The sequence below is a fragment of the Zingiber officinale genome, chromosome 1A (genome assembly GCF_018446385.1).
Source record: "Zingiber officinale cultivar Zhangliang chromosome 1A, Zo_v1.1, whole genome shotgun sequence".
Taxonomy (NCBI): Eukaryota; Viridiplantae; Streptophyta; class Magnoliopsida; order Zingiberales; family Zingiberaceae; genus Zingiber; species Zingiber officinale.
Window position 1 is genome coordinate 176021493 of NC_055987.1, and position 64599 is coordinate 176086091.

At 37.6% G+C, this 64599-nt stretch overlaps 2 protein-coding genes and 2 pseudogenes across 2 annotated transcripts; 1 reads left to right on the forward strand and 3 right to left on the reverse strand.

Annotated features, from left to right (window-relative positions):
- Positions 1 to 9138: 9138 nt before the first annotated feature.
- On the reverse strand, positions 9139 to 23190 carry LOC122038485 (protein S-acyltransferase 10-like). The gene is made up of 11 exons (XM_042598257.1): positions 23016 to 23190; positions 22814 to 22928; positions 15240 to 15314; positions 15069 to 15140; positions 14847 to 14981; positions 13944 to 13977; positions 13152 to 13261; positions 11369 to 11455; positions 11089 to 11172; positions 9571 to 9636; positions 9139 to 9489 (listed from the first exon to the last, which is right to left on the reverse strand). Exons 1-11 carry the CDS (start codon positions 23098 to 23100, stop codon positions 9315 to 9317), a joined length of 1038 nt encoding a protein of 345 aa, XP_042454191.1. The 5' UTR covers positions 23101 to 23190; the 3' UTR covers positions 9139 to 9314.
- Positions 23191 to 49167: 25977 nt separating this feature from the next.
- On the reverse strand, positions 49168 to 50249 carry LOC122038486 (dehydrin COR410-like). Its single transcript, XM_042598258.1, has 2 exons — positions 49932 to 50249; positions 49168 to 49833 (listed from the first exon to the last, which is right to left on the reverse strand). The coding sequence occupies exons 1-2, from the start codon at positions 50163 to 50165 to the stop codon at positions 49414 to 49416; spliced, it is 654 nt and encodes a 217-aa protein (XP_042454192.1). The 5' UTR covers positions 50166 to 50249; the 3' UTR covers positions 49168 to 49413.
- Positions 50250 to 53290: 3041 nt separating this feature from the next.
- On the reverse strand, positions 53291 to 56021 carry LOC122007199 (annotated as a pseudogene).
- Positions 55697 to 55876, forward strand: LOC122039394 (annotated as a pseudogene).
- Positions 56022 to 64599: the final 8578 nt, after the last annotated feature.

A 64599-nucleotide genomic window follows, 5' to 3' on the forward strand; every position in this document is an offset into this window, starting at 1 on the left:
CTGCTACTGTAGGCACTGGGGGTACAGGTGCCACTGGTATAGGATACACTGTAGATCCAAGTGGTGGTGGCACTGAATACGCCGTAGGCTGCGCTGGAGCAGATGTCGGGTACACCAATGGTACCCCTGATGGTACTGTAAACAGGGTAGGCGTGGATACCGTCGGTGTGGCCAAAGTAGGTATCTCTACAGGAGCTATCGGGATTTGAGAGCCCGATGCTCCCGCTGCATCCTGAGTCTGTCCCTGACTGACAGGCTCACTAACAGTGGGCATCTCTGGCATATCCAGAGATCCCGTGGTCCTCGCACGTGGTCGTCCAGCACCACGTCTCGCAGCAATACGAGTAGATCGTCTCATATCTGTTAAATTAAATTACAGATATCAATACCAATATAACCAACATAAAATAACAACATACCTATTTGCCGTCTGGAGATGTTCCGTCGCTGTCCAGTCCCCAATTTGACCTCAAAATTCCGTATATCGCCGGAAATCCAAATAAATCCGCAACGGAAATCCGAAATATAACCATATCGAAAATCCGATAATGCCCATTGACTCGCAAACTGCTAACCTAAATATCCGAATACCAACAATGTATCCGATAAATCTCGAACACCAAAACAGGTATCATAAACCTGCTCGATACCAAATAAATTGGTATCGATAAACTCAAAATCCAAAATACGAAACAAAGATCGTAAAGCTCCGATACCACTAAATTGTCACGCCCCTGAAGAGTCCTGTCCGAGAAAATTTCGACAGCACTGTACGACGGACAATCAAAATTTTCTACAAGACTAAATACTCAGCCACAGTGGCTGGAATAATAACAAGAATAAAATCAATCACACAGATTTATTCACCTCTGACTGTCACAACCACGCAGTTAATAAAATAAACAACATAGTAATACTCTTCGAAATCAACCCTACTCAACTATACTCGTAAAGCCCAAATCCGATTTTTCTTACCTCTTCTGCCGTCCAGGCAGGCATGTAGTAGAGTAAATCCAAATCATACTAAAAGTCCATCCAACGGAAAGATTCCATACAATATCCATATATAAGTCCAAAACAAAACTAAAATAAAGTCTGATAGCGAAAAGCTAAAATGAAACAACTCAAAAAACCAGCAGCGGAGTAGCACTACGTGCAGTGGGGACTAGCGGCTGGAACTCTCTCCTGACAGCATCAACCTGAAAATATCAACAATGGAGGCGAGGTGAGTCCAACACTCAGCAGGTACAATTGATATACAAAGTAGGGAAATAACACCTAGCACTAATCATGCGTACAGTCTCCTGATAAGAAAGATACAAATGCATCTGAAGTAAACAGGAGAGACTGTACTAACCAGGACCTGAGTATAAGGTCAAACAGTCCAAGGGATAGGGAAATCCTGTATGCATGTCAAACATAGGTATCCAAACAATATGCAGCATATAAATGCAGCAAACACAAACACAAGCAATAAATGCATCATGCATATGATGCCAATGATGCGTCCTGGTCACCCCTGACGCCAGTCGATCATCTCACAGAATAGTGAGGCCGAGTGGGTAGGGCTGTGACAACCGTGCACTCTGTCGTCACTACTCCTGATGAGTGACCGAGTGGACGGGATGCTGTCGGAGTACACCTATCCTCCTACCCCAAATCATAAATGGGGGAGCGCAATGCTCTCAACTCCCGGTACACGATGACGGGGAGGAATCCCTGCCGGATAACACGTTGTGTCACACTACCCATGAGCGGACCAACGGTGCCTAACAGAGTCCCTGCTGCAACACACTCAGCCTGAATCGACCACTAACCCATGAGTGGTGGTGTGTGCAGATCCATGTAACTGGCGATGTGCTCAACAATAATGGAGCGGACTATCGCACAGCATGCAATCATGCAAATGATGCATGGCAATAACCATATAAACATCCTGACCTAATCCATATATATAGAAAAATGCATCAAAGGTCAATGAATCCAAAACAATCCAAAGGTATACAGAAGGTATAAAAACCTAGGTCCTGAACATGGTCAAGCATGGCATATCACTACCCCTATAAGCATGTATAGACAGGTAAAATATACCCGAGATGCAAAACCAATCAATCAATCAAGCATGTAAGATTTGGGTAGTGATTAACCGAAACAGATAAGAAACACAATTAATGCAACATGTTAATTTAATTACTAAACATATCAAATGACATAAGTCAAAAGTACCCGCCTCCAATAGGAATGTCCAAATCCGACATCGAGATACTCGTCTCGCGTCAAAATCCTGTATCCAATAAATACATTTTTATTTAGCTAAAATTCGAATGAATTGCTAAATAAATCCTTAAAACCATTTAGGGCAAAACCCTAAATAATAATCATCAACTTATCTAAATAAAGTCTAACGATAAATTAGGGTTAGTTACCTAATCCCCAATCCACCATTAGATCAATTCCAAACTACCTAATCCTATCAATCAATCATCAACAACATAATCAAAGTAAAACCCTAAACCTTACCTCAGTTCACAATCCAAATGACTGCAGTGAAAGGTTGCTTGCTGCTGAAAAATCCTCCACACTACCAGGATCAAAATAAAATCCACAACAACAATTAAATACCCTATACTATCAATTAGGCAGCACCCATAACTCTGTAAATCTGAGCCTCAAACCAAAAATACCTAACATGCCTTACCTACTCAATACCCCCCCTTGTTTCCTCTCTGCCGACGACTGGTGCGAAGAAGGAAGACCCGCCAGTGGAGTCTGAAACACGGCAGATGGTTGCTGGACCTTGGCGTCGGCAGTGAACGTTGGGGCAGAAGGTAGAGGAAGAAAGGAAGGCTCAACTGCTAGGGCTGAGGAGAATCTGGTCGGCCGACACTGCTCAGAGATCAGTGCTAGGGTTCGGCTCCGGCGCTCGAAAGAGGAAGAAGAAGATAGCCGGCACTAGGTTTCCCGTGGCCGGCGCTGCCTCGGAAAGGAGAGGGAAGGCCGACGCGAGGGCTGAAGAGCAACACCCGGCGATGTTAAGTCACAGGCGACGGCGGTCGGCGCTCGGAAGAGAGAAACCGCCGACCGGCGGTTAGGGCAGAGAGGAGGAGAATCGGCAGCGTAGGGGAGAAGGGCTCGGGCTCGCGGAAGAGGAAAAAGAAACGGAAACAAAAAGAAATTAAGAAAAGGAAATGTAAATATAAACATTTCCTCGCTTAAACGGGTCGCCTAAACAGGCTTTTCCGGATCCCGTTTTTTATCCCCGTCAACTCGTCCGTACGAGCTCTGAAAAATTCTCGAAAAATTTCCAAAAATTCCGGAAAATTTCCTAATTCATATTCGCATATTTCCGGTATTTTACAGTGATGCTATGTACAAAATCGGATATCTATTTTACCGTGGGCATGGTTAGCAGATATCAAAGTAACCTAGGATCAAGACATTGGACTGCCGTAAAGCATATATTAAAGTACCTAAAAAGGACTAGAGATTATATGCTGGTTTACCAGGCAGATGATTTGCTCCCTACACGGGTTCGGACTTCTAATCAGATAGGGGCAGTAGTAAATCAACCTCGGGATATGTGTTTACTTTGGGAGGTGGAGTCATAGTATGGAGGAGTGTTAAGCAGAAATACGTTTCAGACTCCACCATGGAAGCTGAGTATGTGATAGCCTTTGAGGCAGCTAAAGAAGCTGTATGACTCAGAAACTTCTTGATGGACTTAGATGTGATTCCTGGTTTACCTAAAGTTATCACAATTTATTGTGATAACAGCGGTGCAGTAGCAAACTCAAAGGAACCACGAGCCCATAAGGCAAGTAAACACATTAAGCGCAAGTACCACCTGATACGAAACATCGTAAAATGAGGAAAGGTTGTTGTCGTCAAGATTACATCAGCAGATAACCTGGCAGATCCTTTCACTAAGGCCCTTCCAGCGAGTGCTTTTGGTAGGCATGTTGAGGGGATGAGAATCAGATGTATGGCAGCATTTATGGCAGCATAGTCTTTTAGTATAAGTGGGAGATTGTTGGGAATGTATACTATAAATCTAGCTATTGTATGAACATCTGTTTTAAAATGTTTTGAAATGATAATCACTTTGGTCAAATATTTGCATTTTATATTTATATATATGTCAATGCAGTTGCTCATTTAATTTATATTGTAGATAACATGATGTGTGGTGCCACACAGAAGATCATGTTATTAGTTCCTTATAAATTATAAATAGTAGCTCACAACCAAGATGGATTGGGACAAACCATTAGAACAGTTGTAGTGTAATTTGGTATTAGTCTGTCTTGACTATAAAATTACACTGGTACACTATGTGTGTATTGAGCAGGACCGTTTGAGGTTGTTTGATTTGTACTGACTACATAAAAGAACAAAACCTCTATTATTATCAATGTGTGTCTTCTTAATCCCTATATAATAACAAGCACGTATACTTAGTATTTATTTCTTTAACTTGTCAATGGGTGAAATTTATTCGTTAAATCAATAGGTTCGATGAGTTGGGAGATAGTACTGTCTATATGGTGTGTTGTTGATTATAGAAGGAATCTGTGTCCTAATTATTTAGGTTGATGATGTCCTCTTGAGGAGCTCATAAGGATTATCATGTAAAGCCTGCAGGTGGATTTAGTCCAGCATGATAATAAAGTTGAGTGGTACTACTCTTGGAATCATATGTTAATTAATTGAGTTGTCAGTAACTCATTTAATTAACGGGCATACGATATCTTAAACATAGGGAGATTAACGCACTCATGATAAGAAGGAGCCCATATTGTAATATAGGATTGGTGTGGTAATTCAATAATAACCTTTTAGTAGTATGAGTTATTATTGATGGACTTGAGTTGAATGTTCGGGCCGAACACAGGAAGCCCAAGCCCATTAGAAGGTCTAAACCAATTCCTCCTCTAGGCCCCTATTGTAGCCTCTATATAAAGCCTCGCATCCACCCATCCACGTTTTGTTTTTGGTTAATCTCATCTTCCTAGGCTCGGTGGCAAGGATTACAAAAGGGAGTAGGTGGCGACCCCAAAACCTAATTTTTCCACAATTCTCTCCTCCTCCTTGCTAGGGCTGGTGCCACCTCCTCCTCCTTGCTAGGGCCGGCGCCACCTCCACGTCCTTGCTAGGGTCGGCGCCTCCTCCTTGCTAGGGTCGGCGCCTCCTCCTTGTTAGGGCTGGCGCCTCTTCCTTGCTAGGGTCGGCACCCCTTGCTTATCATCCTTTGTGGGCGGCGGCTTGGAAAAGAAGAGGAAGAGGAGAAGGCACCCCATCCTAGAGCTTCTCTTGGTGGCCGGTGGTTTGGAAGAAAAGAAGGGAAGGGTGTTTGTTGTCTTGGTAGATCATCGCCCACACAACGTCCAAGAAGAGGAGAGAAATACAGTAGAAGATCAAGAGGTCTTTAGCTACAAAGGAAAGGTATAACTAGCTCTTTGATTCCGCTGTGTAATTAGTTTAGTTTTCTTTGTATCGATCATGAATACAAACACAAGAGGCCAGCGATCTTGTATTTCGATCAAGGTGTGCTTTGATCCGTCAAGTACTTGCTCGATTGATCAAACACATGTCTGATCGAAAATGCGGGTTGCTAGGAAAAGTTCTGTACTTGTACAATTTTTGTACAGGGGAAATTAAAACAGAAAGAAATTCCAGCACCTTCAGTATGTAATTTTCTCGATCGTTTGTAAACATCTCTAAATTCATAACTCAAAAAATGTTACTATATGTATTGTTTTACAAATGGTTTAAATGACTTTATATTCAAGACTTAAAGAACAATTGTAAATAGTTCCAAATTTATAGTTTCAGTAACGGTTTCAAAACACTTCTAAAACCATTACTTTTAAGAAGGGTTGGGAATTGATCCAATATGTTTGGCATCAGGACTAGTACAAAATTATTCCTATACCCAAGGACTTCAAGAGCAATTCACAACTGCTCTTAAATTCCTAGCTTCAGAACTTGTTTGAAATCACTTGAATATCCTTGGCTGATAGGAGCAGTTGAAAATTATTCTTACACCCAATGGGGTTTAGAGTTGTTTGAACTGCTTCTAAATTTCTAGCTTTAATAACGTTTTGAAATGTTCCTATACTCATGATATTTAGGAGCGGTTTAAAAATATTTTTACACCTAAAGGGTTTCAGAGCGATTTAAACCACTCCTGAATTTATAGCTATAGAAGTAATTTATAATCATTATTATATACATAGTGTGTAAGATTAATTTCAAACTATACCTTCAAAGAATAATAGGAGTCATTTTTCAACTTTTACTAACTGTTATGAAAATCACTTCTATAGTATATAAGAATAGCAATAAGAAGAGTGATTTTGTAATTGGTGGAAAAAGTATTGAAGTGGTTGAAAACCGTTCTTGAAGTACAAAAAATCACTATTATACGAGTGTTTTTTTAGTGAGGTTCAGCTCAACAGGGATATTCTTGGTCAAAATGTTCTTGTGGCCCGAGCACATCGTCTTGAGGACATTCCTGTTCAGGGATATTCCTGCATGTAATCTGTTCTGAGGATGTTTTGATCGAGAATGTTCCCAAAGTTATAGCACTACTAAAGTCCTGCTTGATCTTTTGAGGGTGTTCCAATTTATGATGTTTCCAAAGTGAGTAAATGATTGAAGTTCGGTATAATTTGGAGATGTTCCCCAACGGGAATGTTCCTAAAGTGAGTACACGATTGAGATCATCTATGTGATCTTTCTCGAGATGTTATTGAGCAGGCATATTCTCAAAGTGAGTATACAACGAAGGTTATGTATAATCTTTTCAGATATGTTCTCAAACAGAGATGTTCCCGAAGTCAAAGCATGACTGAGGTTCTGTGTGATCTTCTTGGAAATATTCCCAAGTGGATATGTTTCAAAAATAAGTACACGACAAAGATCTTGTGTGATATTTCTAGGGATATTCCCAAAGTAAGTGAACAGCCAAGATCTTATGTAATACCCACCACCTCTTCTCGACATATGCCCAATGCCCATCTTGGTGTGAAGGTGAACAGTGTGGTTGAGCGCACCTGGGCAACCCGTGTAGCTCACTTTAAGGACAAAGCACTTTCGGCGGTTGATATCTCGAACAATGATTCCGAGGTATATCAATCCCTTTTGTCACTACTTAGAACCAAATATGCTAGTGGAGGAATTTGATTTTCGTTTTATATAAAAATGTAGATTTTGTCTCAAGATATCTATCAACAACAAATATAGATAGCCAGCATGGTTAAGTTCATGAAAGTGTATGAGCTTTAATTACAAAATTAGATGCTCAAATTCTTTTTATTCTATTTAATGTGATAATTAATCACAGTGCATAAAGTATAATAATAAACTTTGTTAAAACATGAGTTTAGAGACAAATATGATATTTAACTTTGTAATATGGATTTTTTTTATACGTGATATAAAGTTAATTAATGTTCGGAGCAACAAGCTCACATCAATGCCCAATTCCCTTCTTCATCCACGCCCAATCTTATTTATAGCTCAATATGTCTATCAGATGATATATTTAGAAGTTTGATATTGATTCTATTTACCATTGACATTTGTGTGTTTATATTAATAAAATATTATATTTTCAAGAATTCTCAACCTATCAAATTTATATTTACTTAATGGACAAGAATTGCTCGATGATCATCCTTGAGCTTATAGGCATCTGCAATGAGAAGTTTTTAAAGAAGTTTGTGAAATAAAAAATAATTTAAAAAAAAATTTAAACTTGCTCTTTTATTATAAAATTAATAATATGAGTAGGGTCAGTAATTAATGATGTATAAAAAAGTTAATAACGTAGATCGTCCAAAAAATTATAGGAATATTTTTTGACCGTAGAAAAAGTGATAGGCTTTTATATTTTTAATATGGTATTAGGTGATATATTAGAGACTATAAAAATACTCATATAGACCTTTAACCATTGCAGATGCCCTAAAACTTCTCATCGGATTTAGATGTCTATTATCCCAAGCAAGACCTCCAATCTTCAATCCCGTTGTCGTCCCAAGTCCAAAGCTTCACGGGCTTCTTACTTGATATAGATGGTTATCTTCTAGACTTGATATCAAATCTTCAAGCTTATGATCATTCTAAGTTAAAAAAAAAAAAAAAAAAAAAGCTACATGACTCCGCATTTGACATAGATGTCTACCAAATACATAGATGTCTACCATCCTCCAAGTTTGATCTCTAATCTTCACTTTAGCACAATAAATCCTACACACTTAACGCATCATATCAAATACACATCTAACTAAGATGGATTGTCAACACATCAAATATAGTGATTAAGCTCAAGCACATGGAAGGAATTTTTTCTCTAAATAAGACTCGCAATTAAAGGATGTTGGACTTCTTCGCCACCTGTTGTGAACGTTTCCCGATATATCTTGGTGGCCAGTGGAAAAATTTTATGAGACCGGATCGATCATCCCCAGAACTAGTTAATGAGACTAACTGAATTTATCAATTTTTTTTTTCCTTTCATGGAAAGAATTAACATCACTATGAGTAAATTAAACTAAACCTGAGAGTCCATGCAAAAGTATCTTCATGCTCATAGAATCATATGATTTGGGTCCTCAATGGTTTGACTTTGATGTGATAATCTAAGCCGCAACTTCCATCTATGGCAGAGGATACCTCTTCCAAGACGATTTCTAGTCATAGGGTGCAATTGGTATCCAACATAATATTCCATCTACTTAAAATGTTAAAATGCCATATATCGTCGACTTCAATCACTTGAGTTAATTTAGTGGTTTCTTAATTGAGGATCACATTTTATCGTGATGTTAGATTGATGACCAAGAGCTTAAATCCCGAAGTTAATCGAGATTCTTTTATATAGCCAAAACTCAATTGATCGTTAGGAGTATACTTGACAGATTTTAGCTTCTTGAAAAATAAACATATTTTTACGATTACAAATTTATTATATATTTTGAAATAATATTAATATTGAAAAATAATACCAGAAGCTTAACTGGATCATTTTTCATTCTCGAAGTATTCTTTGGTTTTGTTGTTGTATTTAAAAGGAACACGAACAATATAGCCATCCAAGCAAGATATACTTTTGTCATCTAATCTAAAAAAAAATGGCATTTTGAAATCCAGATTCATATTGATTAAAGTTATAAATTCTTCAGCGACAATGTAATATGACTTGCCACAAAGAAAATGAATGACCACATTCGACCTAATTGTATGGATTACATGCTTATCAAAAGTCCTCTTAAACTGAAGACCAAAAAAGAATGCTAAGACAAGATTGATCAACAACACCGGCACACGATGACATCCAAGCAAGTGTAAGGTCTTGCTCTTGCTTGGAAATCCTCCATAGTTGGCATAGCTTCTAAATCTCGTATGTTGTGACCAGAGCAACAGAAGGTGTACAAGTTTTTGCAGATGCCCTTGCTAAAGGGATGAACCTTTTCTGGAATTCCCCTAAAATCATTGAAGGGAGCTGTGATATGCTTCAAAATGAAACCATCATCAGCGGAAGTAGATAGAATGATAAATTGATACCTCAAGTACAAAATGCGTCGCCTTCTCACCGTCTCGTAGGTAGTCTGATTTGTCAAAGCTAAATAGCTGAGGTAAAATGCATTAAAACAGTGAAATTAGTGGGATATCTAGGTCATGTGCAAGTCATTTTGAAGAGGCCCATAATTTTTCAAATAGGATTGATGAAGAAAACTTGGAACACCAACATGCTAAATCAAACAACTTTGGTTGATAGCTTTCTTTTATAGAGGATTGCTGGTTGTGTGGTTTGAGTGTCAAAATCAAACATGCAACATGCCAAGATAACAGTATATTGTGTGTTTCTTCTAAAACAAAGTGGTAATAAAAATAAATTTGTAATATGGAAGATATTAGAAAACATTCCCAGTGAAGTGCCTGTATGAAGAGAATTGTATGAGATAGATCCAGTGCAAACTACAAATGCCATATAGCTTTTCAACTAGTGACAAGCAATCAACTGATGGGTTTCAACTCAACAAAGATCGACTTAAAATTTTGTTTCGTGGAGGAAATTATTTTAAGGGTTCTAGAAGCCACGAATCAGATAGATAACAAATTATATTTTCATGCTTATAGTCTATGTTTATTTAGTGATTCTTGTTAACCCTAGAATCCTATCCTAAGCCTCTTGTGATCCTTGGATAATCTGTAATAGGTTTCTCCACCTTTCACACTTAATCCAAGAGGAGAAAGTATAGAGGATTCCGGAAGTAATCTACCTAATAGATCATAGGTCACGGATTAGAAGCCTGGGAGTAGTTGAACCATGTAAACGCTTGTGTCTCTATGGTATGTGCTTATGTTTGCTTATTTTCCATTACTAACTTTGTGTATGTGATTTGTTGGGACCGCAACAAGAGTATAGACTTCTTACTCCAGGCATGAACAGTATGCCCACCATGTAGCTGTCTTATACCATGAGGCATTCTCTCACCAAACTTCTTGTCCCTATGATGCATTGAGTCATAGGCTCTCTTTCTTATCATCCTTCTCGCTTTTACTTATGTAGTCCGCCTCCAACCATCTCCCTTTAAGCTTCTCATTCCTTAGATACACCTAGCCCTCGACTTTCTTCTCGTGTCATCCTTCATACTTTGCTTATGTAATCCACTTCCTAGGCGCATCCACACTCTCATGCTCCTCGTCTTGTGATCTCTTGGGTGTCTTATACCACCCTTCTCCGATCTACATGGACCTAAGCTATCAAGTAAACACGACCCTGACCACGCAAGTCATCTCCAAGTATAGTCCATCGAGTCCATGCATACTCAAACTCATATCAAATCACATGGTAAAGTCTAACTTAAATCTTTTGCCTAAATATCAAAACCTATAGTCACACCGGACCACTTAGGACATGATTGCACCAACACACATTTCTTTTGAACATGCAAATCTAATTATGGTACATAATTGAGTATATAGTTTGTAAGACTTTGATAAGTTAGGGCGATCAAATGAGATGTCAAGACAGCATTGTGATACAGTGAAAATGGAACAGAAACCTACTGATCTTACCTGTGAAAGAGGAGCAGCAGATTGAGAAAGATGAGACAAAACACCAAAGTAGCTAAGAGCACTATAACAATGAAATCCTTCCACCTGATAATGGCATTCCAAGGAGACAACTTAGCATCCCAGCATTTATAAAGGTCAGAAGCTTATATTAATTGTCATAACCATAACCTGTGTTGTATTTCTGATTAAAAATGTAAGAAGATCAGAGATAGCTAGACAATGTTTCCTAGGAGATGAGCAAAAAGGCAATTAAGACACTATTTATCAAGAAAAATCTTACCAAGCCTTCTCAATTTCTGAGCGCAAATAGGAGATGTATAATACAACTGTCCAATAGCAAAGGATTGTTTCTAGAAAAATGTACCACCTAAAAAATGGAAAATTCAATCAGCTATCAACCAAGAAAGTCATTGTTGAAGTGGCATGTGAAAAGGTGAGTTCAGATAACACTAAATCGATATTCCACAAATCAGAAAATAGTTCCTTTCAGGTGTGTTAGCAATATCAAGGATTGGCTGACTTCAAACATAGATCTATGCAGCAGGAGCAAAAAATAATTTTCTTTACAAAAAAAGGCTTAGACAATAAACAACTATAATAATCATTAAGCACTAAAGATCATCAATTTGCAAAAATGACAACTGATCTAATTTTACAAGAAAAAGAAAATATAATTTTAGAGTAATGTTAAAGTGAAGTCTTATGGAGGGACCAATTCTAACTCTTTAATAATTTAAAAACTAGAAAGATATATTTATAGGCTCAATATCTGTCCATTAATGATCCACTTTTACCAATACCAAAAAACCATATAAGATGAACACCAGATGAAAAAAAAAGTCACTACAAAAAGGTGAAAAGACTCTTTAGGATAAGAAACTTGCTATCCTAACTGAAACAACTTGATGGACTGGGAGCAGTGCTTTTAATTAAAAAGCTTGCTTAATAATTTTAATCAACTCCTAGCTATAGTTGACATAATTTAAATAATCTTAATTAAATTAATTTAAAAACTTACATTAATAATTTCAATCAACTCCTAACTATAATTAGTATAATTTAAATAATCTTAATTAAACTCTAATAAAACTATCATATTAATTCAATATATATTTTAAAAAATTATTTTTTAAATATTTAGATTACTTTTTTAGTTTTAATTTATATATGTTATACGACACGATACGGTACCAAAACTGCATTGTTCCAGTCTACAACCGAAACCTCGGCACCCGTCAAGATTTTAAACCTTGTGCACGACACTTAAAGTCGTATGTCAAAGAAAAACTGAAATTACCAGCTTGCTTTATTAGCTATAAGGTTAATAAATTTGCCTTCATCATTTGCTCTTGCCATAAAAATAACTTGGAACCAATGAAGAACATGAATGGTTTCCCTCTCATAAAGGATAGCATGGTGCACGAAACTCCCATCAATGCGGGGTCTCAAGGAAGGGTCTATTATACGCAGTCTTACCTACTTTGCAAGAGATTGTTTCGGAGACTTGAACCATTGACATCTACGCCACACGACAGCAACTTTATTATTGCGCCAAGGCTCTCCTTCTCACGTGTGACAAATTTTAGTTTTGTTCTACACACTATCCACTAGCTCTGTTATTTTCGCAAGACCAAAGTAAACAATGAAAAGAGGAACTAAATATGATAGCAGAATTCAAAAAGCCACAAGGAAATCACCTTGATATCACAGTGGAAAGCATAAAGTGAAGATGGATTGTGGGGGGAAGAGAAATCTATGACCGAATTCATTAGAGACATAAAGATGCTAAACCTTCTTGCATAATGGTAAATATAGAATATAGAAAAATTAGGTATAGGGATATCTCTTGCCAATGTTTGACTTCAAAAAGGAAAGTGTTGTTAGAATCAGGTTATCTAAAGGACTTTAATTCCCCAACTCCATGAATTATAGAGACATTCTCAATATTCAATTGCAAAAGATTGACCAGCTCAAGTAATGCCAAATAATTTCATGAGTATGGAGTTGGATGTCGTAAAGAGAGTAAGATGATCAATGCTCCAACATGATACTGGTGGACTCACCAAAATCGACAATGATTTCCTTGTCCAACACAAGTTCCTAACCACACACAGTGATGATCAAATTGAAGGATGCATTTGTCACAATCATGGCAGTGCTTTGCACGTGGAGGCTGCAAATACACAACCAAATGTTGGAAAAAATTTAGATGCCAGATGCTGAAGAAACTTAACAAGAAAGTAAATAAATTGATAATAATTCCGATAGATAGGAACACAAAAAAATTCACATTAGCATAAAGATCAGTGATAATTTTTTTATGCAAAAAAAAAAAATGGTGGTGCTTTTCCATCAGTTTCAGTAATATCCTAAACTAATACAACTAGTTTCAAAGAAACAGATTGCACAAATGCAACAATAACAACCAAGTTTTTTCCCAGCAGATGGAGTCGGCTAGATTGCACAAATGCAATTTAAAAAAAAAATAAAAATAAATATAAGAACAATAAACAATGAAAGTACAGTCCATGAACTAATACGATCAAGAATTTTGGGGGCTAAATTAATAAGACAAACTCAAAAAAAGAGCTCCAAACAGTCGAACTCAGAACAACATGACTTATTACCTATGTCTAAAGGAATAAGAATTTTGAAGGTGTTATATATATAAGTTATTAAACACAGCCACAGTAACTTTGGCATTGCATATAATCAAGAAAAACAGATATTACATTATACAAACCTTTTAGGCATTTGAAAATAGGAAATAGTCTAAAACAGTATTTCCAAACATTAATGAGCCAAAAAATTTATAGGGAGATAGGTATGATTAGAAAAAGGTAATCAAGGGATACCTGAACAATATTGCAGTAAGTGCATGTCCAATTTCTGTTCAAACAAACAAAAAAAAACAGGTTAACTAGTAAAACAAAATATCTAACATAATCATTCTTGGTTGTCAATGTACAGATCACACTTACTAGGTAGAGAGGCAAATTTCAAATGATTATGCAAATGATAAAATCCTAGGAGAATATGTAGAAGTAACTTGGCAACAACAGACAAAATGTATTCATCTCCTCTTTGAAAATTTATATCCACCTTTGCCTTTCCTAGTGTTTATTGAGCCTTGAGATTTTTTTCCATCTAAGACTCTATGGATATAAACAAAGGCTAGTGGAGTGAATATATTGTTGTATGCCTGTTATGAAATAAATTGGTACTTGACATCATTATCAGCTTGTGACTCATTCCTTGATGATCCTCCATCTAAAAGCTCTAACCACACCCACCCAGTCTATCAAATGATGGGCTGATGACAATTGATGATCTGAAATTGGGCTTAAGTACATAGACAAGGATGTTCATTAATGTAAAACTAATGTAGTTAAAGTACTTCGTGCATCACTCATGACAAGTTCATAGGCAAAAATGCTGATTAATGTAAAACTAATGTAGTTACATGCTTTGAACTGGACAATTTTCTTATTGGAAAAAGAGAGAAAAAATGTTTTTATGCATCATCTCCACTCTAGCACAATAAAATGCACATGAATGTGTACCACAATAGACACATATTACATCCATGTTATCTTTTTACGTCCTGCATGTCCTCATTGTATTTTCATCACTCTCTTGTTGTCCATTCTATATCATATTTTTCCTATGATACGAACCAAAACACACTCAGTGATAAACATCCATAAAAGATGAGCAAAAAATAAGCAGCGCATAATATGATATTCTTACTGCAATACCTGATGGCGGATCCAGGAGGATACAGGTCCATAACAAGCTGCGACCATGATGATGAAGTCAAGTGGGTAGTTTGTGCTTCAAGATGATAGTTGGTCATGGAGTGAATTATATTCCCATCTCTTGAGTTGGACTGCCTTTGCTTGATCATTGAAAAAAAAAAGACAAAGAAGTAAGGAGTCATGTTTCAACTGCATTAACATAGACATGGCCTATGGTCTTACTTCAAAATTGAAGACGGGTTGTTAAAAGTGGTTGGCATTCCATTTGCTGCCTTCATTGCGTCAACAACATAACTAATACATGAGAATGCAAGAGTCATCAAAGGACATTTATGTCCGACAAAAAAAGATGGTTTTAAGGATGAGAAGTATGATAAGACAATATGTTGTTACCCTGGTGAAGAAGAAGAAGTATAGAAATATTGAAATAATGATGCTGCAAAAACCACCAAGTATGCTGCAGTATACCTAACAATGGGAATCCAAGGTGGAGAATCACCGTTAAATAGGAGAAAACTAAATCTGAAAGGAATGTGGCCAACACAAGTAACAAAAGAAAATAACAAAAAGTGAGAACACTACAATTATCCTTATGTCTTTGGAATGTAAAATAAATATTATAACCATGAATCACCATAATTTAGGAATAAGGAAAAAAAAATTATCTAAAAACTTATACAACTTGGAATTGTGGCAAATAAATGACACTTGCATTTATGTCAAAGTAGTATAATTTTACTTTGTACTGCATGTAAAGATAATTAGTAAAAGAGGAAAATAAAAAGCATACACAGATAACAAGAGAGCATTTATCCAGCATAGGAGATTCCCGTACCCTAACTTGGAAACCATAGAAGACAGATCAGTAGACCTTTTCATCAAGGTGTGTTTCACATAGATTAAGTACATAAATGCCCTAATTGCACTTCCTACAAAGCTAACTGAAAAATCAAGAATAAGATTACTTTTGTACTTGCAGTTCTCAAGTGGAAGAAGGTAATGATCTATCATACTAGTTAAGGCATTTCACCATACAAGAATTAAGAACAGGCCAATATAAAGCTAGTTTCCCTCACATCCTTATACACTAACTTTTACTGTTCAACAATTTGTGGTTTACATACAGCACTTTAACCTGACGTTAGTCAATCATAAAATCTATAATGCCTCATTCTTGTAAGATAGATATTTTTCTAATTTTGATCTGGGGGTTAACCTATTGTAACATTTATATCAATGAAAAATTTAGAATAGAATATTAAATTTGAAGAAATAGATTTAGTTAAGTCAAAGCTAATTGCATTATGTCAGCTTATTTGGTCTTTTCATATTACTTATTCTTTGAGCAATTTTGATATCCCCATGGCAATCCCAATTAACTGAGAAATTGACAATGTTGAATATTATCTCTATTAGGTGGGTTTAATTGTAAGTCGTACATATGAATACGAACCAAACTCGTATAAAGTGAACTAACTTAAGTTTATTGGGTTTCGAGTTATTAGATGCGGATTTAATGTCTAGAACCCTTTAGTCTGATTCATTATCATCTATGAGTTGATAACAAATTAGAACCTCTATATAAAGAATTGTTCCCCAAGAATTTAGGTGATATTGAGAGAATCTTCGTTCCCCATTAACGAGAGTTTGTGACATAATCAACCCTAATACCTTTGGAAGATCTCTCCTATTGCTTCCACCTCTTCTTTCTTCCACAGGGATTCTTAGACAACGCTAAAAGACAAGGATCATGGCTCTACAATCATGTTCTTTGTCATGTTTATGCTTTTATTCTCTTTGCCATGATATACGATGAATAGGATCCATGCTTATATGTTCTTATGTTTCTTATTACGAGTTCTCTTCGGTTCATAGAATTCATGCTGCTTAGGACTTAGGATTCATGAGAACTCTCAATTGGTATTGTCTAATTGTTTTTCATGGCACTACTATTTGTTTTTCATAGATCCTTTGTTTTCATGCTAGATTCAATTTTGCTAGTTGTGATCGTCAAACTTTTGTTAAGAAAACCTAGGAAAGGTTTGATCTTCTAGGTTTTTCATAATTTTCACAAAGAACACTAAGAATAGCGGGGAACTACTGGCGTCTTCATGAAGAACCACCCTATTCAACCTAATTTTAAATCAAATCGCGATGAAGTAATTGATTGCCAAGGTTGGGCAATCGATTGCCAAGCCTAAATCAATGAACAGAACTGAAGGGAATTGATTGACTCAATCGATCCAGACACCAATCAATTGCATTGATTTTTCAATTGATTAGCACAACAAGATTGAATCACAGGATCGTTTTTCAATCAATTATAGGTTCGATGGTAGTCGTCAATCGATTGATGATTGTCACCAATTAATTGAAAGCTTTAAAGTTGAACATAGAAGCGATTGGAATCAATTAAAGTTGCCCATCTTGCAAATCGATTAACATCTTTAAATCGTGACAGAATCGATTGGAATCGATCAACCTATATCAATCGATTAGAATTTAATCCAATCGATCACCAACCTTTAAATTGTGACAGGATCAGCTTAATCGATCAGTCTGATCGATTGCCAATACAGAAATAATTATTGAAGGATTTTTGATCGATTAAGGTTGGCATGAAGTCTCAATCAATTGATGAGTTAAATGTCGAATACAAAAGGTTTTGTGATCGATTAGCCAGATTGATTGGTTTGCACCAATCGATTGGTACTCATCATCAATCGATTGATGATCCTAAAGTCCCATATAGACTTTCAAATCAATTGGATCATACCAACCGATTACCATATAGGTTTCAATCGATTGATAAACCTTATTTTAAATTATCAAGGTTAATCAAGTGCTTATATGTTCGGTTAAAACTCCTATGGGTTTCTTGGATATATCTACATACGTGCTACGAAACTGTACTATTGTGTCAACCCAAAAGAAGGCACATGAGATAGGTTTAGTACATTTTATGTCGGTAGATGTATATCTATGCTAAAAGTAATTGGTCCAAAAGGAAAATTATTTTTATGCCAGATATATGTTTCCAAGTAGCCTACAACTATGGAACAAAATTTATTTTGTTTAGATCACAAAATATGTTGGTCCAAAGGAAGGCATATGGTGTAGCCGATTAAGGTTGTTGTAAGCTATGGCACAATTTATAACTCATATAAAGTGTCAAATTATGCGCATAATGGGTCAGTCCAAAGGAAAGCTCATTATATGGCCAATTAAAATTTAAATTATATTAGAAAGTACCGCTAACAAATTATATTTTAGTCCAAAAATACAATGTTGTATTAGGTATCTCATAAAGAACTCATTTATATACATTTAAAATTTTATTTTATTTGAATAATCTTATGTATACATGTTCTTGGCTTTAACTAAATCATGAGCTTACACTATTTTTCACTCTTTTAATTTTAGTACAATCTGTAACTGCCAGTATTAATAACATCCCCACACATTCGAATTTTGCTAGATAAAAAGAGTACGTTGTCGTAGTCTTAGGCTGCATAGACTTCGACTATGCATTGAGGTATAATCATCCTGCACCTATGACTAGTGCTAGCACTATAGAACATAGGGCAGAATTTGAAAAGTGAGAGCGATAGAACCGCATGAGGCTTTCCATTCTGGTACTAATTAAAGGCTCAATAACTGAGGGAGAGAATGCTAAGAGTTTCCTTAGCCAATTAGCAAACCGTTTCATGATAAATGAAAAGGTCGAGGCTACCACACTTCATTCGAAGTTGGTAACCATGACAAAAGAAACATCAAGGCGTACATTATGGAGATATCCAATATAGCCACAAGTCTTAAAGCACTTAAACTCGATATGTCTGAGTCTATATTAGTGTATTTGTCTTGATTACTCAAAAGGAAAAGTGGAGCTCAATGTGTGCAAGAAGAGGAGAGACTAAGGCGTGAGACACCTGAAAATGCTCACCTAGAATCTAATTCTTAAGGTTCGGACAAGAAGAGAAAGAGGATCAATAAAGCAAAGGGAAAGCAAACTACAGATTCTAGGGGCTTTGGTCATAAGGAACATAAGGAGTCCATTTGTTTCTTTGGTAAGAAGAAAGGTCATATGAAGAAAGACCGCCCCAAGTACGCCAATTGGCATGTAAAGAAGGGTAAATTTATCACTCTTATTAGTTTAGAAGTCAATTTAGCTAGTGTACTCACTGACACTTGGTGGATAGATACCGGTGTCACTACTCAAATAAGTGTCAATATGTAAGGTTACCTCAGGAGTCTACTTTCGCTTGATGATGAAAGAGGGAATGGAAAGAAAGCTGAAGTCGAGTCGATTGATATTTTTAGGCTTTGTTTAGGAATTGATGTCTTTCAGGATTTGGAAAATATATTTATTGTACCATCTTTTTAACGGAATTTAATTTCAATTTCTTGTTTGGATAAATCAGGATATTCTTGTTCATTTAGAAATGGAATGTTCAATATTTTCTTATATTCAGTGTTGATTGGTAATGGTTCCTTGGTTGATAAGCTTTATAAATTAAACATCATAACTTTGTTGACAACGTGGTTATGCATAGTATAGGTATGAAATGCCAATTGACTAACGATAATTCATCCATGTTATGGCATAAGCATTTAGGACATACATCTAACAACATCTAGAAAGGTTAAAGTCACATAAAAATCTCAATTTCATATGTCTGCATAAAATGTGTTAAAGGGAACACAACTAACAAAAGGAATAAGGGAGCAAGTCGATATAGTGACGTTTTGGAGCTGATGTTTGTGGATCATTCCCTAAGGCATCTTGGAATGGTCGATCATATTTTATTAGCTTCATTGACAATTAATTCGGCTATCTATACTTTATTCATGAAAAGTCATAATCTTTACACATGTTCAAAATTTCAATAGCTGGAGTTGAAAATCAACTAGGTAAGAAAATTAAAATCGTCTGATCTGACCGTAGAGGTGAATATTACAGTCGATATGATGGATCAAGTAAACAACATCCATAACCTTTTGTAAACTACCTTGTTGAGTGTGGAATTATGCCTCAATATATTATACCTGATACACCCAGTCAGAATGGTGTAGTTGAGCGACACAATCGTACTCTAAAAGATATGGTAAGAAATATGATGACTTTTACTTCTTTACCTAAATCTTTGTGGGGTGAGACATTTAAAACTGTAGTTTACCTACTTAATATAATACCTAATATGGTAGTAACTAAAATCTTATTCGAGATGTGGACGAGTAGACAACCCAGTATTAGGCATTTATACGTAGTTGTCAGCTAAGTCTTATAGATCTAATGAAATGAAAGTGGACTCAAAAATAGTTAGCTACAATTTTGTAGGTTAGAAATCAATGAGGTATAAATTTTATAATCCCTCTAAGAGATCCTTCTTTGAAATGTACGTCAAATTCATTGAGGATAGTGGGGTAATAAAGTGAGGGATGTAATTTTGAGGAAAGCGTTAGCGATCCTCCTATGGTCACTACTAGTGCAATCAGTAGCAGTGCAATTATCATATCGCACATTATGGATATTGCACATCGGAGTAGTGGGTCAAGATATTACCATGTCATCTCCAATACAATTGGAGGAGTCTACCACTCAAATTGAGGTATTGCCTCATATTGATGAGCATATACCTCAACCACCTCAAGCACGAGTGCCTTTAAAGTTGTCCATAAGGAAACGGAGAACCACGACTTCTCATGATTGTGTTTATCTCCAAGAGTATGATTTTAACATAGGGTTGGAAAGTAATCTGGCATCTTTCCAAGAAATCAAACAATGCTCTAACTTGAAAAGTGGATTAACGTCATACAAAAAGAGTTGAAGTCTATAGCAGACAATGACATTTAGAAACTTGTCGAATTACCTGAAAGTTCGAAACCTGTTGTAAATGGATATTTAAAACCAAGACTCATCTTGTTGCCAAGGGATTCACCCAGAAAAAAAATATTGATTATAAAGAGACTTTCTCACCCATGTCACCCATGTCGATGAAAGACTTCCTTAGAGTAATCATGGCACTTGTACCTCACTATAATTTAGAGATACACCAAATGGGCGTAAAGACTGCGTTTCTTAATGGAAACATTGAGAAGTCTATATATCGTGCAACCGGACAACTTTGAGTTCTCAGACTCAAAACATCTAGTATGTAGATTAAAAAAGTTTATTTATGATTTGAAACAGGCATCCAGTCAGTAGTATTGAAAATTTGATCAAGTGGTCATCTCGTGTGGATTTAGAGAGTTGATCAGTGTATATATATCAAGTTCAGTGGGAGCAAGTACTTGTCTTGTATGTGGATGACATATTGCTTGCGAGTAATAATAAGGGGCTGCAGCATGAAACTAGTTAGTTCTATCTGGTATATTTGAAATGAAAAATCTTGGTGAAACATCCTTTGTTTTAGACGTACAAATCTATCGTGATCGTCAAGAGGTACTCTTATGGAAAAAGAACTCATCTACTAGGAGTCTGTATTTATTATTGCTTTATATTAATAAAGACAAACACTTTATTTTAATTATAATACGTACTTAAAGTTCAAAATATTAATGGAAATTTTATTTGTTTGTTGACTCTCTGAAATAAAATATCATAATTTACTGTTGTTTAGCATTTAGTGTTTATAAATATGATGTAGATTCCATTTGGAATCATAAGGCTTGGATCATGATTAGCTAGTGCAGCTTAGCATAAAGTTTTAACAAATATGATCAGACTTTTTGAGTCACTTTAGGACCAGTTGAAAATTGATATGTATTGATTATATTTCATGTAATTTCTATACTACACATCCGCATCTTGATTTATGTTATTAATTGTTGGGGCTTGTTGGCATATATAGTAGCTATGACCTCTTTAGTCTTATACCAATGAAATTGATTGACCAAATTAAGTTTAATATCAACTAAGGTTTTACTTGTATTTCATATATAATTCACATTTAGCACAAGTGGGAGATTATTGAATATTATCTCTATTATTAAGCGGGCCTAATTGTAAGTCATACATATGAATATAAACCGAACCCGTATAAAGTGATCTAACTTAAGTTTGTTGGATTTCGGGTTATTGGATGCAGATTTAATGTGTAAAATCATTTAGCCCGATCCGTTATCATATATAAGCTGATAACAGAGCGAAACTTCTATATAAAAGATGGGTCCCCAATTGTTTAGGTGCTCTTAACAGAACCATCATTCCACATTAATGAGAGCTTGCGACGCTGTCAATCCTAATACCCTCGGAAAATCTCTCTTGTTGCATCTGCCTCTTCTTTTTTCCATAGGGATTCTTAGATGAAGCTAAAGGACAAGGATCATGGCTCTGCAATCAGGTTCCTTGTAGTGTTTATGCTTTTATTCTCTTTGCCATGATATACGATGAACAAGATCCATGCTCATATGTTCTTATGCCTCTTATTACGAGTTTTCTTCGGTTCATAGAATTCACACGGCTTAGGATTCATGAGAACTCACAGGTAATCTTCCAGATATTCTACATTATAATAAATTATCATGCATGACCATTAAAAAATAAAGTCAGTTAAAGCTTAATTACTTCATATTACTATTGAAATTCCTGTGACTTTAATACCTAATTAAACGCACTGTACCATTTGAAGAAAACTTCCCAACCTGCTGCAGTGATATAGCTCTAGGAGGGAATCCCTATTATTGAAAGTATATAATTTAAGCAACACGTACATGCAAGCTACTGGACATACATAGAAATTCCTCAATCCAAGTAACACCCCATGAGAAGAATGAACTCTGCACCTAAACAAGGGTTTCAGTGACGAAGTAATTGACAACGAGCTACCACAATTATTGTCTTGTTAATTATCGAAGAGAAACCAGATCACTGTTGGTGTGGGCTGCTGATCTCCGTCAATTATAGATTAATTGCCCTAAATAAGAAAAATACGAGAAAAAGAGTCAAGGACTTTGAATGCTACCATGGCTCCTCTCTGGTTCTGCGTATCAATGAGACATCGAAGAGGAAAACCACGCCCACGAAAATCACATGAAGAAGCACCATGGACAACTTCAAACCCCATGATAATCTATTCGCTGCGCAAGGAAAGAAATTTCCAAACCATGCATCAATTAAAAAAAATCCGCAAGGCCCGAATCGTACGCGCGAGGAAGATGTTCTACCACGGTCAGAGAGATCGGGAAAGATGAGGGAGAAGCGCTCCGAGAGCTTCCCACGAACGGAGGAGGAGACGCCGGCAGCTTCCATCAGTCTTTCGATCGATCCGAGATCCACCACTCTGAAGCGCCGATAGGTATACAAGTGATAAGGGCCGGGAAGCGAAGCTAAGGGAAGGGAAGAACGGGTTCCGTTGTGTGGTTTCGTAGGGAACAGCGTTCCGCTTCACCACGTGTCAATAGTCGATTGCCTTAAGAGAAGAATGTAAAATGTTTCAATACAAACAGCTGATCTCCGATAACAAGTGGGAACGGATCACTTCAGCAGGGATATCCTCTACTCAGGATCCTGAACTCTTGGAGACCCCTACTTATTCATTGGTAAGTAAATTATATCCTATCTATTTAACAGGTGGGGTCTAGCTCATTTCATCAATATATTTTAGGGTCTCCCCTGATCTAGGATCTGAGCTCCAGATAACTAACACATAAATACAATCTTGAAAATTCACCTAGTCAAATTGGTTACACGTGTAAGGTCGCGATGAGATGGATCGGGAGTAGTGGAAGGTCGCGATGAATTTGTGGGAACTGACTTGGAGAGGTCATATCGTAAGTGATCCGAAAGAGAAGACATCATAGCGTGGTGGCTGGGAAACCCTAGATGTAAGCCTATGCGGACGCGCGCACCATAGCGAAGGCGGCAAGTCTCTTGCTTGTTCAGTGGTTGACGTGGACAAAGGGTAGATCGGAGGGTATCACGTGGTAGGATGGATCCTCCAGACCACAAATGTAAGAACTAGCCTTGGTCCTCCATTTACATTGGTGGGATTTGATGGTCCACACTGTTAAATAGGTGGAACCATCAAATCTCACCAATCCGTCTATCTTACTCTGGTCAGGTGGTACACGATAGGAACTACTCCCATGTGATGAGGGCAGATCCTCTAAATTGCCTATCCTGCTCCACTCCTTGACTAAACAGATGGAGTCATCAAATCACACCAATACAAATGAAGGATCATGGTTGGTTCTTATATTTGTGATCTAGATGATCCATTTGGAGATGGATCCTCTGGACCACCTGTCCTGGTATGCTCCTGGATCAAGATGTGATCCTCTCTTGGACCAAGATGTTATCCGCTCCTGGAGCACGGATATGGATCGTAAAGTACAATCCAGAAGATGGATCAATTCATTTATAGATTGAATTTTATAGACCCTATCTATTATACAAATGAAATTCATAGAATTTTATTTATGAATTATTTAGAGAATTTTGACTGCCGCTCCTGCACCAGGAGGCGGATTGATGGGATTTGATGCCCTGGTAACACATCCGCAAAAGTCATAATAAAATTTCTAATTTTTATTAAGTCATCTGCTGATCAAGGCGCTTTGACTCTGAGACACCGAATTATTTTAAAACATTAAAAAAATACACTAAACTTATAAAAAAAAAAAAACTTAGCAATGATGCATTTATTTCTTATATACTCTTTGTCCAATCCGTTTTACGGATTTCATTATTATCCAAATCATCTGTTGAATGAATAGTTAACAAGAAAATATATTAAATATCATTTAAAAATATTTGATAAAAAATATTTGACACTTTAAAAGATTTGAATTTGTGCCAGATATGCATCGTTGTGTTTTTGTGATTCTTTTGAATTGTATTGTTTTTTACAATTTTTTTAGCCACGAAATTATATGTTCTTTCCACTAGAGATTTAATTTGACATGCCTAAATCCCTCAAATTCCAACCAAATAAGTACGTATACTCTCGGGGCCTTAATTTTTTTTTTTTAATTTTGAACCTCCTAAGATCATCAAGCTCTTTAACAGTAGTGATCAATTGATAATCACCCAATTGGAAGTGATTTTAATCGACTAGATTCAATTTTTGTCCACCAATCATTGTCAACTTTGATCAAAAGTGTTTGACGGTCATAAATTTGATAGTTATAAAGACATTAAAATTTTCTCCTAATTAGCACTATTGCACTTGTAGAATTCTCTTGGAATGAAACCTATTGTAAATGAGTGTTTAAAATCAAACGAGATTTGAAAAATAACGTTGAAAAGTATAAGGTTCACTTTGTTACTAAAGGTTTCACTCAAAAATAAGATATTGATTATAATTAAACTTTCTTATTTGATTCAATGAAAAACTCTTGTAAAATAATTATGATATTTATAACTCATTATAATTTAAAGCTATATCAAATGTATGTAAAAAATTATATTTCTCAATGGAGAAATATATAGGACTATATACATTATGCAACCGGAACACTGTAAGTCTAAGGACTCAAAACACTTAGTATGTAGATTAAAGAAATTTATTTATTATTTAAAATAGATATTCTATTAGTATTGAAATTTTGATCAAGTGGTTATTTCATTTAGTTTCAAGAAGAATATAGTTGATCAATTTCTTATTGCCATTAACCTCTAGTCAAGGTTGACCAAACTCAAATTGAATTTTGATATTTGATCAATATGTTTGATGTTTGAGCGATATGTCAAGTTAGTCAAGGTTGATAGAATACTTGATAGTTGACCAATATAGTTGATGGTAGAATGAGATGTCGAGTAAAAGGGGAGATTATTGGAGAGAGATTGTTAGCACAATTGACCTCAGGTCAAGATTGACCAATCTTGGTTTGACTTTTGATGTTGATGGTTAAGCAATAAGTGAAAAGTCAAATAGGTTAAAGTTGATTACATACTTAACAAAGGTGAAATCTAAGTGGATCACGATTGGCTAGACACTTGACATGAAAAGTGAAGCTTATGTGGGTCATGAAGGACCAAACACTTGGTATGAAAAGTGAAGCTCAAGTGGCTCATAGAAGACTACATGTTAGACATATGTGAGAAGCCCTAACATTTCATGAAGGAAACGAATGTTAGGCACGAGAAATGAAGCTCAAGTGGGCCAGGGAGGACTACATGTTAGGCATATTTGAGAAGTTCTAATAGAACATGGAGGAATCTAATGTTAGGCATGAGAAGTGAAGTCTCAAAAGGTCAATGTTGATTGGATGTTACGCGTAAGAATAAAAGTCCAAATAGATCAAGGAGAATCAAATATTTGGCAATGGTGAAGTCCTAACAAGTCAAGGTCGACTAAATAAATATTAGGCATGAGAATGACTATAGATCAAGGAGGACTAGATGTTTCACAATGATGAAGTCTTGACAAGTCAAGATTTATCGAATGTTAGGCATGACGATGAGAAGTCCAAATAGGTCAAGTAGGTTCAAATGTTTAACAATGGAGAAGTTTTAGTATATTAAGGTTGATCAGATAATAAGTAGGTAAAGTCTTAGTAGGTTGGAGCCAATTAGATATTAGGCAAGGTGAGAGTTCAACCTTAATAACACTAAAATAGAAGTATCAATTAATTGCTATAGAAATAATATTGACTGCTGAGCTTGAAATCTTGAGTTTGGGATTTGAGGGGGTTTAATGAGTTTGCGGAGTAATCAATCGAGTGTTAGGTATAAGCAATTGACTGATGCATTAGTTGAGTGGTGCACTTGATTAATAACACTGCTGGAGCAAACAGAGAGTTTCCAAGTTTATTCGGGAACTCGACTATTGATGCAATAGTTGATTAATAGTGGTATAACAGCCAACATGTTGTCCCCGATGCTAAGTTGGATGGAGCTATTAGGCAAAGCAACGCTTGATTCTAACCAGACAAATCTACTAATGGAGCTAGCAGTCGATTGTTATGCGATTTTCAATCCTGACTTGAAGCTTATATAGGAGAATTTCTTAGAAGATATTGAACACTTGTTTTTGGCCAATTCTTGGAGGGTTCATTGGTGATACTAATGCATTGAAGACTTTCAAGAAGCTATCCAAAGCAACAAGAAAGTGAACAAAGTAAGATTCACTTATAAAGTTGTTTCATTTGCATTGTATTCACTAATATTTGTATTCTTCTTGTATTTCTTGTAAGAATAGGGATTGTAAGAGGTTTCTCCTCCTTTGGAAGGTATCCTAGAAAGAGAAAGTATAGTCATTTTACAACTAGGAGTCTAGGCCATAAAGTGAGAATCGGGGTTACGTTGCAAACTATGTAAAAATTGATTTATTGTGCTTGTGTTTTATTTCTTATATTTATTTTTGTTGCCTACTAATTTATTATAAATGAGCATATGAACGATCAATCAATCGAAGAAAATCGTCATTCACTCCCCTCTAGCAACATCATCCGTCCCAACACAATGTATAAACCTCAAATTAAGTGGAAACGAGTTTATTATATTTGTTCTATGTGTAGATGATATTTTGTTTGCAAGCAATAAAAAAGTTTGTTGCATGAAACCAAGTTATTTCTATCTATTTATTTTGAAATAAAGGATTTTGGTGATACATATTTTATGTTGGGCATATAGATCTATCGTGATCGTTTAATACTTAGATTATCACAAAAGACTTACATTGAAAAGGTGTTTAGTTGGTATGACATTGAAAATTTGCACTTGGTGACATACCTATGGCATAAGGTAACAAATTTAGCTTGCAGCAATGCCCACAACTAGAATTTGAAATAAAGGAGATGTAGAAATTACCTTTTACTTCAGTTGTAGGGAGTCTCATGTATGCTCAAGTATGTACGTGTTTGAATATAACATATATAGTGAGTATATTGGACGGATATTTTGGATCATCAAAAAATCATAAAGACGGTTATGCGGTATTTGCAAGGAACAAAAAATTTCATGCTCAAGTATCAAAAATCTAGTCACTTGGAGGTGATTGGATATGCAAACATCAACTTTGTTGGTTGCTTGAATAGCAAGAGATCCACTTCATGCTAACTTTGCCTACTTGCTAGAGGAGTTATTTCATGGAAAAGTGTCAAACAAATACTCAAAGTTACTTCCACCTTGGAGGCATAATTTATAGTCTCTTATATATGAAGCTTCCAACCATGGGAGATGGCTGTAAAACTTTTATTGCAGGGTTGTAGATTGTTGATAATATTGAGAGACATTGAGGATTAATTGTGACAATAAACCCATCGAGTTATATTCCAAGAATAATCATAGCTCATTGAAGTCTAAACACATTAACATTAAATTTTTTATGGTGAAAGAAAGAGTTCAAAATAATCAAATATCAATTAAGCATATCAACACAGACTAGATGGTAGTTGATCCACTCATTAAAGATTTGTCATCTAAGGTGTTTCATAAGCATGTTGATAGTATGAGAGTTCCTTTTTAGAAGTATTTGTTGGTGCAATCGACCTCTAGGGTTTCGATGTTTGACAATATACCTAAGTTTGGTCAATTTGACCAAGGGTTGATCCAAACAGGACTTGATGTTTGGAGGAGAGAAGTCTAGTCAGGACTAGATGACTAGCAAAGGTAAGTCCTACCTAAAGGATAGGTAAAGTGGAAGTCCTGGTGAGTAAAGCTAGGCCCTAGTGAGTGAAGCTAGGTGGTGGAAGTTTTGGTGAGTGAAGCTAGACCCTAGTGAGTGAACCTAGGTGGTGAAAGTTCTAGTGAGTGAAGCTAAGTCCTAGTGAGTGAAGGTATGTGATGGAAGTCCTGGTGAGTGAAGTCAGGTCCTAGTGAGTGAAGTTAGGTGGTGGAAGTCCTGGTGAGTGAAGTCGGGTCCTAGTGAGTGAAGCTAGGTGGTGGAAGTCCTGGTGAGTGAAGCCAAACAATGGAAGTCCTAGTGAGTGAAGCTGGGCAGCCCTAGGGGAGGTAACCCTAGGTTATATGTGACCGACTGGTTTCCGGTCGACCACGCATGGTCGACTGAACCAGCGAATCTTGAAATCTGTTAACAATGTCTTACTTTACTATTTTATCTATTGTGCTAACTCAGTGTTGCATGGAAGTCCAGCTAAGTCAACGGGCCGACCGGATAGCTAGCACGAAGCCCAGACAGGTCGACGGGCTGACCATATGTCTGACAAAATAGTAAGTTAAGATAAGTCACTAGAGGAGAGTGACTTGGTGAGGATGTGTTCCCCGTTTGAGGAAACAGTAGGCGTCGATCCAACTTAGATCCATTTTGAAAATCTAAGTTGAGATCTTGATTAGATTCTAGTCTCGAGGAGACGGAATCTAATTACTACTCTGTTTTTTATAAATTGTGCTAACTTTTATTTTTGCAGGGTAGTATAATGTTTATTGCCTCAGATTAATCTTTTTCTTGCAAGGAAAAAGTTGTGCTGGAAAAAGGGATATGGGCACCCGGAAGGGATCCAAGCGCCTGGAGCTGGTCCGGGCGCCCGGAATGCAAAATTCTATATCGTCGCAAACGTGGAGTGCGCTGATTGGCTGGGCCAATGTCACGGTCCAGGTGCCCAGAAGGGATCTGGGTGTCCGGAACTACTTATATAAGCAGTCTTTCACCAAGAGCTAAACACAACTTCTTCTACGATTGCTCCCTTGCGCGCTGCTCCAAAGACGCTCCTACGATACTACGAAGCTCCTCCAACAACCTGCGACTCAGTTTCATTTTCGTTGTTGTCGATATTTTTTATAATTCTCGTACTAAAAGTGTGTAATACTTTTATGAATTATTAGTGATTGTCCAACGAAAGCACTCTCACATACAGGTCTTGGAGTAGGAGTCGACGAAGGCTCCGAATCAAGTAAAATTGATTTGTTAGCGTTGCTTCAATTTTTTTGTTTCTGCTGCTTACTCGATTAAGTTTTAACGATCGTTATTCACCCCCTTCCCTCTAACGAACTTTACGATCCAACAATATTCATTTAGTAGAAGTCTATATTTGATATTTTATGCTTCAAAGTTTAAAGTTTAAAGTTTAAAGATGCATGTGCATATTTTATTTTGACAATTCTTAAATAAAAATATCATAATTACTTTAATTGTTTAGCATTTAATATTTGTAAATATAATTTTGAACCCTTTTGAGTAATAAAGAGAAAATCGTGATTGACTATTATTAATTAGTATATGGTGCGTGTAAACATGATGTTAGACCCTTTTAAATCATAAAGATGACTAGTTAAAAATAGGCATATACAAATCACATTCCATATAATTTTTATTCTACACATTCCATATTAGATATATGTCATTAATAATATTGGTATTATGATTAATGATTAACCTTGTTATAAATGTTATAAGATTGACCACTTTAATCTTATACTATGAGATTAATGGATCAAATTATTCTAAGGGGTATTTCTATCATCTAGTGGCATTGTTGAGCTCAATTAAAGAAATTTAATTGTGTTATGTGCATAATGACATGTAGCCTAATTGGTAGATTATTAAAATTTATTTATCCATTTGGTAAGCTTACATGTTTAAGTTCTAACATATGGAATTGTCATTACATATAAGTTCAATATAGTGGTCTAATTAATGTTTTAAACGTGGGTTGAATTAAGGGATATGGATTTTGTGTGTAGAAGCCTATTGCTCAGTTTATGTTATCATTGATGGGATGATAACCTAAATGAGTCTATGGTATATATAAAGGGTTGGGGTCCCCGAAGGGTTATTGTAATGGAACTTCTTCTTATCCCATCAAAAAGAAGATAATAGCTATTGTCGCCTTGAACTTTCAAAAGATCAACCTACTGAAACAAGGTTCTTGTCTTCCTAATCTTCATATTGTTCTAGCAATGATAATTCAATGGCAATGTCTCTGGATTCAAGTTCGATTTTACTATCGTTTTTCATTTTATTTTGTTTGAATTGTTATAAATCAACGATAAGATCTGATTTAGAATTGTTCAAGTCTCTATGGATTCATACATGAAGAACAATTTGTTGTTATTGTATTCGTTCATATAGGCTTTCGATGTAGCAAGTTAGGAGTTGTAAACCAAGTAAATCGTTGTGTCCATCTAATATGATTGTGTTTGTTTGTTTAGTTATTTTCATATGCTAATGTGTATCCTTGTTGAAACCTCAACAAGAGAAAAAGAAAATTTCATTTGCAGGTTAACTATTCACCCCCTTCTCTTTTATCGATCCTAAGTGTCCATTGCACTATCACTTGGTATCAAAGTCGGAACGCTTAGAAGGACTAATTATTGATTGAGCAACTAGATCAAGAGGAAGGAATAATGTTTGGAGATATGGTCGGATCACCTTTCAAAATTTGAAGGAGACTTCACAATTTGGAAGCGCAAAATAAGATATTTTTTAGTACAAATTTTGATATAATGGTTAGTCTTTAATATGGCTTCGAGTTACTTAGGGATGTAGATGGAGAAGAGACCGAGGAGCTTAGATGGACAAAGAATCAAAGAAAAGACTTCACGAAATGGTAAAGATAAGTAACATTATTTAAATGTCATTGTGTATAGATCAATTGAATCAGAGCATATCAATTGGTAAAATAGTTATGAAAGAAATTTATAGAACTTCATACACAAAGGCACTTCTGAGGCTAAATTGGCTAAACGGGATTTGCTAAGAAGCAAACTTAGCAACTTGAGGCTAAAAAAGGAAGAGTATGTGGCGAAGCTCTATTCAAGACTCAAAGAGATCTTGACAGAATTAAACAACCTTAGCAAAACAACGACAAATCCAGATATTTTGAGAAGTGCAATCAATGTGTTCCTAGAATGACAAAATGTGTCTATAATAAATTCTTTACTTTGGACTTCGCTACTATATAGAATGACATGAATCTAGAATTACCTGATTAGAAGAGAAAAGGTATAGATACGGGATATAGCCCTAGTAGCAGAACAAAAGTAATGTGACTTAAACTCAATGGATGATGATCAAGAAGCCTATATGATAAGAAAATGAAAAAATAAATAAATCTAATAATTTTGACAAGAAACAAATAGGCTTCTAAAAAAGAAGAAGAAGAGCTGACAAGTTAAATGCTTAGTCAAATCTTTAATTGTGACGAGGAAGGATATATAAAGATTAGTATCAAAAACTCAAAAAAGGGAAGGCCGAAAGAAGTCACAAACAAAAATCAAGGTAAAGAACCTAAAGGCCACCTAGAATGATACTTCTGAAGATTCAGAAGTTCATCACAAAGCCGGAGTTACTTTCATGACGATCCACAATGGAGTAGATAATCAAGATCAGAACACCTCATCCAACAAAAGTTAAGAGAGCACTAGTGAAGGGAAGCATCTTCATGTGAATCATGAAATGCTAAGTGAGATCTGTAACTTTCCTTCTCATTATATGAAACCATTAAAATGTTTTTTTAAATCTCTTTGAAAGGTAGAAACCGTTAAACTAACCTTAAATAAAATTTATTTGTTTTGATAATATGGATTGATTGCTAAATAACCAAACAAAGACCAACACTAGGTTTATGATTTAGAGGACCTAAATGTAATATTGAAAATCATAGTGGGCAAATTATAAAATTCTAAAAAAAATTATTTATAAAAAATATTTGATAAATCTTGTCGGCACAAATCTATTATAATAAAATTTTAGAAAACTAAGAAAATCAATTATAGGAAAATAAATTTTTTATATTTTAATGGTTGACTCGACTTCAAAACTTCATTTAAAAATTATAGGTTTTTTATAAAATAATTTTTCTGTGAATAACAGCATAATAACTTTTTATGTTCAAAATTTTATAATTTTTTAATAATATTTAATTTTTGATATTTTTTAAGAAAAATATCAATTTTAAAATCACATGCTAAAATTTTGAAAATTAAAGTCATTTTTTGATGGAGATTATTTTTCTATGACAATATGCCAATGGCATCTTCAAAATTTAATGATTTTTCAAAATTATTTTCTTAAAATGATTTTTAAAGAAAATTATGTAATAAACTAATTAGATTTAAAGTTAGATGCTTGTATTTTTAAAATGAAAAAATATATTTTTTTTAAAGAAACTTATGTTTGTAAAAGAATGGCATGCTAACTTTACATGGGAAAATTTTCAGAAATCTTCAACTTTTAAAAATTTTAAGACAATTTTTTTAAATTGAGATGCCTTGATTTTGAAAATAAAATTCAACTTCAAAAATAAGAACGAAATTAAGATGGACCTATTTTTTATTCCAAAAATTTTAATCCCTAGATCACCCCGTGTTTTGATGTTAGTTAGGTTGATATCTAACTATTATAGAATTGAATCTACGAGAAGAATGGATAGGGGAGCCAAGGATTAGATTCTTTTTTAAGGGAGAGATCATTGATATATTGAGTGATTTGACCATGATTTTGATGTTAGGAAAAATAAGTTTAAGTTAGGTTTGCTTTCTTATTTTATATGCGTGTCTAACCCTTTGTTCGAGAGGAGGTGAGGAAAGGGCTGGGGAAGGGAGAGTAACTAAGGGGAAGGGGAACTCCAAACCTTGTTTAGAAGAGAATGAATTAAGAAAATGCAAGGTAAAGAAGAGTAAATTTTAACCTTTCTTACTTAGGAAATGGAGAATTTTCTTACACCTCAATTGGGTAAAATTATCCCAATTTTATCCCTGTTTCATAATATTGATTCCCTTCCTCTCACCTTCGCGCTCTCTTCCTCCTCACACAAGCCCTTGCTTCACCTTCTCCTCTGTCTCAATTTCCCCCAGTCGTCGTGGCCTTTGCCATGCTCTTCTCTGCATGAGATCAATTGATGACTCAGCAGAAGAGAGCCTTCTCCGGGAGCAGAAGCAGTGGTGGCAGTGGCAGAGATGGAACCACTAGGAATAGCAACCAAAGCAGCGAAGCCTCCTGCAGCGCCACCCCGGTTTCCCCAGACAACTTTGACCTTATGAAGAAGGCTAAATCTTAGTTGGTTGCAGCCTGCACTGCACCTTGGACCAAGAGAAGAACGACCTGCAATACTGCTTCAACACTGACATGCCTCCGTGGCTTGCGGAGGAAAATGACAAGATGATCATCGAACAAGAGGAGCTGAAGCCTAGGTCTCTAGCTTCATACTAATTCATCATCTAATTATATTAAAATTGATCTCCCTATCATATTGATTCACTAATTCCTACTTGAGTTGTGTTTTAAGAAATGCTTGTAAAAAATGGGAAATAATGTTGGGAGACTTGGACAATATCTGAAGATCATAAAGCATTGCTTCATCCAATTAAAAGATCACTTAATTTATATTAGATTTTGATGTAAATTAAGTACTCTTGTTACTCAAATTCCTATCAAACTCCCAGTGAAATAAGACGTTTAATTGTCATGTCGATAGTATTGACACAAGGTTCTGAAGACATTTATAAGGAGGGAATTTGAGAGGAGTTGGTGAAAGAAGATCAGGGAGGAGAAGAAATAAGAGAAGAGCTGAAAAATATAACCTTACCTCGTCGGTGATGGTAATTTATAATTTTATATATTTAACCTTTGTTACCCTCCCTTTCCTTTCAAACAAAGTAATATATGTTATTTTAATAAATATTCACTCCCTCTCAAATAAAGGAAACATAGATACTTTACTTCTCCTCCCTTCCTTTTCCTTCCCCTCCCTTTCCATTTTGTTAATGAATGTTCTCTCATCCCATCCAAACAAAGGCTAAGTGTGTAGAGATTTAGAAGAACTCACAAAAACACATGATGACCCAGAGTTCATTGTAGTATAGAGAAGGGTGGTATTGTAAAATACCGGAAAAATAGGGAATATTAATAAGGGATTTTTCCGAAATTTTTTGAAATTTTTCGGGTATTTTTCGGAGCTCGTATGGACGAGTTAACGGGGACAAAAACGGGGCCCGGAAAAGCCTGTTTAGGTTACCCCGTTTAAGCGAGGAAATGTTTATATTTACATTTCCTTTTCTTTATTTTCTTTTATTTTCTTTTTCTTCCCTCAACGCCGAAACCACCCGACTTCTTCCCCCTGCCCTAACCGGCGCCGCACGAGAGGAAACCTAGACGCCGATCCCTTCTCTTCATTCTCATCTCCTCTCGGCACCTTCTCTACCCGACGCTGCCGCCGGCCGAGTTCCTTCTTTCCGCACGAAGTAGTGCAGCGATAGCCGCTTCTCCACCGCCGCACATCCATTTTCTTCTCTTCTCTACTGAGCCGAACCCCCGAGCGCCGGCCACTGTGCGGTGGATCTGAGCCACACCGCCGACGCCTCTTCCTTTGCAGAGTGTCGTCGCCGCACCGGACAGAGCCGACGCCACTGCCGGTCACCCCGTGCCCTAGCTCCGGCCAATCCTTCCTCGGTGCCCTAACTACGATCTAGAAGGTAAGGGGTTGCTTAGTAGAAAATTTGGGATTTTGGGTTGGATTCTTGATTTCATCCTATTTCGTTCAGTGAAGGATCCCAGGAAGTTTTGCTTCGGTGGCTTTTCTTGGATTCCAGCAGCAATCAATCTGTGTTGGCAGTACTGTCCCTAGTGGTGGATCAACAAACACAGCTACGAGATAGGTAAGGAAATTTAGGTATTTTTGGTTTGAGGCTCAGATTTACAGAGTTATGGGTGCTGCCTAATTGATAGTATAGGGTATTTAATTGTTGTTGTGGATTTTATTTTGATCCTGGTAGTGTGGAGGATTTTTCAGCAGCAAGCAACTTTTCACTGTAGTCATTTGGATTGTGAACTGAGGTAAGGTTTAGGGTTTTACTTTGATCATGTTGTTGATGATTGATTGATAGGATTAGGTAGTTTGGAATTGATCTAATGGTGGATTGGGGATTAGGTAACTAACCCTAATTTATCGTTAGACTTTATTTAGATAAGTTGATGATTATTATTTAGGGTTTTGCCCTAAATGGTTTTAAGGATTTATTTAGCAATTCATTCGAATTTTAGCTAAATAAAAATGTATTTATTGGATACAGGATTTTGACGCGAGACGAGTATCTCGATGTCGGATTTGGGCATTCCTATTGGAGGCGGGTACTTTTGACTTATGTCATTTGATATGCTTAGTAATTAAATTAACATGTTGCATTAATTGTGTTTCTTATCTGTTTTCGGTTAATCACTACCCAAATCTTACATGCTTGATTGATTGATTTGTTTTGCATCTCAGGTATATTTTACCTGTTTATACATGCTTATAGGGGTAGTGATATGCCATGCTTGACCATGTTCAGGACCTAGGTTTTATACCTTCTGTATACCTTTGGATTGTTTTGGATTCGTTGACCTTTGATGCATTTTTATATATATGTGGATTAGGTCAGGATATTCTTGTGGTTAGTGTCATGCACCATTTGCATGATTGCATGCTGTGCGATAGTCCGCTCCATTATTGTTGAGCACATCGCCAGTTACATGGATCTGCACACACCACCACTCATGGGTTAGTGGTCGATTCAGGCAGAGTGTGTTGCAGCAGGGACTCTGTTAGGCACCGTTGGTCCGCTCATGGGTAGTGTGACACAACGTGTTATCCGGCAGGGATTCCTCCCCGTCTTTGAGTACCGGGAGTTGAGAGCATTGCGCTCCCCCATCTATGATTTGGGGTAGGAGGATAGGTGTACTCCGACAGCATCCCGTCCACTCGGTCACTCATCAGGAGTAGTGACGACAGAGTGCACGGTTGTCACAGCCCTACCCACTCGGCCTCACTATGTGTGTGAGATGATCGACTGGCGTCAGGGGTGACCAGGACGCATCATTGGCATCATATGCATGATGCATTTATTGCTTGTGTTTGTGTATGCTGCATATTGTTTGGATACCTATGTTTGACATGCATTCCTTATCCCTCGGACTGTTTGACCTTATACTCAGGACCTGGTTAGTACAGTATTCTCCTGTTTATTTCAGATGCATTCTTATCTTTCTTATCAGGAGACTGTACTCTTGATTAGTGCTAGGTGTTGTTTCTTTACTTTGCATATCAACTGTACCTGCTGAGTGTTGGACTCACCCCGCCTCCATTATTGTTATTTTCAGGTTGATGCTGTCAGGAGGGGGTTCCAGTCGCTAGTCCCCACTGCACGTAGTGCTACTCCGCTGCTGGTTTTTGAGTTGTTTCATTTTAGCTTTTCGCTATCAGACTTTATTCTAGTTTTGTTTTGGACTTACATATGGATATTGTATGGAATCTTTCCGTTGGATGGACTTTTTAGTATGATTTGGATTTACTCTACTACATGCCTGCTTGGACGGCAGAAGAGGTAAGAAAAATCGGATTTGGGCTTTACGAGTGTAGTTGAGTAGGGTTGATTTCGAGTCAGAGTATTACTATGTTGTTTATTTTATTAACTGCGTGGTTGTGACAGCCAGAGGCTGAATACATATATAAACTGCGTGGTGATTGATTTTATTTACTGTTATTATTCCAGCCGCCTGTGGCTGAGTATTTAGTGCTTGTAGAAAATTTTGATTGTCCGCCGTACAGGGGAGATGCTGCCGAAATTTTCTCGGACAGGGACTCTTCTGGGGGCGTGACAATTTAGTGGTATCAGAGCACAGTTATACGATCTTTTGTTTTCGTATTTTGGATGTTTGGGATAACCTGATACCAATTTATTTACTTGGTATCAGAGCGCCAAGTTTGGCGATACTTGTTGGATTTTTGTATTATGGATTTTCGGGATTTATCTGATACCAATTTATTTGGTATCAGAGCGGGTTATGATACCTGTTTTTGGTGTTCTGGAGATTTATCGGATACCTGTTGTTGGTATTCTGGATATTTGGGTTAGCCAGGTTTGCGAGTCAAACTGGGCATTATCGGATTTTCGATATGGTTATGTTTCGGATTTCCGTTTCGGATTTATTTGGATTTCCGGCGATATTCTCGTACGGAATTTTGAGGTCAAATTGGGGACTGGACAGCGACGGAACATCTCCAGACGGCAAATAGGTATGTTGTTATTTTATGTTTGTTATATTGGTATTGATATCTGTAATTTAATTTAACAGATATGAGACGATCTACTCGTATTGCTGCGAGACGTGGTGCTGGACGACCACGTGCGAGGACCACGGGATCTCTGGATATGCCAGAGATGCCCACTGTTAGTGAGCCTGTCAGTCAGGGACAGACTCAGGATGCAGCGGGAGCATCGGGCTCTCAAATCCCGATAGCTCCTGTAGAGATACCTACTTTGGCCACACCGACGGTATCCACGCCTACCCTGTTTACAGTACCATCAGGGGTACCATTGGTGTACCCGACATCTGCTCCAGCGCAGCCTACGACGTATTCAGTGCCACCACCACTTGGATCTACAGTGTATCCTATACCAGTGGCACCTGTACCCCCAGTGCCTACAGTAGCAGCAACTGCACCATATTCGGTACCATTACCTACCATACCTCCAGCTGCCACCACTTTTGTTCCCCAGGCAGTACCACCGACGGCTTATGCTCCGGTATATACAGCAGCACCGGGAGTATCAGCTCCAGTGTTTCTGCCAGTTCCTGCAGCCGTCCCGACACAGCTCACTGATATTGTCGCTGCACGAGCTAGGATTCCAGCACTGGCTGAGTCGATGAAGACTCGTTTCACTCTTTTCCACGGAGATCTCGATCCGAGTATGGCTCTGTCATGGATAGAGACTATGGAGCAGACTTTCTTCTATATGGCTTGCTCCGAGTGGGAGAAAGCAGAGCTGGCTGCTTACCATTTACGGGATGAAGCTAATGCCTGGTGGGTTACTCAGCGTTCTATTATTGGTGAGCGCAACGTCACATGGACCAGTTCGAGAGGCTTTTGAGAGCCGTTTCTTTCCATGTCTATCGGATGTCTCACGAGATTTTATGAGTCGAGGCGGAATAATCGCTCGATGGACCGAGTATATCTTGAATTCCTCCGGTTGACTCGGTTTTGTCGAGTTAGTTCGGAGGAGAACTCGCATGATGCGCTTTATCGAGATTGGATGGTTATCTGCATATACGGCTTGCCGGATTAGGGATTACATCTTACTCGATGCATTGAATCGAGCTTTGATGATAGAGTTAGCTCGGCAGAGCATATCCGGACGGAAAAAAAAGCATACGGGTCGACTTGAGGTGTCCAGACAGCAGACACCTCGAGTAGTCACACGGTCAGTTAGGGTGCTTCAGGCGCCTCGTAGGCCTCGTAAATCGTAGGCGGTCTTCTTGACGCGTTCCGGTTTCTCGTGAGAAGCAACCACCTTCCGGTGATACTCATTATTTCAGATGTGGATCCGAGATCACCTCACCCAGCTTGCTCTGGGACAGTTTTCTTTTATTGCAAGCGGGCACCAGGCCGAGATTGTCGGTGAAGGCTCAAGACACGGCCGGAGGGTCGGTCGAGGGGCAGTCTAGTCGATCGGGCATATCGAGGAGGCGGCCCAATCTTCACACGTCAGGGAGCAGCTCCCTCCGCAGCATTTGGCATGCTTGGGCAGGAGTACTCCAGTGCTTCCATAGTTTTGCTCCAGGACCTTATTATCCGACTCGGGGGCAGTATCAGCCATCTGCACAGTATCAGTCACCATCCTCTCGGTCTTATCTGGCACATATAGCAGCATTACCACCTCCTCCTCCGCCAGAGCCGGTCGTGCTCATGCTATTACCAGAGAGGATGCTCAGCCGGATTCGTTTTCCGCGGTACGATTTCCATTTATGCATTTACTGCTGATATTTTGATTGATACTGGTAGTTCGCACTCTTTTATATCCCGTACTTTTATGCGGGAGATTGGTAGATTACCTACTGTTAGGTTGCGGCGATTGACTGTCTCGCTACCGTCTGGTGATACTTTAGACGTCACCCAGGAGATCAGAGGTTGCCCGTTAGACTTTGGCAACATGATACTTACGGTAGATCTTCTAGTATTGGAGATGGTCGAGTTTGATATCATTCTTGGTATGGATTGGCTATCAGTATATCATGCTACCGTTGATTGCCAGACGAGGGTGGTCACCTTTCGGCCTCCGAACCAACCCTCGTGGAGTTTCACTGGCATTAGAGACGACGGCATCTCGATTATTTTGGCGATTCAGGCGCAGAAGCTGCTGTCTCACGGTTGTCATGGTTTTCTGTTGTCGTTGATCAGTACTGAGGACAGTAGTAGTTCGCAGCTCTCCGACGTTCCTGTTGTCCGGGAATACCCAGATGTATTTCCGGAGGAGCTGCCAGGTTTGCCTCCTAGAAGGCCAGTGGAGTTCGCTATTGAGCTGATTCCGGGAACCTCACCGACATCCGTATCGTATGGCACCAAAAGTGTTGAACGAGCTGAAGGTTCAACTCCAGGAGCTTTTAGACAGGGGATTTATTCGCCCTAGTGTTTCACCATGGGGTTCTCCAGTTCTGTTTGTCAAGAAAAAGGATGGTACTATGAGGTTGTGTATTGACTACAGGCAGCTGAATGCAGTTACCATCAGAAATAAATATCCATTACCACGGATTGAGGATTTATTTGATCAGCTCAGAGGTACATCAGTGTATTCTAAGATTGATCTGCGATCTGGATATCATCAGCTGAGAGTCAGAGACTCAAATGTTCAGAAGACAGCTTTCCGTACCAGATACGGTCATTATGAGTTTTTGGTAATGCCATTTGGGCTTACCAATGCTCCAGCGGTGTTTATGGATTTGATGAACCGCATCTTTCTGGAGTATCTGGATCAGTTTGTTATCGTTTTCATTGATGACATATTGGTCTACTCTCGAGGAGGAGCATGCACATCATCTTCGCATACAACGACTATATACGAAGTTCAGCAAGTGTGCATTGGCTATCCTCGATTGGTTTTCGGGACACGTGGTTTCTAGCGAGGTATTTCAGTTGATCCTCGAAGATCGAGGCATCACCGGTTGGGAGCAAGTCGATTCAGAGATCCGCAGTTTTCTTGGATTGGCCGGATATTATCGGCGTTTTGTCGAGGGCTTCTCGCGTATTGCTATGCCAGTCTTACCGGGAAAGGCGTGAAGTTTATATGGTCCGAGGATTGCGAGATCGGCTGCTGAGGCGGAGATTAGTGTCGGCTCCAGTTTGGTTTTATCTTCGGAGAGGATGGATTTGTACTTTACACCGGCGTCTCTGAGGTTTGGGTCTTTGTTACGGCAGAGTAGTCTCTTATGCTTCTCGTCAGGTGAAGGAGCATGAGAAGAACTACCATTCATGACTTGGAGTTAGCGCCATCATCTTTGCTTCCAAGCTTTGGCGTCATCATTTATACGGTATCACATTTGAGATTCTCACCGATCATAAGAGTCTCAAATACATTTTCACTCGAAGGAGCTTAATCTCCGACAGAGGAGATGGATGGAGTTCCTGAAGGACTACGATTGTACCATTAGCTACCACCCTGGGAAAGCTAATGTGGTTGCAGATGCACTCAGTAGGAAGTCCAGAGGGACTTTGGCTAGTCACCGGACTTCAGTCACGGACTTGATTCAGGCTTTCTCAGAGTTAGATCTTGAGGAGCAGGGACCGACAGAGCAGGGTATTCTGGTTACCATGGTTGCTCAGTCGTCGATCAGGACGAGGATCCGAGAGGCACAGGCTAGTGATCAGCATTTGCAGTTTATTAGCAGTCAGATAGCTTCCGGGCAGCAGACCGAGTTTACACGAGACGAGGAGGGTATTATATTCTTCCGAGGCAGATTATGCGTACCTCAGTCTCATCCGGTCTTACAGGAGCTACTTCAGGAGGCACACCATTCTCGATTTGCGATCCATCCAGGCGGAACCCGTATGTATCGAGACTTGAGACGTTCCTATTGGTGGAACGGTATGAAGAAAGACATCGCCGATTTCGTAGCTAGGTGTCTTGTTTGTCAGCAGGTGAAGGCTGAGCACCAGAGACCTGCAGGGTTACTTCAGCGGATTCCTATTCCTGAGTGGAAGTGGGATCACATTACCATGGACTTTGTGGTAGGGTTGCCGAGAACACGACGAGGCCATGACGCGATTTGGGTAATCGTTGATCGATTAACCAAATCCGCGCACTTTTTAGCGATTCGGAGGACTGATCCCCTGGATCGATTAGCAGATTTGTATTGTCGAGAGATTATCAGACTACATGGTGTTCCGTTGAGTATCATTTCGGATAGAGATCCACAGTTTACGTCTCGTTTCTGGCAGAGTCTGCAGCAGGCCTTGGGCACACAGCTCCGTTTCAGTACAGCTTTCCATCCACAGACAGATGGACAGTCAGAGCGGACTATTCAGACTCTTGAGGATCTGCTGAGGTCATGTGTTATGGATTTCGGAGGCAGTTGGGAGGACCATCTGCCGTTGGTAGAGTTTGCCTACAACAACAGCTTCCATTCGGCTATCCAGATGGCACCGTTTGAGGCGTTGTATGGTAGACCTTGTCGGACACCCGTCCTTTGGGATGAGGTTGGAGAGGCCCAGTTGTTGGGACCTCATAGAGTTCAGCAGGATGCAGAGTTGGTCCGTACTATCAGACGGAGGATGTCAGAGGCGCAGGACCGCCAGAAGAGTTACGCTGATCGGAGACGTAGACCACTAGAGTTCTCTGTGGGCGACCATGTATTTCTGCGAGTTTCGCCCACAAAAGGGGTGAAGAGATTTGGCCTCAGAGGTAAGTTAGCTCCGCGGTACATTGGTCCCTTCGAGATCTTGGAGAGGATCGGAGCACTACCACCGTCCCTGTCAGGCGTGCACGATGTATTCCATGTATCCATGCTGAGGAGATATGTACCCGATCCGACGCATGTGCTGGCAGATATCCCAGTTCCAGTTCAGCCTGACATTACCTATGAGGAGGTTCCAGTACGGATTCTCGACCGGAAGGAGCGTCAGTTGCGGAACAAGACCATCCGGCTGGTTAAAGTCGGATGGCAGCATCATTCGGACGAGGAGGCTACTTGGGAGCTCGAGGGCACTATCCGAGCTCGATATCCCCATCTTTTCACTTGAGGTATGTGATTTATTTACCGTTCAGCATTTATACTCAATATCTGTTGTTAGTACTTGCTGATGGTAGATAACGAAATTTGGGGACCAAATTTTTATAAGTGGGGGAGAATGTAAAATACCGGAAAAATAGGGAATATTAATAAGGGATTTTTCCGGAATTTTTTGAAATTTTTCGGGTATTTTTCGGAGCTCGTACGGACGAGTTAACGGGGACAAAAACGGGGCCCGGAAAAGCCTGTTTAGGTTACCCCGTTTAAGCGAGGAAATGTTTATATTTACATTTCCTTTTCTTTATTTTCTTTTATTTTCTTTTTCTTCCCTCAACGCCGAAACCACCCGACTTCTTCCCCCTGCCCTAACCGGCGCCGCACGAGAGGAAACCTAGACGCCGATCCCTTCTCTTTGTTCTCATCTCCTCTCGGCACCTTCTCTACCCGACGCTGCCGCCGGCCGAGTTCCTTCTTTCCGCACGAAGTAGTGCAGCGATAGCCGCTTCTCCACCGCCGCACATCCATTTTCTTCTCTTCTCTACTGAGCCGAACCCCACTTCTCCGCCCAGTCGTGCCCTAGAGCGAACGTCGGCCACTGTGCGGTGGATCTGAGCCACACCGCCGACGCCTCTTCCTTTGCAGAGTGTCGTCGCCGCACCGGACAGAGCCGACGCCACTGCCGATCACCCCGTGCCCTAGCTCCGGCCAATCCTTCCTCGGTGCCCTAACTACGATCTAGAAGGTAAGGGGTTGCTTAGTAGAAAATTTGGGATTTTGGGTTGGATTCTTGATTTCATCCTATTTCGTTCAGTGAAGGATCCCAGGAAGTTTTGCTTCGGTGGCTTTTCTTGGATTCCAGCAGCAATCAATCTGTGTTGGCAGTACTGTCCCTAGTGGTGGATCAACAAACACAGCTACGAGATAGGTAAGGAAATTTAGGTATTTTTGGTTTGAGGCTCAGATTTACAGAGTTATGGGTGCTGCCTAATTGATAGTATAGGGTATTTAATTGTTGTTGTGGATTTTATTTTGATCCTGGTAGTGTGGAGGATTTTTCAGCAGCAAGCAACCTTTCACTGTAGTCATTTGGATTGTGAACTGAGGTAAGGTTTAGGGTTTTACTTTGATCATGTTGTTGATGATTGATTGATAGGATTAGGTAGTTTGGAATTGATCTAATGGTGGATTGGGGATTAGGTAACTAACCCTAATTTATCGTTAGACTTTATTTAGATAAGTTGATGATTATTATTTAGGGTTTTGCCCTAAATGGTTTTAAGGATTTATTTAGCAATTCATTTGAATTTTTAGCTAAATAAAAGTATATCTATTGGTATTACAGGACTTTGACGCGAGACGAGTATCTCGATGTCGGATTTGGACATTCCTATTGGAGGCGGGTACTTTTGACTTATGTCATTTGATATGCTTAGTAATTAAATTAACATGTTGCATTAATTGTGTTTCTTATCTGATTCGGTTAATCACTACCCAAATCTTACATGCTTGATTGATTGATTGGTTTTGCATCTCAGGTATATTTTACCTGTTTATACATGCTTATAGGGGTAGTGATATGCCATGCTTGACCATGTTCAGGACCTAGGTTTTATACCTTCTGTATACCTTTGGATTGTTTTGGATTCGTTGACCTTTGATGCATTTTTATATATATGTGGATTAGGTCAGGATATTCTTGTGGTTAGTGCCATGCACCATTTGCATGATTGCATGCTGTGCGATAGTCCGCTCCATTATTGTTGAGCACATCGCCAGTTACATGGATCTGCACACACCACCACTCATGGGTTAGTGGTCGATTCAGGCTGAGTGTGTTGCAGCAGGGACTCTGTTAGGCACCGTTGGTCCGCTCATGGGTAGTGTGACACAACGTGTTATCCGGCAGGGATTCCTCCCCGTCTTTGAGTACCGGGAGTTGAGAGCATTGCGCTCCCCCATCTATGATTTGGGGTAGGAGGATAGGTGTACTCCGACAGCATCCCGTCCACTCGGTCACTCATCAGGAGTAGTGACGACAGAGTGCACGGTTGTCACAGCCCTACCCACTCGGCCTCACTTTTGTATGAGATGATCGACTGGCGTCAGGGGTGACCAGGACGCATCATTGGCATCATATGCATGATGCATTTATTGCTTGTGTTTGTGTTTGCTGCATTTATATGCTGCATATTGTTTGGATACCTATGTTTGACATGCATACAGGATTTCCTTATCCCTCGGACTGTTTGACCTTATACTCAGGACCTGGTTAGTACAGTATTCTCCTGTTTATTTCAGATGCATTCTTATCTTTCTTATCAGGAGACTGTACGCATGATTAGTGCTAGGTGTTGTTTCTTTACTTTGCATATCAACTGTACCTGCTGAGTGTTGGACTCACCCCGCCTCCATTGTTGTTATTTTCAGGTTGATGCTGTCAGGAGGGAGTTCCAGTCGCTAGTCCCCACTGCACGTAGTGCTACTCCGCTGCTGGTTTTTGAGTTGTTTCATTTTAGCTTTTCGCTATCAGACTTTATTCTAGTTTTGTTTTGGACTTACATATGGATATTGTATGGAATCTTTCCGTTGGATGGACTTTTAGTATGATTTGGATTTACTCTACTACATGCCTGCCTGGACGGCAGAAGAGGTAAGAAAAATCGGATTTGGGCTTTACGAGTGTAGTTGAGTAGGGTTGATTTCGAGTCAGAGTATTACTATGTTGTTTATTTTATTAACTGCGTGGTTGTGACAGCCAGAGGCTGAATACATATATAAACTGCGTGGTGATTGATTTTATTTACTGTTATTATTCCAGCCGCCTGTGGCTGAGTATTTAGTGCTTGTAGAAAATTTTGATTGTCCGCCGTACAGGGGAGATGCTGTCGAAATTTTCTCGGACAGGGACTCTTCTGGGGGCGTGACAGGTATATGACACCTGAGAGACTGCAACTACGAGAAGTATCAAAGATAGTTGTACTTTAGAGCAGAAAACTCAAATATGCTAGAGGGATGTCATGGGGAGTGAACCGACAAACTCAGTGCATCTAAAGAATGTGAGGCATGGATGAAGAGAACATTGGTGCACGAGAAGGAAGCACGGGGTGTGAGTCAGAAGGGCTTGGTGCATCCAAGGGACGAGAAGCCAAGAGAAAATTTGCTCAAATAAAATTTATGAGATAAGTAAACATATACTTGGGGTGAAGGATAGAACTTAAATAAGGTAAACTCGGTCTTATTAGACTGGAGTTAAATTTTCAGCTACCATAAGAAGTTCCAATCTCTCGAAACTTTTAATCAACCGAATAATAGAACCAGTCGATCAATGCACAAGTTTATCCTATTATATTTGAACATGTTTGAAGTTTTCTAATTTGGGAGGCCAAGGTGACCAGAAATGAATCTAGCTGACCAAATGAACATGTGGCGCATGATCTAACTTAGATAAGGATGAAATCGATTTTGATCGAGGATCAATCAACCAGAACGAGATCCGATTGACCCAAAGGCTACAACATTAGCAGTGGCGAAAAGTGAAAACCTATTAATTGATGAGGTTGACAGATGACTCAACATTATATGGTGGTTTAGATAAGATTTTTTTATCGATTAAACGTGACACGTCAACAAAATCAAATAATCAAGGTGTGGGCTATAAAAAAGGACTAGAGGCTTGAGGAAGAGCAACCCATGAAACAACTCTCTAAACTTATGTTTCTTTGTTAAGCTTCTTGTTTCTTATTGTATTGTATTGATATTATTGCTATACTAAGAGGTTTCTCTACCTCTGATTTTTTACTAAGAAAAACCAAGATAGTGGACTTCGTGTGTAACATTGGACGTAACAACTTGAGAGTTGTGAATCAAGTAAATCATTATGTCCATCTTGTATGATGGTGTTTGTTTGTTCAGGTATTTTTATAACATGCGTTTCTTTGCTAAAACCTCTGTAAGAGATTTTTTTTATTTGCGTGTTCACTTTTCACCCCCTCCTCTAGTGATCTAAGTGTCCACTGCACTATCAATCCCATGTGGTGAAGTTGTTTAAACATCAAAACATAAATCCTTGATCCAACAAGACCAAGTTTGGACTTGATTACCCCAATTATTGCATTGTGGATGAGGTGACATGTTCATTCCTTTGACATGTGAAGTTTTGGAAACTTTCACAAAACATATATAGTAGAGTTAGATAACAGATAAAAGCCCATTTGAGATAGTGATCAAGTAACAAGTATGGATCCTCTGGTCCATAAATTACGGAGCAAAGGATGATCCATTTTTTTTAGACCCTTGATTTGGATGGACCCCACCTACTTAAAAATGAGATTCATCCAAATCAAGAGTCCTCATGGAATGAACCATCCCTTGATCCGTAAATTACGGACCAGAGGATCCCTACTGCCAAGTAACAACCAATGACACCTAATGTCATCGTCGTGTGGCTTATGGGAGGAAGATCCCACCACCATATATGATAGCCAAAGTTTGACGACATGAGTAAATTGATATTTTACAGACTTATTTGAATAAAATCGCCAATAAGATAATTTTTTTTTTTTTTTTTTTTTGACAAATATAAGGAGGCGAGATGCAGAGTTCATGGAAGGTGACATTTGTGTTTGCAAACTCCTACCCTAACAATTCAAGTCCTTGCTAAAACTGCACAAGGGGCTAGTAAGAAGATATTAAAGCTCCTTCCCCATCATCAAGCTTGTGGGCAAGCTATCCTACCAAGTCCAACTTCCATCAAAGCTCGAGATTCATTTTGTCTTCCATGTGAGTCGCTCAAACCGTATCATGACGATCAAGGGGACCTAAGTTGGAACAAGTTCGATCGCACACTAACAATCATTGCCTCCTCTTTTGATAAAGATGTGGAGTACATCATTGCAAACAGGGTCATTCAAAAAAGAGGGGGTTCCAAACTACACCGAATACTGGGTAAAATGGAAGGATCTACTCTAGATATCGAGGGAAGTTGGAAATTAGAGGATGCCTTATGGTAATTCACCTCAAGCATATTAAACACTACATGGATTAAAATGCAGTTTCTACTCTTTGTCCCACCCCTTAGGCCCATGATTTTTGTTTTCCCCATGAATTTTCTCTCTCTTTTTGTTAGGATTATTTTTGACATTTCTCTATAATCTTCCCATCATAAAGATATCTAAATATTTTGTAAGAATTTTTTTGATATATAATGTACACTGTTAGATCAAACTAAACTAGTTTCTCAATATATAACAACATACTGTTTGTATTAACTTTTTTATTTTGATTGTTTCAATTCAACTATAAATTAATTAAATATATATATCTTTTATCCTATGATTTTAAGACACTTATGTAGTATTAATAATTGATTTTGAGTAATATATTTACAAGAAAAATATACAGCCATCAATTTACCCTCATCCCTCTAGTTTTAATCATGCACAAACATATCAAATTAAAGTCATGTCATAAGTGAAGACATCTAGAGAGAATCAATAGACATCCTCCATCGACCTGTTTTGATTGCAACATGATCCCCATTCCCATGCAGTGATTTTTTTCTGGTGGTGCAGATATTCTCAACCCCAGGTATTCTCCCTGTGCACGGAAGGTCAAGGATGCAGGAGGTGAAGAAGACTGATAGGTGGAATCAATAAATATAATGGATGCACTCCTTGTTTATTAATGAGAAATTCATGTGCAGGCAGCAGCAATATATCAATTTCTCATCTGTCAATCCACAAGCAGCTTTCTAAATACGCAAACGGCAGATTATGCTTTCAGTATATTTTTCTCCTTAAACCCAACCCACTTCGTCAAATCTGTTATCGCCCAGGTCAGAAGAACTCAACTGCAAGTGATGTTACTCGATTCACCAGTTGACTGAAAGTGATTCTAGTTATTTTAATCTACTAGTTTATCAATATCTTTGTCCAAAAGTATTTAACTATCCCATAACTATTAAGACTTAAATTCCAAAAGAATAACCATACTCAAAAAATAAATAAGTGCGCCTCTTTGTGTTCTTGATTTTGTCAACAACAATTACAATAATGCTAGTTGGACTGAGAAATAGTTTAAAAAATATGTACATCATTCGATACAATTCTAAATATGGTGCAGCCATTTAGATGTTCAAAAACTTGAATGTGAAATTTGGTAAATCAGGCCCGATCGAATTGGCATTTTATGACGTTAACCGAACGAATAAGTGACCTTGCCAACTGCCTGATCGTAGTTTTATTGATACTTTCAGAACGACATTATGCTAATAATGTTCAATCTCAATTAGAAACTCAAAGTAGAACTGTGGCTAGCTTTTTTCCGAATGCATTCACTGGACAGCAGGAAAGGAAAAAGGGTCCGGCGCGAAATGCTTTAATAATGTCGGACAGCAGGAAAGGACAGAAAAAAGATAAACTTGGTACCCAAGACAGTTTACAAAATTAATTAATTAATTATATATATATTGACACATACATATGACAATACGCCCTTACATTACCATTAATCATTTAATCATAACCAAACAAATTACCAACTTAAATCGGGCTCATACACGGCCAGAATTGAAACACCAAACAGCAACACGAACAAAACCAAAAAACGCATATAGAGAGGAGATTATAATTACCAACGTAACGGACCAAGCTCGATCGATCGTATTCCTTATGGTTTCTTTTTCAATTGGCACCTTCCTTTTTCTCCTCCGCCTTGTGATAACCAGGCAGCTTCTCCATGATCTTCCCCAAAAGTCCTTTCTTCTCCTGCTCCGTCTCCGCAGTCGCCGCAGGGACCTCCTCGGGGGTGGGTTTCTTCTGAGCGCCGCCGGGGAGCTTCTCCTTGAACTTTTCCAAGAACCCCTTCTTCTCCTCCTCCGGCGCGACCAATACCGTCTGCTCTTCCACCGTCTCGATGACCACAGCCGTCTCGTCGTCGGCGGAGAAGGCGACCGCCTCGGTATGCTCAACCACCACTTTCTCTTCGTCCTTTTTCTCGTCGCCGCCGAGCTTCTCCTTGATCTTTTCCTTCAGACCTTTCTTCTTCTTTTTCTTCTCGCCGCCAACCGCTTCCTCTTCGCCGCCGTCGTCCTCGTCGCTCGACTACAAGTTAAATATATACCAATTCATAATCTCTGTACTAATCGCGATCAAGGATAAATAAAAAAAAATGCTCTCAGGTTATCTAGCTAGCTACTTACAGAGCTGGAGCTGGAGCTGTGAGAGCGGTGCAGCTTCTCGTGAAGTCCTTCCTTCTTCTCCTCCTCTACCTTCCCATGCTCCTCCTCTATGTGAATCTTCTCCACCCCTTCGACCAATCCCTCCTCCGTCTTCTTCTCCTCTTCCTTCTTCTTCAGGAAGTCGAACAGCCCTCGATCTTGCACCTCTCCAGCGCTGCTGCTCTGCTCGACCTTGGTTTGCTCGTAATCTGCCATCTTCGATTTCTAGCGAAAGCTTGTCGATCTCAAAGCTGAAAATTAAAACACTGAGTGACACAAGAGAGAAGGGAAGTGGTGGGGCTATTTATAGCGCACAGCTTCTGGAAAGCGGTGGAAGGACACCCGGAGGACGCGTTACCAACGCGACGAAGGAATTCGAATTAAAGCTAAAGACGGCAAAATAATTGCAAAAAAAATAAAAGAAAGAAGGCGAGAGGACGGTAAAGATGGCGGGAGCGGAATGGTCGGCGCGTGCCGACAACCTCTAGTGGCGACACGTGGCCGAGTACCCATGCCGGTGTCAGCTGCGTCTGTGGGAAGCTAACGCGGGCGTTATCTTAAATTAATGGGATCGTGTCTGATGATCCGCGGGCGAGATTAAGAGCCCGAGCGATGACGCCAGAGATGACGCCAGAGACGCACACGTGTTCTGGAAGATGAAGAGGTTGGGGCGGATAAAAGTGGCCCGAAGGGACAGGAGAAGGGAGGAGGGGGCCACGTTGGACGGTTAGAGTTGAGGCGTCGGACTGGTTGGCCTGAGGTCACGTGACTTGGGAATGATTAAAAAAAAGGCCAGTGGATTAGGAGGAGCGTCGAGTGCTGTCGGTTTTCTTTTACTTTGTTGTTTCCTTGCGTTTGGGCAGTTTCCTTCGTACATTTTCCGATTGATTATGAATTTTGGCCGAAAGTTAATGAGACTAAATACTAATAAATATGAATCGAGTTGATGACAAACATAGATATATATAGCGACTTCATGAGGAAGCATAGTCGTCTCTTCGTAGGGCCACGCGAGAAAATTTTTGTACTTTTTCGTGGTCACAATACTAATATCACTATAGTTAATTGTCTATATTACATTTTTGGTGTCAATTTTGTTTACATATCACGCCTTTGATTGTTCAAGTGCAGAAGGGATGCCGGAGTCAAGTTTCATAACATTAACAAAAGATATAATACAATTTAGATTTTTTCTTTTACAATCCAAGAATCTATAATCTAATTAATCCCCAAGGTGATCCATCCTATTAATTCTAAAGATATCTATCCGATTAATTATGGAAATGACTTATTCAATTTTATAAAAAAAAAATCATCGATCATTAAAATAAATCAGAAAATACAAATAGATCAACATCATAAATTTTTTAAATTCCTTATGTGATGATTGAGATATTTAGAACTGTCAATTTAGATTGGATCCGTCAACTTGATCCATCCTGTCAAATAATTTACACAAATTAAGTTGAAATTTTATCAATTCAAACTCACCGCGGGCCAACTCGCCTAGAACTGCAACCTAGGTGGATCAATTAGTGATGGACTTGGGTTGCCCTACAGATTGAAAAATACATATAAGATAAATTTTATGTTAATTTATTATTTTTATTTATTATAATTTTAAAATGAAAAAACTATCTTTCATCACATCTATGTATACTTTTGTATCTATTTACATTGATTATAGAGTGCGACGTTGAAGATATTAAATTTTTTAATTTTTTTTTTAAATTGATGAACCGCAGATTGATCCACCTAATTAATAACTCATCTTTAATTGACTTAGAAAATTTTCAAACCGTTAAGATAACAGGTCGACCATCTCATCTTACCAAATGACTGATCTAATCTGTTACGAATTGGCTGTCTAATAGCTTTAGAGACATCGTGTATCCTTTCTTCTACATCCATATATGATTTTTTTTATGTATAATATTAAAATTCATTTTTTAATAAGAAATGTACTACATCTTACCTATGAAAAAAAAACATAAAAACTAATATAATTTTATAAAATAAATTTTTATATAAAATTTAGTTTTTAAATTTTATTTACTAATTAAAATTTTATATTCGAATTTAAATAATAAATCTTTTTTATTAATAAAATTATTAAATTATTTAATCATTTTGAAAACATTATTGAACATAAATTATACTAACCGTTATTTTCAATAGCATTCTATAAGTTATATATGTACTGATTTTTTTTATATACAAAATTTAATATCTGAAAGATAGTCAAACGTGGTCATGTTAATAATCATGTTGAGATAGAAGTGAGAATCAAAACAAATTAGGACCAGGTCAAGGCGCATCCGAGTCGAATCGAGTTTGCGCCGTTTGAGAAGGCTACCCTTTGACTCCCTATTAAACCTTAAAGACCTTGTTCAAAGATCTCCTTATTCGAAAATTGAAAGTCCAACTCCTCTGTAAGTAAGTCCGACTCCTTCATTCCAACTCCATGGTCCTCGACTCCTTGACGCTCGACTCTGTCGTACACAATTCCTCGATGCCTGAGTGGGGAGTTGCACATTAAGAAAAGAAGACATACATACTCCACTAGTTTTGAATTTCTCTTTTTTATTCTCTGATCATCAAGGCCGACTTGAACACTAAAGTGGTTGCGCCAAGATTTGCATTGTCTTCCATTCGAACCATTTCTGAATGTCTCAAAGGCCCCTAAAGTTCGCTCACCGTCAATCCGTTCAAAATCAACTTGAGAGCAGCCGACCCAACATCAACCTTACTTCTCAGGTGATGTACTCATCCTCTCACTGGACTAGATCATCTTAAATGTTGTTTTTTTTTTAAAATTTGAGTTTATTATTTCTTTTAAAACTTCTAATCTTATGTACATTTTATTAACTAACTCTCAATTAATTTAATTAAATTTAAAATTAAATTATGTTAATATTCTTTTTTTTACTTTTCACATTGAAAATAATTTTAATATTTATTAATAATTTCAACATACGCATCAATCAGGGATCTAGAGTTGAATACACAGCTGTAATGTATTATTGGAAATTTTTGTCATTAATCAATTAGAGATCTAGAGTTCTAAATCCAGCTGCAATATATTATTAGAAATTTTTCTCATTAATCAATCAGAGATCTAAAGTTCGAGTGCGTGGTGTATTATTAAAAATTTTTCTCATTAATCAATTAGGAATCTAGAGTTCAAAACTCAGTTGCGGTGTACTATGAGGTCTCATATCTTAGGATTTATAACACCATGAGCGGAGAAGATTCTATAAATGCCTTGGGCCGACGACATTAAAAAACATACTTTTCTTCGCTTTTTTAGCTAAGATTAAGTGTCATATTAAATTAATTTTTTATAAGTGAGAGTCTGAATTATTCGCATGTCTTCTGGCTACTTTATCACCTACTTTGATTTAACGTTTCTACGATATATATACACGAATTATTTCTAAATTATAATTGGAACCCTCCATTTCCGGATCCTTCTCACGTCAATAACGCGTCCTCTTCCGCCTATAAGTAGTTTTAGAGAAGTTTCTTTTGCAGTGGATACTTGAATTCCAATAATGACTCTTAATAATCTATCCTTTAGAGTATATGAGGATTCATTTGTCATCTAAGGTCTTAATTTTCCTACTAAAATATTACATATTTCTATCCAAGATCCCAACATCACAACTCCATTTCTGTCTAAATTGCGGAGTAAATGAGCCTCTAGATGTGGTATTTCCCTAGTGATTCTTTGAGGTCCTTGGCTTGTCATATGAGTCTAAATTTCATATTTCCGGATATGAAAAGAAGTATAAATATCTTCATATATCAAATGTTCAATAATTAGTGCCGCGTCTTCAAAATTGTAACCTTCCCATGACATATAAGCTACTAATATGTTTTTTTTCCTAAAGTGACTTCCCCACCAACTGTAGCTACACAGTCCGCTAAAATTTGTCCCTTTTTAATGTATTTACCTCATGAAACCTGAGGTTTTGGATGCATACAAGTATTTTTGTTGGAACGTTGACAGATAACTAATGGAATACTTATAGTAGTGTCTTCATTACTTGCAAAAATATTCTTATGAGGATCAGTATAAATGATTTTTCCCTCGTGTTTGGCTATAGTGGAAACCCCCGAATCTAGAGTCATTTGACGATCCAATCCAATTCCAACAATGCACCTCTCGGACTGAGAAAGTGGAACTGCTTAGCACTGTATATTAGAACTCATTAAAGCCTAATTCACATCATTATGCTCGATAAAAGGAATGAGAGAAACTCCAACAGAAAAATATTAGAAGAAAAAAATATTTCTAAGATGAATCTGTTCCCATGCAATAGTCAGGAACTCTTGACAATATTGAGCTGGAACAACCTATTCTTCCTAAATACTCTGATTCAAAGCCAAAGAATTTCCAACTACTATCTTATAATATTCATCTCTATTTAGTGATAAATAAATTATCCGTGTCTCCTTTTTTGATTTTTCAGATATTTCATAAAATGGACTCTTTAGGGATCCCCAATGATCAATCCTCACATGAACGGTTAAGGATCCAATGAGTCCAACATTGATTCCTTCAGACGTATCAATTGGGCAAATACATCCATAGTGGCTAGCATGAATATCTCGTATCCGAAAATTAGCAGTTTTACTCATCAATCCTTCAAGACCCAAATAACTCTATTTTCCCTGATGAACAATTTGTGTTAATGGATTAGTTCGATCCAAAACTTGAGATAAAGGATGTAGGCCAAAAAACGATTCATGAGTGATTACTAATGAAGTTGAAGTTACCAAATTTTGCGGAGTCGATATCAATTTATGACGAATTACTCCAGATATAGTTCCTCGAACTACATTTTCTGAATGAACAAGAGTTAGTCAAACTTGATCCTATAACAAATCCGTTATAAAATAAATACGTTTATTTTTCAAGCGATTCAAATAATCAAGTGTACCTATTCGAAATTTCATTTTGATCAAATGATCCACAGCAACCAATACATCTCATGGTAACAAAAATGTATTGTTCTGAGGTATATCAAGATTCAATCTACGGTTCATATTTCGTCAACCAATCCTTCCTAATTCACGTCTTTATTGAAAAAATTCTTTTGTGATTCCTTACATAAGGACTCAAAAAATTTCGGATCCCCGCCTACACAAGCAAATTGTTGATAAAATTCCAAAATATCGGATCCCCGCCTACACAATCTTTTTTTCTCCTTATCATTCAGATTAAGGAAAGACAAGAAAATTTTAGGGTAACAAATATTATCCATAATTTCTCTTAGATTTGAACTCATAGCCGACGATAGAACTAGAATAGATGTTTTTTTGTTTCCTACTCACACGGGCTCATATCCTTGATTTTCTATCAATATCTAATTCTGATCTCTCTCCCCAATCTGACATTATAGTGCTGGTATAGATAGAAATTCTGTTATGGTCCAATTTTGAATGGTAGTAAATACCAGGACTTTGCAATATTTAATTGCTCACAATTCTGTAAATTCCATTTATTATAAAGGTTTTCAAGGAATTCATTATTAGAATGTTTCTATAAAAATGGTTTCTTGTATATCTTTACTAATTTTTTCAAATTAATCCCGTAGGTACATATAATTCAGAAGAATATGTGAGTGATTCATACATAGCGTCTCTGTCATTTATCAAGCGTTCCACCAATTGATATGATATAGTAGTTTGCTGTTGGGGTTCTCGAAAGTCGCCCTATGGCCTTGACGTACCCTTACCAAGTCCAATTTAAGAGTCTTTTGAGTAAGATCAAGGGTAATATTTGTTCTTATCAATTTAATATCTGATATAAAAAATTAAATTAATTTTTTATAAGGAAGAGTCCGTTATAATAGCTTGCTACTAGGGTTTTCAAAAAAGATAGATCCACTACCTTAGCGGCCCCCTAGTGTCGACCTCACGGATATGGAGGGAGGTTCATACAGGTACACAGGTCATAGGCGCATAGCGGGGTAAACCTCAGGTCGTCAGTTCCTGAGAATCGACCCCTGGCAATTACGTCAGAGATACCATGCGTCCACCGTCTGCGCTACGCCCTGAGGGCATGCTACTAGCATCGCCTTTGCGTTGCACTACTACATGGGCATGGCGCACCTTATCAAGTCCAATTTATGGATTTAGTACTAATTTACACATATTCATGTATTATATTACCCATACAATCCGTGTACCCCATAGCTTGTTATATCCATATAACATGTCATGTTAAAAAAAAATCAAATTTCAAATATTTTTCTTTTAGAAAAACATCATTAAACAATTTTAACTTTTTCTACGTGATAAAAAAAAAACAAAACTATCTTTCTATATCTTAAACTATTCAAACCTATTATGAATGAGAAATGACATGATTAATAATATAATTAAATTAATTAATTTTAAAATATTCTTATATGATAATTTCTTATTAATTTCATTCTCACCATCAAACTGTTTGTTTCTTTTAATTATATGTTTTTAATAAAATTTAAAATTTATATTCATTTCATTTACAATTTTTTTAACAAAAACCACAACAACTGTGAATACATTTTCTCTGTAATTATTAAAACTGATATAATGCAATAACAATTTTTATATAATTATATTGTAAAAACTTACTAATAGTTTTAATTGAAAGGGACCATTTTTAAATTTATATAATAAAAAAACAATTTAGTGCTTAAAAATATTAACATATTACTTTGTGAATAAGGAACCCTACTTTATTTTCTTACCAAGGAAAAGCAAGAAAGAACAAAGAGGAGAGATCAGAAGAAAAATGACGTCGTTTGAGACAAGTATCACCAATGAGGGAAGGGAAGGACAGGAAATCACTACGCGAGGGAGGAAAAGGGCATGGGCACACGAACAAAAGAGAACGGCATGTGATCACCAGTGGTTGTGACGGTGCTTGTTTTTGAAAAATCAATATAGACGAGGAAGAGTCAATTATATTTTTTTAAAAAAATACAGTATATCATTAAAAAAAAATCTTTAACAAATAAAATTAAAATAATTAAAAATTAAAAATTAAAAATTTTAAAGATAATTTAAAACTAAAAATGAATTGTTTTAAAAAGTATAATTAATATTAAATTATTATAAATTAGGAGGTGAATAGCGCTCGTGACTTTCACACGTTTCGGATTCGAAAAACTCGACGAGTAAGCAGCGGAATAGAAAGAAATAACAAACACACACAAAGACACTAAGGGTTTACTTGGTTTGGAGTCTAGGGCGACTCCTACTCCAAGGTCCGAGATCGTTGATCGCTTTTTGATAGGCAACAACTATAAAATCGATAAGGGTACAATAAATGTTTACAATTAAATGCACTGAAAAGAAAACTTATACCGACAACTAGAGATGAAGAAAACGCAGCTTCGGGTTGCTGGGTACTTGCAACAACACTTATGGGTCGTCTTGATAGCAGCACACGAGAGAAGGTCACTTTAGAATTTATTGATTCAAGCAGCTGCTCGAACACCCCTTTTATACACTGCTAGAGGCGCCTCAAACCTCATCCAAGGCGCCTCCAAGCCTCCCGAGTCAGTCGTGTGGATCAGCGCAGAAACTTTCGTCGCTTATCCTGCTTGAGGCGTCTCCATGACCAGTCCAAGGCGCCTCCACACCCTGCTCCAAGACGCCTCGAACTCCATCCGAGGCGCCTCCAACTCCTCTTCGCAACCAACTTTTATTTTGCACCCGAGGCGCCTCCAAGATCCATAGAGGCGCCTCGGATACTGTTCATCTGAGACTTAGCTTGTTTCTTTTGTACCTATAAGACATGTTAGTCCCAAAACAACAACATACCCTGCAAGACAAAGTTAGAACAGATATAAACATGATAAATCAAGTGATCGACAGTCATCGGACTGTCCGGGTCTGACTTCGGATTTCCGTCCGAAAACCCTAGGTCGACCCGACGCCTACTGTTCCCTCTGCGGGGAACGCGTCCTCACCTACTCCCCTCAGGAGAGATTACCTGATGTCAGTCCAGTCCTCCAGACCGACTGGACTTTCTATCTAGGGTTATCACCCCCTAGGACCTAGGGTTTTTCTCCATCTAAGGTTACCTCTCCTTAGGACCTAAGGTTACCCCCCTTAGGATTTTCACCACCTAGGGTTACCACCCCCAAGGACCTAAGGTTGCCGCCCCTTAGAGTTTTCCTCCACCTAGGGTTACCACCCTCTAGGACCTAAGGTTACCATCCCTTAGAATTTTCACCTTGCCTAACCGCAGCTAGGACTTTTGCCTAAGAACACTTAGGACTTTCCTGCAATCTCCATCAGACATGTTAGATCACAAATAAGCTTAACTTTGATTCCTTTGCCATTATTAAAATTTGAGTTCGATCGTCGGATGCTTCCCGCACCAACAATCTCCCCCTTTTTTATTATGACAATTGAAATTCAAAGTTAAGTAAAATAGATACATAAATGATCTTCAAAGTTTAAGTAAGAAACATAAGCAAACTTAAGTAAATAAATTTAAATGCAAGCATAATTTAAGCTAAAACATACATAAACTTTTAATGATGTAATTTTAAATCTCCCCCTTAATAAGAGCTCTTTTTAATTTAAATTTTAAATTTTGCTTTGAATTTTCCTACTCTCCCCCTTTGCCATATATCAAATAAACAAGGGAGTAAAAAGGAACAGAGATTAATAACCTTAGAAATTAATATTTTAGATTAAGTTTGAAAAATGACTTTATCCAAGGAAAATTATTTTGACTTTGAAAAATAACTCAGCTAAATTTGAAAAAAATATTGAAAGGCTTAAAAAACTAGGTTAGCTTGTAAAATGCTTAATTTAAAAAGTTAAATTTGAAAAGCTTTGTTGAAAAATATTTCGTTTAAATTTTTAAAGCCTTTTTAAAAGACATTTTCTTTATTTCAAATTTTTTTTTTGAACAATATTAAGTTAAAATTAAAAAAGTTTTTTCGAAAAATACTTAGCTTAATTTTAATAGAATCTAAAAAATATTTAGTTAAATTTTTAAAGACACTTAGGGGGTGTTTGGTTGATGGGTTTGGGAATGAAGGAATGGAATGATAGTAAAAAATAGTGTTTGGATTGTGAGTTTGGAAATGACATTTTGGGAATGATTACTAGATTTATAGGAATCACCAAACTCATATAACTTGGTGGGTTTCATTTCCATTCCTATTCTCATTCCACCCTACTATCAAACTCATACTCATAGTCATTCCCATGATTTAACCAAACACCCCCTTAGTTTAGAAAGCTTTTTGCAAAAAGAATTGAATTTTGAAAATACTTAAAAAAAATTTAAAACACTTAGTTAAATTTGGAAACCTTGTAAATAATATTTATCAATTTTTTGAAAGATCTAAAAAACACTTAGCTAAATTTAACAAGCCTTTTGAGGGATATCTAGCTAAGATTTAGGTTAATTTGAAAAAATATTTGGTAAAGTAATTTGAAAATCTGGATTTTGAAAAGACTTCGAAAAAGACTGAGTTTTAAAAGGTTTTTGAGAAAAAATAAGTCTGTAAAGTTGCAACTATGGCCATTTTCACATAAGTTCAAGGAGTCCTAAAGTCCAAGCATGAGTAACTTAAAAATATTAAAATTAATCACTTAATCCTCTTGACCGCATGTCTAACCATTTAGCTACTAGCTGATTATCTACAGGGCAATAACTTTCACTTGGTTAGTCAAGTTAAGTCAATTGATCTAGTTAGATTTGACTAGGTCTGGAAGACTTAACTTGATTAATGTAATGTTAGTTTTTAACACCCAAACTCATGTCAATACATAGACATAAACATTCTGAAGTCCAGGCAGTCCCCTATGCATCTCACGTCGTTCTCAGTTTTTCAAACACAAACAAGTTATGCCTAGTGTGCTAGTGAGATGCTCTGGCTGAAACTAGGGGAACATGATATCTAAAGGTAAAATCCTAGGCTAAGTCCAAATTTTATAAATCTAATAATAATTGGGATTTTAAAGACACTTTTACTAGAATTTTTTTAAAAGAAACTAAGCAAAAGTCTAATTTGTGCAGAACTATAACAAAAACTAGTATGCTGAAAAATAGGTTGAGTAACTAAATTCTAATAGGCAAAAGTTTAACTAGGCAATGATAGAATAGCAGATGAAAGTGTCTGTGTCCAAAGTACAATACATGAAAAGATAGCATCAATGAGTAGGAGCATCAGGTGGAGGGTCGTCAGTTGGAGATGGTGCAAGAGGCTGCTCGGGTGCATGCTGCCCCTTACGAAGAGAAGAAAATCCGAAGGCTATCTCTGCGCGAAGCATGCGAAATTCGTCCAGAATAAGCCGTCGTGTCTGTGCGAAGTGAATCTTGAGACGTGTAAGTCAGCCCTCGACCGATGAGGAGGTGGATGGTCGTGTCGAGGTCGAGGGCCCTGCCGAAGTGGAGGGCTACCCATGAATATCCTCGGCTGTAAACTCTACCCAGTCCTCTCCCTCGACTGGAGCAAAGAAGGCAACAAACTCGTCGTCTGCCTCAGGCTCTATCGGAGCAGCGGCTGGCGTGGTCTACCTTTCCAAGCTAGGATCCCCTCAGTGGTGATGTCTATGTGGTCTAATCTGAGATTACACTGCCCGAACTCTGAGATTACGCTGTCGCGGTATGCTAGCGGGAGTAGGATCAGTGTTTCAGCGTTTCCTATTTTGATTCAAGCAATTCATACAGAAACGAAATAGACAAAAGTGATATATACGAACAATAGATAGGTTAAGATTATACCTAGGAGGCATTCTGAGATGTTAACGGCGGTAGAGGGCAAAAAACAGGGGAGGAAGGCACCTTGGATCGTTGGTGTTCGGCGAGAAGAAGATTTGCAGCGAACTCTTTGTTCGCTGCATATGTCGGCATTGAGGGTGCCTTCAAGCTCTTTGAAGGCGCCTTCAATGTTGCGTTTAGGGCGCCTCAGACTGAGCTTGAAGGCGCCCTCAAAATGTTCCAGCCGAGGGAGAGGACTAGTTAGCCCACATTATGATGAGTTTGGGCAGCGTAATCTCAGATTAGCCCACATAGACATTACCGCTGAGGGGATCCTAGCTTGGAAAGGTAGACCACAGCCAGCCGCTGCTCCGATAGAGCCCGAGGCAGACGACGAGTTTGTTGCCTTCTTTGCTCTAGCCGAGGGAGAGGACTGGTTAGAGTTTACAGCCGAGGATATTCATGGACAACCCTCCACTTCGGTGGGACCCTCGACCTCGACACGGTCATCCACCTCCTTATCGGTCGAGGACCGACTTACACGTCTCGAGATTCACTCCGCACAGACACGACGGCTTATTCTGGATGAATTTCGCATGCTTCGCGCAGAGATAGCCTCCGGATTTTCTTCTCTTCGTCAGGGACAGCCTGCACCCGAGCAGCCTCTTGCACCACCTCCAGCTGATGCTCCTACTCATTGATGCTATCTTTTCATGTATTGTACTTTAGACTTTGGACACAGACACTTTCATTTGCTATTCTATCATTGCCTAGTTAAACTTTTGCCTATTAGAATTTAGTTACTCAACCTATTTTTTTTCTTACTAGTTTTTGTTATAGTTCTGCACAAATTAGACTTATGCTTAGTTTCTTTTAAAAAAAAAAATCTAGGAAAAGTGTCTTCAAAATCCCAATTATTGTTAGATTTTTAAAATTTGGACTTAGGGTTTTACCTTTAGATATTATGTTCCCCTAGTTTCAGCCAGAGCATCTCACAAGCACACTAGGCATAATTTGTTTGTGTTTGAAAAACTTAGAACGATGTGAGATGCATAGGGTACTGTCTGGACTTCAGAATGCTTATGTCTGTGCATCGACATTAGTCTAGGCATTAAACCAACATTACATTAATCAAGTCCTAATCAAATCTAACTGGATCATTGACTTAACTTGACAACCAAGTGAAAGTTGTTACCCTCTAGGTAACCAACTAGTAGCTAAATGGTTAAACATTTGGCCCCATGAACTAAATGATTAATTTTAATTTTCAAGTTACTTATGCTTGTCTTTAAGACTTCTTGAACTTATGTGAAAATGACCTTAGTTGCAACTTTACAAGCTTATTTTTCTCAAAAGCCTTTTAAAACTTAGTCTTTTTCAAAGTCTTTTCAAAATCTAGATTTTCAAATTACTTTACCAAATATTTTTTAAAATTAACCTAAGTCTTAACTAGATATCCCTCAAAAGGCTTGTTAAATTTAACTAAGTGTTTTAATTTTTTTTTAAAAGTATTTTCAAAATTCAATTCTTTTTGCAAAAAATTTTCTAAACTAAGTGTCTTTAAAAATTTAGCTAAATATTTTTTTAGATTCTTTTAAAATTAAGCTAAGTATTTTTCGATTTTTTTTTAAATTTTAACTTAATATTGTTCAAAAAACTTTTCGAAATAAAGCAAATATTTTTTAAAAAGACTTTAAGAATTTAAACGAAATATTTTTCAACAATGCCTTTCAAATTTAACTTTTCAAATTAAGCATTTTACAAGCTTACCTAGCTTTTTAAGCCTTTCAATATTTTTTCAAATTTAACTGAGTTACTTTTCAAAGTCAAAATAATTTTCCTTGGCTAAAGTCATTTTTCAAATTTAATCAAGAATATTAATTTCTAAAAGTTAAAAATTTCTAAAAGTTTTACCATAATATTAACTCCTAAAAGCTAAGTATTAAACGCCTTTATCTTTTCTAAATATTTGTGAAAAGTTAAAAACAAGCTAAGGCCATTAATCACTGTTCCTTTTTACTCCATTGTTTCTTTTGATATATGGCAAAGGAGGAGAGTAGGAAAATTCAAAGTAAAATTTAAAATTTAAATTAAAAAGAGCTCTTATTAAGGGGGAGCCTTACATCGTTAAAAGTTTAAGTATGTTTTAGTTTAAGTTATGCTTGCATTTAAATTTATTTACTTAAGCTTGCTTATATTTCTTACTTAAACTTTGAAGATCATTTATGCATCTATTTTACTTAACTTTGAATTCCAATTGCCATAATAAAAAAGACGGAGATTGTTGGTGCAGGAAGCATCCGACGATCGAATCCAAATTTTGATAATAGCAAAGGAATCAAAGTTAAGTTTATTTGTGATCTAACATGTCTAATGGAGATTGCAGGAAAGTCCTAAGTGTTCTTAGGCAAAAGTTCTAGCTGCGATTAGGCAAGATGAAAATCCTAAGGGGTGGTAACCTTAGGTCCTAGGGGTGGTAACCCTAGGTGGAGGAAAACCCTAAGAGGCGGTAACCTTAGGTCCTTGGGGGTGGTAACCCTAGATGGTGAAAATCCTAAGGGGGTAACCTTAGGTCCTGGGGGGTAACCCTAGGTGGAGAAAAACCCTAGGGAGCGGTAACCCTAGGTCCTAGGGGGTGATAACCCTAAGTCCTAGGGGGTGATAACCCTAGGCAAGAAGTCAAGTCAGTTTGGAGGATCGGACGGGTATCAGGTAATCTCTCCTGAGGGGAGTAGGTGAGGACGTATTCCCCGCAGAGGGAACAGTAGGCGTCGGGTCGACCTAGGGTTTCCGGACAAAAATTCGAAGTCAGACCCGGACAGTCCGATGACTATCGATTACTTGATTTATCATGTTTATATCTGTTCTAACTTTGTCTTGCAGGATATGTTGTTTTGGGACTAACGTGTCTTACAGGTACAAAAGAAATAAGCTAAGCCTCGAATGAACAGTATCCGAGGCTTACTTTCAAATAATTTCCTTAAAACAGATTCATCCCATCTCAATCTTTGCTTAGAGGATGTCGTGGATCGTTTATTTTTCAGGATACCACTATAAATCAAGATTGTGAATGATTAGCATTTAATTAATTACCTATTATTCCAAATAAAATGAGTAAGATACGTCTCATTTCAGTATCCATCTTGATGCTCGAGAGCTATTAAATTAGAAGAGCAATTAAGGGGGAAAATGATGCAAAAAAGATGGTCTAAAAGGATGAAGAACAGAAAACTTATGAATTTATGTTCTCTTGTGTTTTCCATCAATGGTCTTTTCTATTGACTATAGAGGCATTTTGTTATGAATTAGTTGCTAAATTTAAGAATTTTGTTAAATCTTTAACAAACTAAAGTAAAAGAGTGATTTAATTAGGATACGTTTGGTTTGCTAGATTAATTAATTTATTAAATTGTTAATTACAACAAATTATAAGCCTCAAAGGATTACATGTATATATAAATGGCAGTTTTTAAGGGGTTGATTATCAATAATATTAACTCTCTCAGAAACATGGGTATTTGTATTTTAATTAATGACCGAATCAATATTTATTTAACAATTAAACAAAGTTAATAGATAATGATGGGAAGTTATTAGATAATAATCAAACACGGGCATTATGTTTTAATTTCAATTTTTTATTATATTATTAGCGACTGAGTTTTAAAATTGATCCCTAATATGATGTTGTTAGTCACACTAAACTGTATGATAAATTATTATCAAGCAATCATAATGCTTTCAATGAACCAAATATCATGATTTTCATAAACATAGCCCCAACATTTTGTTAAGCTTTCCGACAACCTATCAAGGAATGGATATTATCTATATCCTAAACAACTCATGATCTTTTAAAAAAATTCTAATACGCTTGGAAATGGCAAATCCTAGATTGCACAGGTTTATCATCATCTTCTGCAA

Bases quoted from the DNA above. Each gene is read 5' to 3' on its own strand.
- LOC122038486 (XM_042598258.1), bottom strand. From the start codon at position 50,165: ATGGCAGATTACGAGCAAACCAAGGTCGAGCAGAGCAGCAGCGCTGGA. The intron at 49,834-49,931 runs GTAAGTAGCTAG...TTTAACTTGTAG, and splicing joins ACAGCTCCAGCTCCAGCTCT to TCGAGCGACGAGGACGACGG.
- LOC122038485 (XM_042598257.1), bottom strand. From the start codon at position 23,100: ATGGAAGCTGCCGGCGTCTCCTCCTCCGTTCGTGGGAAGCTCTCGGAG. The intron at 15,315-22,813 runs GTAGCATTCAAA...TCCCATTGTTAG, and splicing joins AGAACCAGAGAGGAGCCATG to GTATACTGCAGCATACTTGG. The intron at 9,490-9,570 runs GTATCAATTTAT...CAATGATTTTAG, and splicing joins CGACGCATTTTGTACTTGAG to GGGAATTCCAGAAAAGGTTC.